This window comes from Bufo bufo, chromosome 1 (genome assembly GCF_905171765.1).
Source record: "Bufo bufo chromosome 1, aBufBuf1.1, whole genome shotgun sequence".
Classification (NCBI taxonomy): Eukaryota; Metazoa; Chordata; class Amphibia; order Anura; family Bufonidae; genus Bufo; species Bufo bufo.
Genome location: NC_053389.1, coordinates 824,188,859 through 824,260,947, shown reverse-complemented (window position 1 = coordinate 824,260,947; position 72,089 = coordinate 824,188,859). Strand labels below are relative to the sequence as shown.

General features: G+C 42.3%; 1 protein-coding gene across 1 annotated transcript; it reads right to left on the bottom strand.

Moving 5' to 3' along the window:
- Positions 1–42,928: 42,928 nt before the first annotated feature.
- Positions 42,929–46,142, bottom strand: LOC120989578 (olfactory receptor 6-like). Its single transcript, XM_040417779.1, has 2 exons — positions 46,038–46,142; positions 42,929–43,858 (listed from the first exon to the last, which is right to left on the bottom strand). Exons 1-2 carry the CDS (start codon positions 46,140–46,142, stop codon positions 42,929–42,931), a joined length of 1,035 nt encoding a protein of 344 aa, XP_040273713.1.
- Positions 46,143–72,089: the final 25,947 nt, after the last annotated feature.

Here is a 72,089-nt window from a genome sequence, read left to right as displayed (position 1 = left end):
ACTCCAGTTTCCCCCAATACTCCAAAGACATGCAGATAAGGGGAATTTAGATTGTGAGCTCCACTATGGACAGTGAGTAAGGATAATGGCTGTAGAACATTATTGAATATATTGGTGTTATATACAGGAAGTGAGTAAAATAAATAAATGAACATCTCATCTACAATAGACCATCATAACACCAGTGGTAGACTCTCCTACTTTTGAAGGTAATTGAAAATGTAGAAATTAATACCTGCACTATAGAGATGAGCGAGTCAGTTCTTAATGAACCAGGTTTGTTATGAAATTACCAGAAATGTGTCCAGCAGACGAAGTCAACAGTTTACACCTTTGATTTGGACAAATTCTGTAAACCAGTAGGCAGTGCCATTTATTTATTTATTTATTTATTTTTGTTACATACAACATCTGGGTACACAGACCCGAACAACAAACATTACATAAACAAACAATGTAATTATAATTTGGAGTGCATGAACGTACTTATCAGTAAAAGGATCTACAGTTGCAAGAAAAAGTATGTGAACCCTTTGGAATGATATGGATTTGTGCACAAATTGGTCATAAAATGTGATCTGATCTTCATCTAAGTCACAACAATAGACAATCCCAGTCTGCTTAAACTAATAACACACAAAGAATTAAATGTTACCATGTTTTTATTGAACACACCATATAAACATTCACAGTGCAGGTGGAAAAAGTATGTGAACCCCTAGACTAATGACATCTCCAAGAGCTAATTGGAGTTAGTCCAATCAATGAGATGAGATTGGAGGTGTTGGTTACAGCTGCCCTGCCCTATAAAAAAACACACACCAGTTCTGGGTGTGCTTTTCACAAGAAGCATTGCCTGATGGGAATGATGCCTCACACAAAAGAGCTCTCAGAAGACCTAAGAATTGTTGACTTGCATAAAGCTGGAAAGGGTTATAAAAGTATCTCCAAAAGCCTTGCTGTTCATCAGTCCACGGTAAGACAAATTGTCTATAAATGGAGAAGGTTCAGCACTGCTGCTACTCTCCCTAGGAGGGGTCGTTGTAGCGGGGTTCCGAAGGTGCACTCGGTCCCCCATTACCCGCAGACCTGTTGCTTAGCTTTAGGAATGAGGATCTGTGTTTGACCTCATTCCCAGGGCGGCTTTACTGCTGGGTGGCTCTCTGCTCCTAAGTCTGCCTTGAGCGCCGAGCTGATCACTCAGTGCTCGACTGGTTGGTCTGTCGGTCATGTGACGCTGGCCACGTCACATGACCCTCACTCCCCACTATAAATACAGGCAGCCTGCTAGCCACAGGTTGCCTGCTAAGTTCTAGGTTCCTGGCTATTTGTTGGACTACTGAATACTCACCTGATTCCGTTCCCTGACGATCCTTTGCCTGCTCCTCCTGTACTGCGCCTCTGTCCTGGTATTGTGACCTCGGCTCCCACCTGACTACTCTCTTTGGACTCCTCTTGTACTTCTCTACTCTCCTGGTATTTGACCCCGGCTTCTCCTGACCATTCTTTGCTTAACCCTTTGTACTGCGTAGCTCTCCAGTTGTCCCCTGTCATCAGGACTCGTGAGGCAAGTAGGCAGGGCCAGGGGTGAGGGTGGAGCGCAGTGGTCACTATCCTTCCCCCTGTGTGTGTGTGGACGTGACCGTTACAGTCATCCTGTAAAGATGACTGCAAGAGCACAGCGCAGACTGCTCAATGAGGTATAGAAGAATCCTAGAGTGTCAGCTAAAGACTTACAAAAGTCTCTGACATATGCTAACATCCCTGTTAGCAAATCTACGATACGTAAAACACTAAACAAGAATGGATTTCATGGGAGGATACCACAGAGGAAGCCACTGCTGTCCAAAAAAACATTGCTGCACGTTTTCTAGTTTGCACAAAAGCACCCGGATGTTCCACAGCAGTACTGGCAAAATATTCTGTGGACAGATGAAACCAAAGTTGAGTTGTTTGGAAGAAACACACAACACTATGTGTGGAGAAAAAGAGGCACAGCACACCAACATCAAAACCTCATCCCAACTGTGAAGTATGGTGGTGGAGGCATCATGGTTTGGGGTACCGCACAGCACATGAGTTGAGCACTATTCAATTATACTAAGTAGTACTTTATATTCAGAACTATCATTAATGCTCCCTGTGCAAGCTAATGATTTTTTCTTTAGGTGATGTTTTGTATAAGTTGTACACTGTTACGTAGCAACAGCCTACCCAATCTCCGTTTCATCTGTTCAATCAAGTACCTTTCCGTGAGTGAAAAAGGCTGCATTATGTTTTGTATTTCAGTGTCAAACATATACAGCGTATGTGACAATAACGTTTTTCCATTTTTGAAAGAGTTTTTGTGTTTGTCTATCCTTTAATTTCATTGTGTCTAAACGTTCCAAATAAAAAAAAAAAAAATTAATTCTTCTATAATGTTTTGTATTGTTGGCATTTCTGTTTGTAGCCACCTTTGTAGTATACTCCTTTTAACTACCATACAAATCGAATGGAATAGGTTGGAGAGAGATTGTCTAGAACTTCCTTCATCCTCAAAATGAAATATATAGAGTTGTGGTGTAACTTCTACTCTCTGTCCCCATATAGCCCTAACCACCTCTCCTACCTTATTCCAGAGCTGCCTAATTTCGTACATTTCCACAGTCTGTGGTATAGGTCATGTATCCCTGGCCACATTTAGGACAACTCGTTATTCGGTCTGATTTGTTTGGGTGTGGAGGTATATTAAAGCCATATATGGCTCTATGTATTATTCTCAGTTGTGTATGACTCCATACTTCATTAATAATATGTCTTCTCACCCTCATTCACCCTTGCCTCATCATTTGAGCAATGTGTTCAATTCCCAATTGCTCTTCCCATTATTTGAAGTCCCCTGCCTTCTCTGTCTGAGAGTCTGCTTCTCTAATTTTAAAATAGACAGACAAGACTGAAACCCTTTCTCCTCCCAACTCCAGAATTTTATCTAGTGTCTTTTTATTAATTTTCTTTATGCAACACTATAAGGTTTGATGTAATAGCTGCTTTAACCTGAGCAAATTGAATAGTCTGAAATGGGCTCAAGGTAAATTTGTCTATTAATTCTTTCTTCGTAAGCCACCTGGGCTCTCTATCATGCAGTAAATGCTTTACCTGAATAATCCTTTTAGATTTCCACTCTGAAAATAAGCTGTTTATTTGACCTTGTTTGAACTCCGGGTTATTCCAAAACGGGAGATGCATAGATATTCTAATGGACAACCAATACCTTTTCCGCAAAATATTTTCCAGATTGCTATAGTTGCTATTGTTTAATCCAATCTGGGATGTTTATTAGCCAAGCATGTAGCGGCGCCACTAACGACCAGAGGGCACAGAACCCTCTTTCCAAGGATAGGGCCAAGTAGTGACTTGTCCCGTTGATCCAATCTGCTATGTGTCTAGCCATACACGCTAAATTGTACCCTCTAATATCTGGAATGGCCATGCCACAATTTTCTTTGGTATTCATTAATATATTCACTGGAGGTGTGCAGGTCCACCCAAGCAATCCAAAAGATGTGAAGCAACTTTGAGGCTTACTGGCTCTCAGTCAGATGAGAGCTGGTTTGGAATGTTGAGAGCTGGTTTGGAATGTCGCATGGTGCACAAGGTAAGGTATGCTGACTGTATCTGTCGCATGGATAGATTGTTAGCTTCCACATACCTGGTTTTTGGCTTATAGCATTTGTGGGGTTGTCCTTTGCATGTCATAGATAATAGGAGTCCAAGATGCATCCAGCCATCCTCTTAATGCTGTTTCCAAAGCATTTTGATGGGTTTTCTATCAATTTCTAACCTTTTTTGTGAACCAGACACTCTCTTCTCTTCCGAGCAGGGGGTGCCTGGGGTTCTCCCGTTGACTTCCATTATGCTCGGGTGCTCGGTAGAGAACTCGAGCATACCGATGTGTTCAGCCAGAGCACACAAGCACTTTGGTGCTCGATCAACACTAGTAATGAAGGAATGGTTTGTAATGGGTATAGCAATTTGGACATGGACATCATTTTAAGTAAATGTTTTTTTCCCATCAATGTTAACGGCAACTCATACCATTGTTTCAATTCCTTTAGAATTTTTGCGACTAGTGGGTCATAGTTCAGTCTATATATTGACTCCATAGTGGTTCCTATTTTGATCCCCAGATAAGTTATAGCAGACTAAACTATTGGAATACCCTCAACTTCTGTGATCTGGCCATCTGGACATTTACCCTGCATAAAAAGTATCTTGCTTTTAGAGTGATTAATCCTTAATAGAAGAATATAGCCACAGTATCTAAAGTGTGTATCTCACACGTACAGATCCAGACTAGGCCGCAATGAAAGTTTTTAGACCAAAATGGCTGTTTTTCAAATAACTGAATAGAACCACAGTATCTAAAGTGTGTATCTGACACGTACTGATCCAGACTAGGCCGCAATTAAAGTTTTTTGCCAAAAATTTTTGTTTTTCAAATAACTGAATAAAAACCACAGTATCTAAAGTGTGTATCTCACAATGACATAAGCAGCAAAGGCTGCAAAATTAAGTTTAGGGCCCAAAATGGGTGTCTGTTTAATAACAGAATATGACAGCAGTATATAACCCTTGAATTTCACACGTGCGGATGCAGCAAGGGCTGTAAAATGGTGTATTTTTTGCAGAAAATACTGTATGGCTGTATTTCTAGCTTAAATTGAACACTGACTAATCCTGCAAAGGCACCAGATGTTGGATATTGCCAAAAATTGGTGTTTTTTCTAAGCCATAAAATTATTAAATTTTTTAAAACTTGTTTTTAACAATCACAGATGCAGCAAGGGCTGCAATATTAAAGGGATTCTGTCATCAGAAATGAGCCCTATAAGCTAAACATATGGCGATGTCCCTTGTAAAACACAGAATCCTAAAGTGAGTTTATCAAATACCCCTGTGGCTCTATATTCATAAAAAAAGCGGTTTTATATCACCTGTCAATCACTTCAAAATGTGTCCAAGGGGACGTCTCATGGTGAAAGGTGCCCGGCTGCAGCCATGTCGTTTAGGTGCCCAGCGCCGCCTTCTGAGCTGAAATCGCCGCCCTCCCTTTCATGCGATCCGCCGACCTCACGTCATCACTGCCAAAAAAGGGTGTTTTTTAAAAACCAGATTATTAGTGCAGTATTTCAAGCTTGGATTTGAATGTCACAAAAGCACATATGCTGTGCTGGTGCACTAAGCTTGCATAAAATGGCCGCCGCCGCCCACCTAACTAACAGACGGATAAAAGTAATTTTTTTCTGTCACTGGGCTCAGGGCAGGGTAACACAACTAAATCTATGTAAATCGCTGAGTTCAATTGGCATTCTGATAACAGATTCTGTCCTATTCTCTCCCTCACAGCAGCAGCATCCTCTCCCTACACTAGTAACAGCAGAGTGACGTGCAGCGCTATGTGACTCCAGCTTATATAGAGGCTGTGTCAGATGCTACACTGGCCAATCACAGCCATGCCATTAGTAGGCATGGCTGTGATGGCTTCTAAGGGAACAGTGTTAAACGCTTGTTGATTAGCTGCTCTGCAGCCTTTCAAAAAGCAGCAAGAAATCACCGAACAACGAACCCAAACTTTTACTGAAATGTTCGGGTTCGGGTCCGGGGTCCAAAAATCCTAATGTTGGGTACAGTTCGGGTTCGCTCAACCCTATTTAAAACGCTTTGACTTATCCGGTGTAGAGGGAAAGGTGTGCCGTGTGGTTTTCTGAAGGCAGATTATGTGCCCCTTCACAGTATTTATGCCCAGATATGTGCCCCCTTTAGAGTGGTTATGCCAGATTATGTGTCCCCTCACAGTAGTAATGCCTTCATATGTGCCCCCTCATAGTTATGCCTTCATATGTGCCCCCCTCACAGTAGTTATGCCAGATTAGGTGCTCCCTCAAATTAGTTATGGCAGATTAGGTGCCCCTCAGTAGAGATGCCAACCTTTGTTCCCCCTCACTCTAGTTGTGCCCATCAAACACCCCCCCCCTGCCCCCAGTCTGCAGCGTTAGAAAAAAAAAACATACTTACCTTCTTCCCTGATGACAGGAGGCAGATTCCCGGGCTTTCAGCTCACCTCCCACAGCCAGCAGCGCGATGTGGGGCCAGCAGGGGGAGCTCCTGAGCTCTGAAGATCAGTGAAGCAGGGAGCAGAGAGGTTTCTCTGGTTCACTATGGAAACGGAACTGCCTGGCCGTGTGAGTGAGTGAGTGCGCGCTCCCCCCCACTCTCCCTTGACCCTCTGCTCTGCACCCCCCCATATTATACATGTAATGGAGCGCTCTGATGGGACCTGAAATTGCCACTGTACTTCATGCCGGGCCCCATCAGAGCGCTCCATTACATGTGAGTACAGTGGGGCCCCTGCCAGCTGCCAGGATTTTTGGACCCCGGACCGGAACCCGAACATTTCAGTAAAAGTTCGGGTTCGGGTTCGGTGTTTGGCACTTTCTTGGCGCTTTTTGAAAGGCTGCAGAGCAGCCAATCAACAAGCGGTTAACTGTCTGACCTTAGAAGCCATCACAGCCATGCCTACTAATGGCATGGCTGTGATTGGCCAGTGTAGCATGTGATCCAGGCTCTATATAAGATGGAATCACGTAGCGCTGCACGTCACTCTGCTGTTACTAGTGTAGGGAGAGGTTGCTGCTGAACTTGTGATTTCAGGGAGCGAATAGGAGAGAATCTAACTCAGCGATCTACAGACAAATAGTTGTGTGGGTGCAGGGCACAATCGTTTTACCCTGCCCTGAGTTCATTGACCAGAAAAAAATAAACTTTTATAATTCTGTTAGTTAGGTGGGCGGCGGCGGCCATTTTATGAAAGCTCAGTGCACCAGCACTGCATCTGAGCTTTTGGGACATTGCAAATTACCATTTTTTGGGCAAACTACAACATCTGGATTAGTCAGTGTGCAAATGAAGGTAGAAATACACCCATCATTTTCTGGGGTTTTAAAAACACACATTTTTTGCCAAAAAACTGTATTTTCCTGATCTGCAAGTGTTAAATCCAAGTTTAATATATACAGCTTTCATATTCTGTTTAAAAAAAAAAACTTTTTTGGCAATCTACAACATCTGGATTAGTCAGTGTGCAATTTAAGCTAGAAATACACCCATCATTTTCTGGGGTTTGAAAAACACACATTTTTTCACAAAACAGTATTCTCCAGATCTGCAAGTGTTAAATTCAAGTTTAATATATACAGCTTTCATATTCTGTTACCAAAAACATCTTGGCAATCTACAACATCTTGATTAGTCAGTGTGCAATTTAACCCCTTACGGACACATGACGTACCAGTACGGCATGTTTCCCGAGTCCTTAAGGACACATGACGTACCAGTACGTCATGGCTTTAAAACGCAATTGCGGCGCCGCAGGGGTTAATCGGAACAGGATGCCTGCTGAAATCATTCAGCGGGCATCCTGTCACAATGCCGGGATGATGCGTTTCCAGTCCATTCGGGTCTCCGGTGACCCGATGAACCGGAAAAAGACTGTGATCGGTGGTGTGATTACACACCATCAATCGCAGTACGAAAATTTGCAGAGGTGGTGCTGGCCGTGGTGCTGAATGCCGCTGTCCAGGGTGCTGATTGGTGCAGGGAGAGAGGTACAAGATTCAAACTTCCAGTGAACCTCTCTCCCCTCCTCTTCCTGTTCAGCACCTGTACCCTGCAGCACCAGGCACCATTCTCACCAGGCTCCTGCTATCCCCCCCCGTCGGCACCCATCGCCCTCCTGCACCCATCACCCTCCAGGTAGGTTAGGGTCAGTGAGGGAGAGGCACCGTTAAGCAGGGATAGAAGGGAAAAGTTAGTTAGGAAAAAAAAAAAATTAAAAATTCTTTATCTAAACTTATTGTTTTTTAGCTTTGAGACCCAGCCTCACAAAGTGACTTCAGACCTGAACTTGTCCATAAAAAGTGGTATTTGGAAAACTTCTGAAAAATTTCAAAATTTGCTTCTAAACTTCTAAGCTATGTAACATCCCCAAAAAATTAAATGTCATTCCCAAAATGATACGAACATGAATTAGACATATGGGGAATGTAACGTCATCACAATTTTTGGGGGTATTACTATGTATTACAGAATTAGAGAAACTGAAACCTTAAAATTTGCAAATTTTTCAAACATTTTGGTAAATTTGGTTTTTTTTATGCAAAAAAATTAACTTTTTTGACCCAATTTTAGCAGTGTCATGAAGTACAATATGTGACGAAAAAACAATCTCAGAACGGACTGGGTAAGTCAAAGCGTTTTAAAGTTATCAGTAGAGTTGAGCGAACACCTGGATGTTCGGGTTCGAGAAGTTCGGCCGAACTTCCCGGAAATGTTCGGGTTCGGGATCCGAACCCGACCCGAACTTCGTCCCGAACCCCATTGAAGTCAATGGGGACCCGAACTTTTCGGCACTAAAAAGGCTGTAAAACAGCCCAGGAAAGAGCTAGAGGGCTGCAAAAGGCAGCAACATGTAGGTAAATCCCCTGCAAACAAATGTGGATAGGGAAATGAATTAAAATAAAAATCAAAAAAATAAAAATTAACCAATATCAATTGGACAGAGGTCCCATAGCAGAGAATCTGGCTTCACGTCAGCAGAGAATCAGTCTCTTCATGCCATAGCAAAGAATCTGGCTTCATGTCAGCAGAGAATCAGTCTCTTCATGCCATAGCAGAGAATCAGGCTTCACGTCACCCACCACTGGAACAGGCCACTGTCACATATTTAGGCCCAGGCACCCAGGCAGAGGAGAGAAGTCCCGTAACAGAGAATCTGGCTTCATGTCAGCAGAGAATCAGTCTTCATGTCATAGCAGAGAATCAGGCTTCACGTCACCCACCACTGGAACAGGCCACTGTCACACATTTAGGCCCAGGCACCCAGACAGAGGAGAGAGGTCCCGTAACAGAGAATCTGGCCTTATGTCAGCACAGAATCTGTCTTCGTGTCATAGCAGAGAATCAGGCTTCACGTCACCCACCACTGGAAAAGGCCACTGTCACATATTTAGGCCCAGGCACCCAGGCAGAGGAGAGAGGTCCCGTAACAGAGAATCAGGCCTTATGTCAGCACAGAATCTGTCTTCATGTCATAGCAGAGAATCAGGCTTCATGTCACCCACCACTGGAACAGGCCACTGTCACACATTTAGGCCCAGGCACCCAGGCAGAAGAGAGAGGTCCCGTAACAGAGAATCTGGCCTTATGTCAGCGCAGAATCAGTCTTCATGTCATAGCAGAGTATCAGGCTTCACGTCACCCACCACTGGAACAGGCCACTGTCAGATATTTAGGCCCAGGCACCCAGACAGAGAAGAGAGGTCCCGTAACAGAGAATCTGGCCTTTTGTCAGCACAGAATCTGTCTTCATGTCATAGCAGAGAATCAGGCATCACGTCACCCACCACTGGAACAGGCCACTGTCACACATTTAGGCCCAGGCACCCAGGCAGAGGAGAGAGGTCCCGTAACAGAGAATCAGGCCTTATGTCAGCACAGAATCTGTCTTCATGTCATAGCAGATAATCAGGCTTCACGTCACCCACCACTGGAACAGGCCACTGTCACAGATTTAGGCCCAGGCACCCAGGCAGAGGAGAGAGGTCCCTTAACAGAGAATCTGGCCTTATGTCAGCACAGAATCAGTCTTCATGTCATAGCAGAGAATCAGGCTTCACGTCACCCACCACTGGAACAGGCCACTGTCACATATTTAGGCCCAGGCACCCAGGCAGAGGAGAGAGGTCCCTTAACAGAGAATCTGGCCTTATGTTAGCACAGAATCAGTCTTCATGTCATAGCAGAGAATCAGGCTTCACGTCACCCACCACTGGAACAGGCCACTGTCACATATTTAGGCCCAGGCACCCAGGCAGAGGAGAGAGGTCCCGTAACAGAGAATCTGGCCTTATGTCAGCGCAGAATCAGTCTTCATGTCATATCAGAGAATCAGGCTTCACGTCACCCACCACTGGAACAGGCCACTGTCACATATTTAGGCCCAGGCACCCAGACAGAGGAGAGAGGTCCCGTAACAGAGAATCTGGCCTTATGTCAGCGCAGAATCTGTCTTCATGTCATATCAGAGAATCAGGCTTCACGTCACCCACCACTGAAACAGGCCACTGTCACATATTTAGGCCCAGGCACCCAGGCAGAGGAGAGAGGTCCCGTAACAGAGAATCTGGCCTTATGTCAGCACAGAATCTGTCTTCATGTCATAGCAGAGAATCAGGCTTCACGTCACCCACCACTGGAACAGGCCACTGTCACATATTTAGGCCCAGGCACCCAGGCAGAGGAGAGAGGTCCCGTAACAGAGAATCTGGCCTTATGTCAGCGCAGAATCAGTCTTCATGTCAAATCAGAGAATCAGGCTTCACGTCACCCACCACTGGAACAGGCCACTGTCACACATTTAGGCCCCGGCACCCAGACAGAGGAGAGGTTCATTCAACTTTGGGTTGCCCCGCAATATAATGGTAAAATGAAAATAAAAATAGTATTGAATGAGGAAGTGCCCTGGAGTAGAATAATATATTGTTAAGGGGAGGTAGTTAATATCTAATCTGCACAAGGGATGGACAGGTCCTGTGGGATCCATGCCTGGTTCATTTTTATGAATGTCAGCTTGTCCACATTGGCTGTAGACAGGCGGCTGCGTTTGTCTGTAATGACGCCCCCTGCCGTGCTGAATACACGTTCAGACAAAACGCTGGCCGCCGGGCAGGCCAGCACCTCCAAGGCATAAAAGGCTAGCTCTGGCCACGTGGACAATTTGGAGACCCAGAAGTTGAATGGGGCCGTACCATCAGTCAGTACGTGGAGGGGTGTGCACAGGTACTGTTCCACCATGTTAGTGAAATGTTGCCTCCTGCTAACACGTTCCGTATCAGGTGGTGGTGCAGTTAGCTGTGGCGTGTTGACAAAACTTTTCCACATCTCTGCCATGCTAACCCTGCCCTCAGAGGAGCTGGGCGTGACACAGCTGCGTTGGCGACCTCTTGCTCCTCCTCTGCCTTCGCCTTGGGCTTCCACTGGTTCCCCTGTGACATTTGGGAATGCTCTCAGTAGCGCGTCTACCAACGTGCGCTTGTACTCGCGCATCTTCCTATCACGCTCCAGTGTAGGAAGTAAGGTGGGCACATTGTCTTTGTACCGGGGATCCAGCAGGGTGGCAACCCAGTAGTCCGCACACGTTAAAATGTGGGCAACTCTGCTGTCGTTGCGCAGGCACTGCAGCATGTAGTCGCTCATGTGTGCCAGGCTGCCCAGAGGTAAGGACAAGCTGTCCTCTGTGGGAGGCGTGTCGTCATCGTCCTGTGTTTCCCCCCAGCCACGCAATAGTGATGGGTCCGAGCTGCTTTGGGTGCCACCCCGCTGTGAACATGCTTCATCCTCATCCTCCTCCACCTCCTCCTCATCCTCGTCCTCCTCGTCCTCCAGTAGTGGGCTTTGTCTGGCCACATTTGTACCTGGCCTCTGGTGTTGCAAAAAACCTCCCTCTGAGTCACTTCGAAGAGACTGGCCTAAAAAAGTGCTAAAAATTACCCCTCTTCCTCCTCTTCCTCCTGGGCCACCTCCTCTTCCATCAAGTGTTTTCTCAGGGAGACATAGAAGTGGTATTGTAACGCTGATAACGGCGTCATCGCCACTGGCCATGTTGGTGGAGTACTCGAAACAGCGCAACAGGGCACACAGGTCTCGCGTGGAGGCCCAGTCATTGGTGGTGAAGTGGGTCTGATCTGCAGTGCGACTGACCCGTGCGTGCTGCAGCTGAAACTCCACTATGGCCTGCTGCTGCTCGCACAGTCTGTCCAGCATATGCAAGGTGGAGTTCCACCTGGTGGGCACGTCGCATATGAGGCGGTGAGCGGGAAGGCCGAAGTTACGCTGTAGCGCAGACAGGCGAGCAGCGGCAGGGTGTAAACGCCGGAAGCGCGAACAGACGGCCCGCACTTTATGCAGCAGCTCTGACATGTCGGGGTAGTTGCGAATGAACTTCTGCACCACCAAATTCAGCACATGCGCCAGGCAAGGGATGTGCGTCAAAATGGCTAGTCCCAGAGCTGCAACGAGATTTCGCCCATTATCGCACACCACCAGGCCGGGCTTGAGGCTCACCGGCAGCAACCACTCGTCGGTCTGTTGTTCTATACCCCCCCACAACTCCTGTGCGGTGTGGGGCCTGTCCCCCAAACATATGAGTTTCAGAACGGCCTGCTGACGTTTACCCCGGGCTGTGCTGAAGTTGGTGGTGAAGGTGTGTGGCTGACTGGATGAGCAGGTGGAAGAAGAGGAGGAGGAAGCTGAGTAGGAGGAGGAGGAGACAGGAGGCAAAGAGTGTTGCCCTGCGATCCTTGGCGGCGGAAGGACGTGCGCCAAACAGCTCTCCGCCTGGGGCCCAGCACTACATTTACCCAGTGTGCAGTTAGGGAGATATAGCGTCCCTGCCCGTGCTTACTGGTCCACGTATCTGTGGTTAGGTGGACCTTGCCACAGATGGCGTTGCGCAGTGCACACTTGATTTTATCGGACACTTGGTTGTGCAGGGAAGGCTCGGCTCTCTTGGAGAAGTAGTGCCGGCTGGGAACAACATACTGTGGGACAGCAAGCGACATGAGCTGTTTGAAGCTGTCTGTGTCCACCAGCCTAAATGACAGCATTTCATAGGCCAGTAGTTTAGAAATTCTGGCATTTAGGGCCAGGGATCGAGGGTGGCTAGGTGGGAATTTACGCTTTCTCTCAAATGTTTGTGAGATGGAGAGCTGAACGCTGCCGTGTGACATGGCTGAGATGCTTGGTGACGCAGGTGGTGGTGTTGGTGGTACATCCCATGTTTGCTGGGCGGCAGGTGCCAACGTTCCTCCAGAGGTGGAGGAAGAGGCCGAGGCGGCGGCAGCAGCAGCAGAAGAGGCCGAGGCGGCGGCAGCAGCAGAAGAGGCCGAGGCGGCGGCAGCAGCAGAAGAGGCCGAGGCGGCAGCAGCAGAAGAGGTAGCAGGGGGAGCCTGAGTGACTTCCTTGTTTTTAAGGTGTTTGCTCCACTGCAGTTCATGCTTTGCATGCAGGTGCCTGGTCATGCAGGTTGTGCTAAGGTTCAGAAGGTTAATGCCTCGCTTCAGGCTCTGATGGCACAGCGTGCAAACCACTCGGGTCTTGTCGTCAGCACATTGTTTAAAGAAGTGCCATGTCAGGGAACTCCTTGAAGCTGCCTTTGGGGTGCTCGGTTCCAGATGGCGGCGGTCAGTAGCAGGCGGAGTCTCTTGGCGGCGGGTGTTCTGATTTTGCCCACTGCTCCCTCTTTTGCTACGCTGTTGGCTCGGTCTCACCACTGCCTCTTCCTCTGAACTGTGAAAGTCAGTGGCACGACCTTCATTCCATGTGGGGTCTAGGACCTCATCGTCCCCTGCATCATCTTCCACCCAGTCTTGATCCCTGACCTCCTGTTCAGTCTGCACACTGCAGAAAGACGCAGCTGTTGGCACCTGTGTTTCGTCATCATCAGAGACGTGCTGAGGTGGTATTCCCATGTCCTCATCATCAGGAAACATAAGTGGTTGTGCGTTAGTGCATTCTATCTCTTCCACCCCTGGGGAAGGGCTAGGTGGATGCCCTTGGGAAACCCTGGCAGCAGAGTCTTCAAACAGCATAAGAGACTGCTGCATAACTTGTGGCTCAGACAGTTTCCCTGATATGCATGGGGGTGATGTGACAGACCGATGGGCTTGGTTTTCATGCGCCATCTGTGCGCTTTCTGCAGAAGACTGGGTGGGAGATAATGTGAACTTGCTGGATCCACTGTCGGCCACCCAATTGACTAATGCCTGTACCTGCTCAGGCCTTACCATCCTTAGAACGGCATTGGGCCCCACCAAATATCCCTGTAAATTCTGCTGGCTACAGGGACCTGAGGTAGTTGGTTCACTAGGACGTGTGGCTGTGGCAGAACGGCCACGTCCTCTCCCAGCACCAGAGGGTCCACTAACACCACCACGACCATGTCCACGTCCGCGTCCCTTATTAGATGTTTTCCTCATTGTTCCCGTTCACCACAATTTTGAGAATGGCAAATTTGGGAATAGTTTTTCAACCCAGAACAAAAAGTGTGCTTTTACGGTCACTACAAATAACTTGACCAGCTAAAACAGTACAGATTTGGTTGAATAGAAATGTGAGGCCTATTTTTTTTTGCGCTGTGTGACAGGTATAGGTTTAATCACAGAATTAGACTTGTATCTGCACGGTAGCGTGTGTGTTAATTTTTTCTGAATGACACTATCAGCACCTTGAATCTAAGATATCCTTTTTGGGATAGATTTCAAGTAGGCCTGATATAGCAGAAACTACTTATTTTGAGAATTGCAAATTTGGGAATAGTTTTTCAACCCAGAACAAAAACTGTGCTTTTACGGTCACTACAAATAACTTGACCAGCTAAAACAGTACAGATTTGGTTGAATAGAAATGTCAGGTCTATTTTTTAGGCGCTGTGTGACAGGCTCAACTTGCCCCTGATGTAGTATATGGCCAAAAAATAACCACACTATTGATGGTTAAATGCACTTGGGTGACACAGGCTCAGCCTGCACCAGATGTAGTATATGGCCAAAAAATAACCAGACTGTTGATGGTTAAATGCACTTCGGTGACACAGGCTCAGCCTGCAGCTGATGTAGGATATAGCACAAAATAACCACACTATTGATGGTTAAATACACTTGGTGGTAGCTTGTGCTGGCGCACCACAAGCCACAAAATGGCCGCCGATCACCCCAGAAAAAAGTAATATAAAAACGCTCTGGGCAGCCTAAAAAAAGTGAGCAATTCGATATTAGCACTTCAATGATCCACAGCTGCAGATCGATCACAGAATGAAGTCTTTTGGAGGAGTTAATCTGCCTAATCTCGCCCTAACGTCGCAGCTGCAACCTCTCCCTATGCTTGAATCAGCAGAGTGACGTGCAGCGCTACGTGACCCAAGCTTATATAGAGGCTGGGTCACATGCTGCACTGGCCAATCACAGCCATGCCAATAGTAGGGAAGGCTGTGATGGCCTCTTGGGGCAAGTAGTATGATGCTTATTGATTGGCTGCTTTGCAGCCTTTCAAAAAGCGCCAAGAAAGCGCCGAACACCGAACCCGGACTTTTACGAAAATATATACTATATACTAATGTATACTAGAGAACAAAGAAGTAGAACTGCACTCCAAGATAGTGATAAAATCAGCAAGTGGTTTATTCACCCATAATATGGCAAGTCTTGCGACGTTTCGGCTCACAAGAGCCTTCCTCAAGCATGGTAACAGTGAAAGTGAGAGCATATAAAGGCATTTACAAAGTGTCCAACCCATAAGGGTGTGGTTACAATCAATTACAATTGCAAACATACGATGCATAGCAATACAAATAAAGTGCATGTGCATAAAGTGAGCAGTGGTATACAATTCATGACTAAGGGATGCCATCCCTACAAAGTGTATTAAAATGTATGTGATACTTCATCTAAGCTAAAATCACAATTATATAGGTGATAATATGATGAAGGTGGATCACAGAAGTCAAACCGTAGGAAGCAATGGGGCCCGCACATACCATGGCGTTCTTTGTGCGTCTCCAGGTCCTCATTGCGCATGACCACACTGACATCATCCGATGCATCACAGTGTAAAGGTCAAGCGCTCGCGCTCTGCCTGGGTCGACATGAGAGCGCCATTTTACATAAGGGAAAGACACCTAAAGGTTACGTACAGGTTATCTATTTAACTGTTGTCCACACGGAACAATCATATCTCCGACCGCTGCAGGGATCTCCTACATATATCAGCAAATGGACAGGGGTCCCGTCCAAATGGGCGGGACACCTGACCAAAACGCCACTACAAGCACAATTGCCAAAAAAATAGCAGTCGTAGAGGGATGATCCCTCAATTGTACCAACAACCTTATCTTGTTAAAATATAATGACATATCTGGAGTAACGCATTAATAAAAGAACGCTGATGTCCACCTCGGGTCGCATAGCTTCCAAAGGGTCTGATTCTAGGATCCACATCCAATTTAGTGAAAATATAAAATCCTAAAAAGCAGAGAAAAAATATTTTAGTTTCAAAATAGATCTTTTTCATAATTGTAGATGAATCTTTCACGGTTATCAAGCACCAATATACAAAAATGAGAAAGACAAAGCGCAAACATGCCACGGGACCGGGGGTCAGCCACAGATCCTAGGTCTCTCACCTGAACTCAATATTGAGACCCCTGGGATGCAGGCTATCCAGATCATATATCCAGCGTAACTCTCTTTTCTTCAAGAGTGTCAGGCGATCACCACCTCTTCTAGGAAGCCTGACCTGATCAATGATCCAGCATCTTAGATCACGCTCGGAGTGTCCGAGGGATCCAAAATGTCTGGACACTGGTAGGTCAGTACGTTTCTTCCTTATTGAATTCCTGTGGTTATTCAACCTTACTTTCAATTCTGTGGAAGTTTCCCCGACATATAATAGGTTACAGGGACAAGCCAACACATAAACTACATATGACGAGGAACAGTTTAGATGGAACTTTATCGGATACTCTTTGTTGGTAAGCGGATGTGTGAAAGATCTAGTTTTACATATATATCGACAATTGACACAACCGAGACACGGATAACATCCAAGTCCCGGCTGTGTCAATGTCCGCTGTATGCTGGTTTTCTTTGGACCTGCATCCGCTCTGACCAAGTGGTCTTTAAGATTTTTGTTTTTACGGTACGATAAAAGGGGCGGAAGCTTAAACTCTGGTACATCTTTAATAGACCTGCTTAGGATACCCCAGTTGTCCTTCAGGATACGTCCTATCTCCATACTACATCCAGAATATGTGGACATAAATGGTATCCTCTGAGTTTTTTTAGAGGTGGTATGTGTTATTTCAGTATTCATATGTAGGATTTTGTTCTTATGTGCATTTAATAATCTGCGAGGATAACCCCGCTCCCTAAACTTATCTGACATCGTATCCAGTGTAGTCTCCAACTCAGTGTGGTCTGAAACAATGCGTTTCGTACGGAGAAACTGCGAATGGGGGAGGTGTTTAACCAGGCTGCGTGGATGATTGCTTTCATAATGTAGGATAGTATTTCTATCTGTCGATTTGACATATAAGCCTGTGCCAACCATACCATCAATTAGCTTGACGTTCGTGTCTAGAAATGACAATTGCGTTTTAGAGTATGATATAGTATACTGAAGATCAGGATCTATATCATTCAAATATGTGTGAAACTCCCTCAATTGTAGTTCAGTGCCCGACCACAGGAGGAAGACATCATCTATGTACCGCCACCATCTAACAACATGTTGAAAGTGGTGGGATACATAGATAAAGTCCTCCTCCATGTGGCGCATATAAATATTTGCGTACGTTGGGGCCACATTGGACCCCATCGCAACGCCGCGTTTCTGATTAAAGAAGATATCTTGAAACAAGAAATAATTGTTTTCAAGAACCAATCTCAATAGGGTATTTATAAAACATTTTGCATTCTGTGTTATGGGTGAACCATCCAAGTATTTATTGACTGCAGAGATGCCCTTCTCATGCCCTATTGACGTGTATAAGGAAACAACGTCAAAGGACACGAGAGTGACACCGTGCAAGTCACCAGCTTCAACTGACCTCAGTTGTTGTAGAAAATCGCCTGTGTCTTTAATGTAAGACTTTCCAGCCATTGAAAATTCCCTCAATATCCTATCAAGAAAGATGGATATTCTACTGAAAACAGAGTCAGAACCAGATACGATGGGGCGACCGGGGGGGTCCACAAGACTTTTGTGGACTTTAGGTAGTACATATATTACAGGAGTGATGGGGGATCCCACCGTCAAATACTCCCTCAATCCCTCATCTATGATACCCCCGGCCACCGCATCGGAAAGACTCTTGTTGATTATGTTCATAATGCGATATTTCGGATCGCTCTGCAATACACTATATACATTTATATCATTCAATTGTCGTTCAATTTCTCTGATGTATTTGTATGTGTCAAGAACAACTACCCCGCCGCCCTTATCAGCTGGCTTAATGGTTAATAGGGGGTTGTTCTTGAGTTCGGAAAGGGCCTCAATCTCTGCAGTGGTCAGATTAGGATTGCATAATCGTGCCTCATCCCCTGATGTGGATTTCAGCATTCTGACGTCTCTCTGAACTGCAGAGATGTAGGCCTCAACCGCAGGTTCATCTACTGATGATAAATTAAAGACTATTGTCTCTTTCTCTGTGATGGCGTCTTTGTTGATTGTTGTCTGGTTCTGTTGTAACGTTGTTTTCCCTTGTCTTCTGTACCGGCGACCTCCTCTCCTGGTTCTGGATCTTTTCTTTTCTTTATGTCCGAGTCCACCCCTAAAAAAGCTTTATCTTCATCTATAGGGAGTTGTGTAAACCTTCTCCTTGACTTATTGTCACGATTAAAACTCGTAGATGGCTGATCAGTTTGCCATGTATAAATGTCACCTCGCTTATAATCATCTGCATCACGTGACCATTTGTTTCTTTTCCCCTCCTCCAGTTCCATCTGAAACTTATTAAGCTGATTTTTGACTTCCTCTTTATATAGTGCGAGGTCATCAGCAGGTATTTGTAAACATAATGTCCGTTCAACCTCCACCAGATCATCAGAGAGTGAAGCGACTTCTGTTTGAAGAAACTCAATGTTTAATAAAATATAATCAAGCGAATATCTGTTTGATAGTGTTTCAAAACGTTTATCATCAGTCGAATTAACAGATGCCCAGCTAAGTGTTTTATCCAAGGGGCTTTCTTTTTGCCCGAGCACTAAGGTAAACTGGTTTGATCTAGAGATGGATTTGAATGATTTTTTTCGTTTGATTAAATTGAAAGTGTTCTTTAAGGGACGTTTTGCAAATACACAAATATGCTCCAGCGAATTCTCACTCAAAGGATTGAATTTAACTAACAAAAGTGCTTTTTTTCCTAATATAGATGAACCTGTGGTTGAGGCCTACATCTCTGCAGTTCAGAGAGACGTCAGAATGCTGAAATCCACATCAGGGGATGAGGCACGATTATGCAATCCTAATCTGACCACTGCAGAGATTGAGGCCCTTTCCGAACTCAAGAACAACCCCCTATTAACCATTAAGCCAGCTGATAAGGGCGGTGGGGTAGTTGTTCTTGACACATACAAATACATCAGAGAAATTGAACGACAATTGAATGATATAAATGTATATAGTGTATTGCAGAGCGATCCGAAATATCGCATTATGAACATAATCAACAAGAGTCTTTCCGATGCGGTGGCCGGGGGTATCATAGATGAGGGATTGAGGGAGTATTTGACGGTGGGATCCCCCATCACTCCTGTAATATATGTACTACCTAAAGTCCACAAAAGTCTTGTGGACCCCCCCGGTCGCCCCATCGTATCTGGTTCTGACTCTGTTTTCAGTAGAATATCCATCTTTCTTGATAGGATATTGAGGGATTTTTCAATGGCCGGAGAGTCTTACATTAAAGACACAGGCGATTTTCTACAACAACTGAGGTCAGTTGAAGCTGGTGACTTGCACGGTGTCACTCTCGTGTCCTTTGACGTTGTTTCCTTATACACGTCAATAGGGCATGAGAAGGGCATCTCTGCAGTCAATAAATACTTGGATGGTTCACCCATAACACAGAATGCAAAATGTTTTATAAATACCCTATTGAGATTGGTTCTTGAAAACAATTATTTCTTGTTTCAAGATATCTTCTTTAATCAGAAACGCGGCGTTGCGATGGGGTCCAATGTGGCCCCAACGTACGCAAATATTTATATGCGCCACATGGAGGAGGACTTTATCTATGTATCCCACCACTTTCAACATGTTGTTAGATGGTGGCGGTACATAGATGATGTCTTCCTCCTGTGGTCGGGCACTGAACTACAATTGAGGGAGTTTCACACATATTTGAATGATATAGATCCTGATCTTCAGTATACTATATCATACTCTAAAACGCAATTGTCATTTCTAGACACGAACGTCAAGCTAATTGATGGTATGGTTGGCACAGGCTTATATGTCAAATCGACAGATAGAAATACTATCCTACGTTATGAAAGCAATCATCCACGCAGCCTGGTTAAACACCTCCCCCATTCGCAGTTCCTCCGTACGAAACGCATTGTTTCAGACCACACTGAGTTGGAGACTACACTGGATACGATGTCAGATAAGTTTAGGGAGCGGGGTTATCCTCGCAGATTATTAAATGCACATAAGAACAAAATCCTACATATGAATACTGAAATAACACATACCACCTCTAAAAAAACTCAGAGGATACCATTTATGTCCACATATTCTGGATGTAGTATGGAGATAGGACGTATCCTGAAGGACAACTGGGGTATCCTAAGCAGGTCTATTAAAGATGTACCAGAGTTTAAGCTTCCGCCCCTTTTATCGTACCGTAAAAACAAAAATCTTAAAGACCACTTGGTCAGAGCGGATGCAGGTCCAAAGAAAACCAGCATACAGCGGACATTGACACAGCCGGGACTTGGATGTTATCCGTGTCTCGGTTGTGTCAATTGTCGATATATATGTAAAACTAGATCTTTCACACATCCGCTTACCAACAAAGAGTATCCGATAAAGTTCCATCTAAACTGTTCCTCGTCATATGTAGTTTATGTGTTGGCTTGTCCCTGTAACCTATTATATGTCGGGGAAACTTCCACAGAATTGAAAGTAAGGTTGAATAACCACAGGAATTCAATAAGGAAGAAACGTACTGACCTACCAGTGTCCAGACATTTTGGATCCCTCGGACACTCCGAGCGTGATCTAAGATGCTGGATCATTGATCAGGTCAGGCTTCCTAGAAGAGGTGGTGATCGCCTGACACTCTTGAAGAAAAGAGAGTTACGCTGGATATATGATCTGGATAGCCTGCATCCCAGGGGTCTCAATATTGAGTTCAGGTGAGAGACCTAGGATCTGTGGCTGACCCCCGGTCCCGTGGCATGTTTGCGCTTTGTCTTTCTCATTTTTGTATATTGGTGCTTGATAACCGTGAAAGATTCATCTACAATTATGAAAAAGATCTATTTTGAAACTAAAATATTTTTTCTCTGCTTTTTAGGATTTTATATTTTCACTAAATTGGATGTGGATCCTAGAATCAGACCCTTTGGAAGCTATGCGACCCGAGGTGGACATCAGCGTTCTTTTATTAATGCGTTACTCCAGATATGTCATTATATTTTAACAAGATAAGGTTGTTGGTACAATTGAGGGATCATCCCTCTACGACTGCTATTTTTTTGGCAATTGTGCTTGTAGTGGCGTTTTGGTCAGGTGTCCCGCCCATTTGGACGGGGCCCCTGTCCATTTGCTGATAGCGGTCGGAGATATGATTGTTCCGTGTGGACAACAGTTAAATAGATAACCTGTACGTAACCTTTAGGTGTCTTTCCCTTATGTAAAATGGCGCTCTCATGTCGACCCAGGCAGAGCGCGAGCGCTTGACCTTTACACTGTGATGCATCGGATGATGTCAGTGTGGTCATGCGCAATGAGGACCTGGAGACGCACAAAGAACGCCATGGTATGTGCGGGCCCCATTGCTTCCTACGGTTTGACTTCTGTGATCCACCTTCATCATATTATCACCTATATAATTGTGATTTTAGCTTAGATGAAGTATCACATACATTTTAATACACTTTGTAGGGATGGCATCCCTTAGTCATGAATTGTATACCACTGCTCACTTTATGCACATGCACTTTATTTGTATTGCTATGCATCGTATGTTTGCAATTGTAATTGATTGTAACCACACCCTTATGGGTTGGACACTTTGTAAATGCCTTTATAATGCTCTCACTTTCACTGTTACCATGCTTGAGGAAGGCTCTTGTGAGCCGAAACGTCGCAAGACTTGCCATATTATGGGTGAATAAACCACTTGCTGATTTTATCACTATCTTGGAGTGCAGTCCTACTTCTTTGTTCTCTATACCATTGGGGATTGCCGTTACCCTACGTTGGACCTTGCACCCACATGCTGGCTGGTGCTCCCACTGCACTTTTTCTTCTCTACTAATGTATACTATATACTATACAGTTCGGGTTCGCTCATCCCTAGTTATCATCACTTAAAGTGACACTGGTCAGATTTGCAAAAAATGGCCTGGTCCTTAAGGTGAAATAGGGCTGTGTCCTTAAGGGGTTAAGCTAGAAATGCACACATCATTTTCTGGGGTTTGAAAAACCTACTATTTTTTTTTCCAAAAAACAGTATGTTCCAGATCTTCATATTCTGTCACCAAAAAAAAACACTTTTTTGGCAATCTACAACATCTTGATTAGTCAGCGTGCAATTTAAGCTAGAAATACACCCATCATTTTCTGGGGTTTGAAAAACACACTTTTTTGGCAAAAAACACTATTTTCAGGCCTTGCAGCATCAGCACATGTAAAATTACAGGCTTATATACTGCTGTCAAACTCAGTTGTTAAACAAACACTCGTTTGGGCACAAAAAAAATTGTTGGCAGCCTTTGATGCAGATGTCATTGTGAGATACACCCTTAATACAGTTGGGTTACATTCAGAGATTTTAAATACCGCCATTTGGTGCAACAATATTGAATTCAGGCCTACACTGGTTCAGGCCGAGTGAGATACTCCCTCTACATATAGGGGTTTGATTCAGGGACTTGAAATACAGCCATTTTGGGCAAAGAAATATTTACTTCAGGCCTACACTGGTTCAGACCGTGTGAGATACCCCCTCTACATACAGGGGTTTGATTCAGGGATTTGAAATACAGTCATCTGAAATACAGCCATTTTGGGCAAAGAAATATTTAATATAGGCCTACACTGGTTCAGGCCCTGTGAGATACACCCTCTACATACAGGGGTTTGATTCAGGGATTTGAAATACAGCCATTTTAAATACAGCCAATTTGTGCAAAGAAATATTTACTTCAGGCCTACACTGGTTCAGGCCCTGTGAGATACTCCCTCTACATACAGGGGTTTGATGCAGGGATTTGAAATACAGCCATTTAAAATACAGCCATTTTGGGCAAAGAAATATTTACTTCCGGCCTACACTGGTTCAGACCGTGTAAAATACCCCCTCTACATACAGGGGTTTGATTAAGGGATTTGAAATACAGCCATTTGAAATACAGCCATTTAGTGCAAAGAAATATTTAATTCAGGCCTACACTGGTTCAGACCGTGTGAGATAGTCCCTCTCCATACAGGGGTTGGATTCAGGCATTTGAAATACAGCTATTTGAAATACAGCCATTTTGTGCAAATAAATATTTAATTTAGGCCAACACTGGTTCAGGCCCTGTGAGATACACCCTCTACATACAGGGGTTTGATTTTGGGATTTGAAATACAGCATTTGAAATACAGCCATTTTGGGCAAAGAAATATTTACTTCAGGCCTACACTGGTTCAGACCGTGTGAGATACCCCCTCTACATACAGGGGTTTGATTCAGGGATTTGAAATACAGTCATTTGAAATACAGCCATTTTGGCCAAATAAATATTTAATATAGGCCTATACTGGTTCAGGCCCTGTGAGATACTCCCTCTACATACAGGGTTTGATGCAGGCATTTGAAATACAGCCATTTGAAATACAGCCATTTTGTGCAAATAAATATTTAATTCAGGCCTACACTGGTTCAGACCGTGTGAGATACACCCTCTACATACAGGGGTTTGATTAAGGGATTTGAAATACAGCCATTTGAAATACAGCCATTTTGGGCAAATAAATATTTACTTCAGTCCTACACTGGTTCAGACCGTGTGAGATACCCCCTCTACATACAAGGGTTTGATTCAGGGATTTGAAATACAGTCATTTGAAATACAGCCATTTTGGGCAAAGAAATATTTAATTTAGGCCTATACTGGTTCAGGCCCTGTGAGATACTCCCTCTACATACAGGGTTTGATGCAGGCATTTGAAATACAGCCATTTTGTGCAAATAAATATTTAATTTAGGCCTACACTGGTTAAGGCACTGTGAGATACCCCCTATACATACAGGGGTTGGATTCAGGCATTTGAAATACAGCCATTTGATATACAGCCATTTTGTGCAAAGAAATATTTAATTTAGGCCTACACTGGTTCAGGTCCTGTGAGATACTCCCTCTACATACAGGGGTTTGGTTTAGGGATTTAAAAATATAGCATTTGAAATACAGCCATTTTGGGCAAAGAAATATTTACTTCAGGCCTACACTGGTTCAGACCGTGTGAGATACTCCCTCTACATACAGGGGTTTGAATCAGGCATTTGAAATACAGCAATTTGAAATACAGACATTTTTGGCAAAGAAATATTTACTTCAGGCCTACACTGGTTCAGGCCCTGTGAGATAATCCCTCTACATACAGGGGTTTGATTCAGGGATTTGAAATACAGCCATTTGAAATTCAGCCATTTTGGGCAAAGAAATATTTACTTCAGGACTACACTGGTTCAGACCGTGTGAGATACTCCCTCTACATACAGGGGTTTGATTCAGGCATTTGAAATACAGCCATTTGAAATACAGCCATTTTGGGCAAATAAATATTTAATTGAGGCCTAGTCTGGTTCAGGCCCTGTGAGATACACCCTTTACATACTGTTGTTCAATTCTACTATTAATTAAACACCCATTTAGGGCAAGATCCTAAATTCGAAAAATATGAGGAGAGCGTCAAATAAAGGACGCGGCCCAGGTTGTGGTGCTGCTGGTGGAGCTCCTGTTGCAGGGAGAGGATGTGGTCGATCTGTGCCAGCTACATGCACAAGTGAAACACCTTCCTCAGATGTGAGAAGGTGACAAAACCTGCAGCGGTATTTGGTCGGGCCTAATGCTGCTCTACGAATGGTGAGGCCTGAACAATTGCAGGCGATAGTTGCTGACAAAGGATCCAGTTCCTTCACATTCTCTCCCACCCAGTCTCCTGCTGAAAGACCACAGATGGCACCTGCAGCCGATGTCCATCAGTCTTTCACCTCACCCCCTTGCAAATCAGCCAAGCAGTCTGAGCCCCAAGTCATGCAGCAGTCTCTTCTGCTTTTTAATGACTCTGTTAGCAGGGTTTCCCAGGGCCATCCACCTAGCCCTGCACCAGAAGTGGAAGAGACTGTGTACACCGATGCCCAACCACTTATCTTTCAAGATGAGTACATGGGAGGACCATCACAGCATGTCTCGGATGATGACGAAACACAGGTGCCAACTGCTGGGGCTTTCGAAAATGTGCAGACCGACAAGAAAGGCAGGGGTGAAGACTGGGTAGAAGATGATGTGGAAGACGATGAGGTCCTCGACCCCACATGGAATCAAGGTCATTCAAGTGACCTATGTAGTTCGGAGGAAGAGGCGGTGGTCGCACAGAGTCATCAGCACAGCAGAAGAGGGAGCAGGGTGCAAAAGTGGAGCGGCCGTCCTCTAGACAGTACGCCTCCTACTACGCAGCAAGGGACTGAGCACACCAAAGCCAGCTCCAAGGAGTTCCCTGGCGTTGCAGTTCTTCAGACAATGTGCTGACGACAAGACATGAGTGGTTTGCACCATGTGCAATCAGAGCCTGAAGCGAGGCATAAACGTTCTCAACCTGAGCACAACCTGCATGACCAGGCATTTAAGTGCAAAGCACGAGCTGCAGTGGAGTAGACACCTAAAAAATCAAGAAAGGTCTCTGGTTCCTCCTGCTTCCTCTTATGCTGCAGTTGCGGCCTCTTCATTCACCTCTGGAGTGACAGTGCCACCTGCCACCCCGCAAACAGAGGATCTGCCAGCAACACCAATAGTGATGTCGCGAACTTAAAATTTTCAGTTCGCGAACGCCGAACGCGAGTTTCTGCAAATGTTCGCGAACTGGGCAAACCGCCATAGACTTCAATAGGCAGGCAAATTTTAAAACCCACAGGGACTCTTTCTAGCCACAGTAGTGATGGAAAAGTTGTTTCAAGGGGACTAACACCTGGACTGTGGCATGCCGGAGGGGGATCCATGGCAAAACTCCCATGGAAAATTATGTAGTTGACGCAGAGTTGGATTTTAATCCATAAAGGGCATAAATCACCTAACAATCCCAAATTTTTCTTAACAACGTGGTTTAAAACATCCAGTGTGTGTATACGATCAGGTATGATATTGTATCGATCAGGTAGTGTAAGAGTTACGCCCGCTTCACAGACATTGACAGATCAAACTCCCCTTTTAATGCACCGCAAACAACCGCAAACAGTCCATTTGCCCAAACGCAAACTCCCCATTTGTTCAAGGTTGGATACTAGCCATGTCCCGTTGATGCCATTGAAGGTTTCTTCCTCCACCCAGCCACGTACAACACCAAGGGTCCCGGAAAGGTGAATTGATTCTTCGAACGGGGAGATGGTTAAAAAAAACGCTGGCTCCCTCCCCTTTGTTTTAATCCACGGTCACTGCGTCTGTGCCGTGCAATTTACTGCCCCACCCGATATGAGTGGTATTTTCTGTAGTTCTCTCTTCTCATCAATTTAATCCCTGTTACGTCCCCAATCTGGGGTCCATTTATTAAATTGATTTTTCGAACGGGGAGATGGTTAAAAAAATGCTGGCTTCCTCCCCTTTGTTTGAATTCACGCCACGGTCACTGCGTCTGCGCCGTGCAATTTACTGCCCCACCCGATATGAGTGGTATTTTCTGTAGTTCTCTCTTCTCATCAGTTTAATCCCTGTTACGTCCCCAATCTGGGGTCCATTTATTAAACTGATTTTTCGTACGGGGAGATGGTTAAAAAAATGCTGGCTCCCTCCCCTTTGTTTTAATCCACGGTCACTGCGTCTGCACCGTGCAATTAACTGCCCCACCCGATATGAGTGGTATTTTCTGTAGTTCTCTCTTCTCATCAGTTTAATCCCTGTTACGTCCTCAATCTGGGGTCCATTTATTAAACTGATTTTTCGAACGGGGAGATGGTTAAAAAAATGCTGGCTTCCTCCCCTTTGTTTGAATCCACGCCACGGTCACTGCGTCTGCGCCTTGCAATTTACTGCCCCACCCGATATGAGTGGTATTTTCTGTAGTTCTCTCTTCTCATCAGTTTAATCCCTGTTACGTCCCCAATCTGGGGTCCATTTATTAAATAGATTTTTCGAACGGGGAGATGGTTAAAAAAATGCTGGCTCCCTCCCCTTTGTTTGAATCCACGCCACGGTCACTGCTTTTGCGCCGTGCAATTTACTGCCCCACCCGTTATGAGTGGTATTTTCTGTAGTTCTCTCTTCTCATTAGTTTAATCCCTGTTATGTCCCCAATCTGGGGTCCATTTATGAAATTGATTTTTCGAACGGGGAGATGGTTAAAAAAATGCTGGCTCCCTCCCCTTTGTTTGAATCCATGCCACGGTCACAGCGTCTGCGCCGTGCAATTTACTGTCACACCCGATATGAGTGCTATTTTCTGTAGTACTATTCTCATCAGTTTAATCCCTGTTACGTCCCATATCAGAGTGGAATTGCCTTTTGTGAAAAATAATTTAGGCCTGGTACCTTCGACTGCCTTCACAGTGACAGACCAAACTCTGATACACCAAACTGAATTGATTTTAGGATCCGGGAGATGGAAAAAGCAGCTTGGTCGGTCCTCTTACTCCCAAGTTGGGGCACTGCGCGTGCACGGAGCAATGTGCTGTGACACCCTATATTAGTGGTGTCTTAACTAGTACTATTCCTATCAGTTTAATCCCTGTTACGTCCCCTATCTGGGTACGTGTGTCGAATTGATTAACCATTGTCGAATTAACGAACCATTACGACATCCTGGAATAATTTAGTTCTGAGCTTTGTACTTGCTTTGTATTGGAATTGATGGAGATTTTTTAAATTGTCTGCCTTATTTCTAATAAACTATTAAGAGACTTTATTATGATTTTTTTTATTTTATGTATTAAAAACCCACCCATACAACTTTAAAAAAAAATATTAAAAAATTTAAGGTTTTTCTATGAAAAATTATCCAGCCGATCGCTTTTGGTCTGATCATAATGAAGTAACGGCCTTATCATCTGGGGTGTGGCAACATTGCCAACACACTCATAGAGGTGATGATCGCTTCATTGTGATACGCAAGCCCCTTCACCACAACAAGGTAACGATCACGAAGGGAAATTGACACATGTATGTGTTTTTTTTTGTTTTGTTTTGTTTTTGCAGCCACAGTGCAGCACCAGAGGCCAGAAAAATTAGGCATGTACACATGCCTGAAAAATAATGTTATTGTTGCAGCCGCTGTTGTAGCAGCGGCCGGAAAAATTGATGTTTTCAAGGCAGAAAGGTGACTAAAACATTGCGGCTTGAACCCTAGTTGGTGGCGGAGAATTCACGAAAGTCATCCGGCATGCAGAGATTAAATACAGCAGCGTGGGGACCATTTTGAGGCCAAGGCATGTCATCAGGCCCTTTGTTAGTCAATCGTATCCCCCACTGTCAGTCCCTTCGGGATCCATGCCTCATTCATCTTAATAAAGGTGAGGAAATCAACACTTTTTTGACCGAGGCGACTTCTTTTGTCAGTGACAATGCCTCCTGCTGCACTGAAGGTCCTTTCTGACAGGACACATGAAGCAGGGCAGGCCAGAAGTTCTATCGCAAACTGGGATAGCTCAGGCCACAGGTCAAGCCTGCACACCCAGTAGTCAAGGGGTTCATCGCTCCTCAGAGTGTCGATATCTGCAGTTAAGGCGAGGTAGTCTGCTACCTGTCGGTCGAGTCGTTCTCTAAGGCTGGATCCCGAAGGGCTGTGGCGATGTGTAGGACTGAAAAAGCTCTGCATGTCCTCCATCAACAACACATCTGTAAAGCGTTCTGTCCTTGCCGCCGTGGTCGTGGTAGGAGGAGGATTACTTTCACCTCTTCCCCTGTTAGATTCCCGTTGTGCTGTGACATCCCCCTTATAAGCTGTGTAAAGCATATTTTTTAGTTTTGTTTTGAACTGCTGCATCCTTTCTGACTTTCGGTAAGTTGGTAACATTTCCGCCACTTTCTGCTTATACCGGGGGTCTAGTAGCATGGCCACCCAGTACAGGTCGTTCTCCTTCATCCTTTTTATACGAGGGTCCCTCAACAGACATGACAGCATGAAAGACCCCATTTGCACAAGGTTGGATGCCGAGCTACTCATTTCCCGTTCCTCGTCCTCACTGATGTCATTGACGGTCTGTTCTTTACCCCAGCCACGTACAACACCAAGGGTCACAGATAGGTGACAACAACGAGCACCCTGGGATGACTGCTGTGGTTGGTCTTCCTCCTCCTCAAAGCCACATTCCTCCTCTGACTCCTCTTCCCCAGACTCCTCTTCCAGCGTTGCCGCAGGTCCAGCAAGCGATGATGACAAGGCTATTTCTGGTGGTGATGGTGACCGCAACTCTTCCTCTTCGCGCTCATCTACAGCCTGATCCAGCACTCTTCGCAGTTGATGGCTTTTTCTTGTTGGAGCAGGCGGTCGAACATTAGGAGTGTTGAATTCCAACGTGTCGTGCTGTCGCAAATCAAGCGCCTCACTGGCATGTTGTTTCAGCGCTGAATGTCTGAAAAGTGCGCCATGGCCGTGTAGGAACGCCTGAAATGGCCACACACCTTCCTGGCCTGCTTGAGGACGTCCTGTAAGCCTGGGGACTTAGACACAAAGCGTTGTACGATGAGATTCAACACATGTGCCATGCACGGCACATGTGACAACTTGCCCAAATTCAATGCCGCCAACAAATTGCTTCCATTGTCACACACCACTTTGCCGATCTCCAGTTGGTGCGGGGTCAGCCACTGATCCACCTGTGCGTTCAGGGTGGACAGGAGTGCTGGTCCGGTGTGGCTCTCTGCTTTCAGGCAAGTCAACCCCAAGACAGCGTGACACTGTCGTATCCGGGCTGTGGAATAGCCCTTGGGGAGCTGGGGGGATTCAGTTGATGTGCAGCCAGACACCGCAGCAGAAGAGGACTCAGCCGAGGAGGTTATCGAAGAGGATGGAGGCTTGGGCAGATAAGTGGCAGATGAGGTTTAACACTGACAAATGTAAAGTTATGCACATGGGAAGGAATAATGCAAGTCACCCATACATACACCCTGTACAGAATTATTAGGCAAATGAGTATTTTGACCACATCATCCTCTTTATGCATGTTGTCTTACTCCAAGCTGTATAGGCTCGAAAGCCTACTACCAATTAAGCATATTAGGAGATGTGCATCTCTGTAATGAGAAGGGGTGTGGTCTAATGACATCAACACCCTATATCAGGTGTGCATAATTATTAGGCAACTTCCTTTCCTTTGGCAAAATGGGTCAAAAGAAGGACTTGACAGGCTCAGAAAAGTCAAAAATAGTGAGATATCTTGCAGAGGGATGCAGCACTCTTAAAATTGCAAAGCTTCTGAAGCGTGATCATCGAACAATCAAGCGTTTCATTCAAAATAGTCAACAGGGTCGCAAGAAGCGTGTGGAAAAACCAAGGCGCAAAATAACTGCCCATGAACTGAGAAAAGTCAAGCGTGCAGCTGCCAAGATGCCACTTGCCACTAGTTTGGCCATATTTCAGAGCTGCAACATCACTGGAGTGCCCAAAAGCACAAGGTGTGCAATACTCAGAGACATGGCCAAGGTAAGAAAGGCTGAAAGACGACCACCACTGAACAAGACACACAAGCTGAAACGTCAAGACTGGGCCAAGAAATATCTCAAGACTGATTTTTCTAAGGTTTTATGGACTGATGAAATGAGAGTGAGTCTTGATGGGCCAGATGGATGGGCCCGTGGCTGGATTGGTAAAGGGCAGAGAGCTCCAGTCCGACTCAGACACCAGCAAGGTAGAGGTGGAGTACTGGTTTGGGCTGGTATCATCAAAGATGAGCTTGTGGGGCCTTTTCGGGTTGAGGATGGAGTCAAGCTCAACTCCCAGTCCTACTGCCAGTTTCTGGAAGACACCTTCTTCAAGCAGTGGTACAGGAAGAAGTCTGCATCCTTCAAGAAAAACATGATTTTCATGCAGGACAATGCTCCATCACACGCGTCCAAGTACTCCACAGCGTGGCTGGCAAGAAAGGGTATAAAAGAAGAAAATCTAATGACATGGCATCCTTGTTCACCTGATCTGAACCCCATTGAGAACCTGTGGTCCATCATCAAATGTGAGATTTACAAGGAGGGAAAACAGTACACCTCTCTGAACAGTGTCTGGGAGGCTGTGGTTGCTGCTGCACGCAATGTTGATGGTGAACAGATCAAAACACTGACAGAATCCATGGATGGCAGGCTTTTGAGTGTCCTTGCAAAGAAAGGTGGCTATATTGGTCACTGATTTGTTTTTGTTTTGTTTTTGAATGTCAGAAATGTATATTGTGAATGTTGAGATGTTATATTGGTTTCACTGGTAAAAATAAATAATTGAAATGGGTATATATTTGTTTTTTGTTAAGTTGCCTAATAATTATGCACTTGAATAGTCACCTGCGCACACAGATATCCCCCTAAAATAGCTAAAACTAAAAACAAACTAAAAACTACTTCCAAAAATATTCAGCTTTGATATCAATGAGTTTTTTGGGTTCATTGAGAACATGGTTGTTGTTCAATAATAAAATTAATCCTCAAAAATACAACTTGCCTAATAATTCTGCACTCCCTGTACTAAATGGTAAAACACTCGGTAACACTGACATGGAAAAGGATCTAGGAATTTTAATAAACAGCAAACTAAGCTGCAAAAAACAGTGTCAGGCAGCTGCTGCCAAAGCCAATAAGATAATGGGTTGCATCAAAAGGGACATAGATGCTCGTGATGAGAACATATTCCTACTACTTTACAAATCACTGGTCAGACCACACATGGAGTACTGTGTACAATTCTGGGCTCCTGTGAACAAGGCAGACATAGCAGAGCTGGAGAGGGTCCAGAGGAGGGCAACTAAAGTAATAACTGGAATTGGGCAACTACAGTACCCTGAAAGATTATCAAAATTAGGGTTATTCACGTTAGAAAAAAGACGACTGAGGGGAGATCTAATTACTATGTATAAATATATCAGGGGGCAGTACAGAGATCTATCCCATCATCAATTTATCCCCAGGACTGTGACTGTGACGAGGGGACATCCTCTGCGTTTGGAGGAAAGAAGGTTTGTACACAAACACAGAAAAGGGTTCTTTACGGTAAGAGCAGTGAGACTATGGAACTCTCTGCCTGAGGAGGTGGTGATGGTGAGTACAATAAAGGAATTCAAGAGGGGCCTGGATGTATTTCTGGAGTGTAATAATATTACAGGCTATAGCTACTAGAGAGGGGTCGTTGATCCAGGGAGTTATTCTGATTGCCTGATTGGAGTCGGGAAGGAATTTTTTATTCCCCTAAAGTGAGGAAAATTGGCTTCTACCTCACAGGGTTTTTTTTTGCCTTCCTCTGGATCAACTTGTAGGATGACAGGCCGAACTGGATGGACAAATGTCTTTTTTCGGTCTTATGTACTATGTTACTATGTTACTATGTTACTATGATGGAGTAGGAGGAGTAGAGGAGGTGGCAGCAGGCCTGCCTGCAAGTCGTGGCGGTGTCACCAACTCTGCTGCAGAGCCACGCATTCCATGCTTGGCAGCCGTCAGCAGGTTGACCCAATGCGCAGTGTAGGTGATATACCTGCCCTGACCGTGCTTTGCAGACCAGGTATCAGTGGTCAGATGGACCCTTGCCCCAACACTGTATGCCAGAGATGCCATGACTTCCTTTTCAATCACTGAGTAGAGGTTTGGGATTGCCTTTTTTGAAAAAAAAATTTGTCCGGGTACCTTCCACTGTGGTGTCCCAATAGCGACAAATTTTTTGAAGGCCTCAGAATCCACCAGCTGGTATGGTAAAAGCTGGCGGGCTAAGAGTTCCGTCAAGCCAGCTGTCAGACGCCGAGAAAGGGGGTGACTCTGTGACATTGGCTTCCTACGCTCAAACATTTCCTTTACAGACACCTGACTGTGGGCATATGAGATGGAACTGCTGAAGGTGAGAGGCGGAGTGGCGGGTGGTTGAGAGGGGGCAAGGAGGACAGCAGTGGTTGACGTGGCTGAAGATGCTGGACCAGGAGGAGGATGGTGGCTTTGAGCTTGTGTGCTACTTCTACTCATCATCATGTGTTGATCCCATAGGCGTTTGTGATGTGCGATCATGTGCATTCGCAAAGCAGTTGTACCTAGGTGGGTGTTGGATTTCCCACGACTCAGTTTCTTTTGGCACAGGTTGCAAATGGCATCGCTGTTGTCAGAGGCAGACACACAAAAAGAATGCCACACTGCTGAGCTTTGCAATGACGGCATTCTGGTGGTGGCAGCAGCATGTGTTGATTGGCGTGCTGTCTGGCTGACCCCGGCTGCCGATACATGCTGTCTGACTGTGCCACTAGCTCTTGCGACGACCTCCCCCTGCTTCCAACTCGTCTCCTCCTTCTCTATGTCTCCCCTTCTGAACTTTCCCCCTCTTCTTCTTCTCTTCGAGCAGGCACCCACGGGGCATCCACGGACACATCGTCATCATCAACCACTTCACTTGTATCTGACACCTCAGCAAAGGAAGCAGCAGCGGGTACTTCATCATCATCACACTGTACGTCCATGTGTGTAATGCTGCCTGACTGAGACATATCCCTGTTATCTCCATCCTCTGGCAATAATGGTTGCGCATCACTAATTTCATCCAACTGATGTGTAAATAACTCCTCTGAGGGATCAAGTGAAGCGGCTGTGGTGGCTGTGGTGGTAGTGGTGGTGGTGGAGGAGGGCGGGAGAGTGGTAACTTGAGAGCAGGTGACCAAAGCTGAGCTGGAGGAGGATGGTGCGTCAAGGTTTTTAGCGGAAGTTGTTGAAGATTGGGTGTCCTGTGTAAGCCAGTCAACTATTTTCTCTGAATTTTTTGGGTTCAGGGTACGTGGCCTCTGAACACTGGGCATTATTCCAGGGCCAGTGGAAATCACCAGTAAGCACAGTCAGGGCCGTTATATCTCCATAACAGCAGACTGGGTATATGCAGTGGCGGCTGGGCCTGAGGCGGATAGCAGGTTGGCACATGTCCTTCCACCACCACGGATTGCAGGGCGCTTCAGTTTGCCTCCTGTTGCTTCCTCCTCCTACTCTGTTTCCTCATCCTCTACCAGCTCCTCATCCGGTCAGCATAACACCTTCACCACCAACTTCAGCACAGCCAGGGGTAAACAACAGCAGGAAGTTTTTAAACTTATCTGTTTGGGGGACAAACCCCACACTGCGCAGGAGCTGTGGACGGGCCTTGAACAACAGACCGATAAGTGGTTTGTGCCAGTCAGCCTCAAGCCCGGCCTGGTGGTGTGCGATAATGGGTGAAATCTCGTAGCAACTCTGGGACTAGCCGGTTTGATGCACATCCCTTGCCTGGCTCATGTGCTGAATTTGGTGGTGCAGAGATTCCTTAAAAATTTCCCCGATATGTCAGAGCTGCTGCATAAAATGCGGGCCGTCTGTGCGCGCTTTCGGCGTTCTCACCCTGCTGCTGCTCGCCTGTCAGCGCTGCAGCGTAACTTCGGCCTTCCGGCTCACCGCCTCATATGCGACGTGCCCACAAGGTGGAACTCCACCTTGCACATGCTGGCCAGACTGTGCGAGCAGCATCAGGCGATAGTGGAGTTTCAGCTGCAGCACGCACGGGTGAGTCGCTCGGCGGAACAGCACCACTTCACCACCAATGACTGGGCCTCCATGCGAGACCTGTGTTCCTTGTTGCGCTGTTTCGAGTACTCCACCAACATGGCCAGTGCCGTTAACGCCGTTCTCAGCGTTACTATCCCACTTCTATGCCTCTTTGAAAAAACGCTCCTGGCGTTGATGGAAGAGGATGTGGCACAGAAGGAGGAGGAGTAAGAGGGATCATTTCGTAGGGTTTCCGACCAGTCATTCCCAAGTTGCTCCGAGGGTGGGTTCCTGCACCCACAAACCCAAGGTACACAATTGTCCAGCCAGGGCACAGTTCTGGAGGATGACGAGGTGGAGGATGAGGAGCAGGAGATGGAGGAGGAGGGACCATGTTCACAGCAGGGTGGCACCCAGACCAGCTCATGGCCATCACTGGTGCGTGGATGGGGGGATACAGAGGACACAGACGATACACCTCCCACAGAGGACAGCTTTTCGTTGCCTCTGGGCAGCCTGGCACACATGAGCGATTACATGCTGCAGTGTCTCCGCAACGACCGCGGAGTTGCCCACATTCTAACTTGTGATGATTACTGGGTGGCCACGCTGCTGGATCCCCATTACAAGTACAACGTACCGTCCTTAATTCCCTCACTGGAGCGTGATCGTCAGATGCGCGAGTACAAGCGCACGCTGGTAGATGCGCTGCTGGTGGCATTCCCACCTGACAGCAGGGTCACAGTTGAAGCACAAGGGGAAGGCAGAATACGAGAAAGAGGTCGCCAATGCAGCTGGGGCACCACCAGCACCTCAGAAGGCAGGGTTAGCATGGCCGAAATGTGGAAAAGCTTTGTCAGCACGCCACAACAACCAGCACCACCAGCTGATATAGAACGTCTTAGCAGGAGGCAGCATTTAACCAACATGTTGGAGCAGTATGTGTGCACACACCTACACGTACTGAATGACGGGTCTGCCCCCTTCAACTTCTGGGTCTCCAAATTGGGCACATGGCCGGAGCTTGCCCTTTACGCCTTGGAGGTGCTGGCCTGCCCTGCAGCCAGTATATTATCTGAACATGTGTTTAGCACGGCAGGGGGCGTCATTACAGACAAGCGCAGCCGCCTGTCCACAGCCAATGTGGACAAGCTCACGTTCATTAAAATGAACCAGGCATGGATCCCTTAAGACTTGTCCGTGCAGAATAGACATGTATACCCGCACTAAGCAGCCATTGTTATACTGCAGCGCAATTGCTCATGTTTGTATTTTGGATATTTCACACTCTTTTGGAGTGTACCTTAACCACTTCCCATCTGGGCCCTTTGCCCCCTTCCTGACCAGGCCAAATTTTGCAAAACTGACATATCTCACTTTATGTGGTAATAACTTTGGAACGCCTTTATTTATCCAAGTCACTCAGAGATTGTTTTCTCGTGACACATTGTACTTCATGATAGTCATAAATTTGAGTCAAAATATTTCACCTTTATTTATGAAAAAATCCCAAATTTAACCAAAAATTTGAAAAATTCGCAATTTTCTAAATTTCAATTTCTCTGCTTTCAAAACAGAAAGTGATACCTCATAAAATAGTTATTATTTAACATTTCCCATATTTCTACTTTATGTTGGCATCATTTTGGAAATGTCATTTTATTTTTTTAGGACGTTAGAAGGCTTAGAAGTTTAGAAGCAATTCTTCAAATTTTTAAGAAAATTGCCAAAACCCACTTTATAAGGACCAGTTCAGGTCTGAAGTCACTTTGTGGGGCCTACATAGTGGATACCCCCATAAATGACCCCATTGTAGAAACTACACCCCTCAAGGTATTCAAAACCGATTTTACAAACTTTGTTAACCCTTTAGGCGTTCCACAAGAATTAAAGGAAAATGGAGATCAAATTTTTAAATTTCACTTTTTTGGCAGATTTTCCATTTTAATCAATTTTTTTCTTTAACACATCGATGGTTAACAGCCAAACAAAACTCAATATTTATTACCCAGATTCTGCGGTTTACAGAAACACCCCACATGTGGTCGTAAACTGCTGTATGGGCACACGGCAGGGCGCAGAAGAAAAGGAACTCCACATGGTTTTTAGATGCCATGTCCCATTTGAAGCCCCCTGATGCACCCTTACAGTAGAAACTCCCAAGAAGTGACCCCATTTTGGAAACTAGGGGATAAGGTGCCAGTTTATTAGTACTATTTTTGGGTACATAGGATTTTTTGATCATTCATTATAACACTTTATGGGGCAAGGTGACCAAAAAATTGGTTGTTTTAGCACAGTTTCTATTTATTTATTTTTACAGCGTTCACCTGAGGGGTTCAGTCAAGTGACATTTTTATAGAGCAGATTGTTACGGACGTGGCAATACCTAATATGTATACTTTTTCTCATTTATTAAAGTTTTACACAATAATAGCATTTTTGAAACCAAAAAATTATGTTTTAATGTGTCCATGTTCTGAGAGCTATAGTTTTTTTATTTTTTGAGAGATTTTCTTATGTAGGGGCTCATTTTTTGCGGGATGAGGTGACGGTTTTATTGGTACTATTTTGTGGACATACGCGTTTTTGATCACTTGGTGTTGCACCTTTTGTGATGCAAGGTGACAAAAATTGCTTGTTTTGACACAGTTTTTTTTTTTTTTTTTTACGGTGTTCACCCGAGGGGTTAGGTCATGTGATATTTTTATAGAGCTGGTTTTTACGGACGCGGCAATACCTAATATGTATACTTTTTTTATTTGTTTCACTTTAACACAATAATAGCATTTTTTAAACCAAAAAAATGAAGTTTTAGTGTCTCCATGTTCTAAGAGCTATAGTTTTTTTATTTTTTGAGAGATTTTCTTATGTAGGGGCTCATTTTTTGCGGGATGAGGTGACGGTTTTATTGGTACCATTTTGTGGGACATACGCGTTTTTGATCACTTGGTGTTGCACCTTTTGTGATGCAAGGTGACAAAAAATTGCTTGTTTTGACACAGTTTTTTTTTATTTATTTTTTACGGTGTTCACCCGAGGGGTTAGTTCATGGGATATTTTTATAGAGCTGGTTTTTACGGACGCGGCAATACTAAATATGTCTATTTTATTTTATTTTTTCTATTTTTAATTTTTTTTTTTATTCCTTACTTGGGATTTTTTTTTTTTTACATGTGAACCTTTTTTTTATTTTATTTTTTCAACCCTTTATTTTATTTTTATTTTATTTTACACTTTTCGTCCCCTATAAGGTCATACAAGACCTCTGGGGGACATTTACTTCACTTTTTTTATTTTTTTGTCACTGTTGATTTCTCCTGTAACTGGGGCTGACATGCACCCCTATAGAGGCTGTACAGCAGCAATCCTGCGCTGTACAGCCTCAGAGCAGGGCTGATCGAGGTCTCTGAGAGACCTCACACAGCTCCTGCACTCTCCGGTCCCGGCGGTCACATGACCGCCGGGCCGGAACAGGAAGCGCACAGCGCTTCCTGCTCTGCAGACACAGCGCTCGGTGAGCGCTGTGTCTGCAGCGATCGTGAAGGCAGGGACACCTGGGCACTGTCCCTGCCTTATCTCTGGGTTGCCCTGCTGTCACTGACAGCGGGCAACCCGATCAGCAGCTGCACGATTAGCGTGCAGCTGCTATTTCTGACAGGACGTTTTAAAACGTGCTGTCAGAAATAGACGTCCACCCATAGGACGTTTATATCCTATGGGCGGACGTGAGGCGGTTAATTTTACAAAATTAAATTAAAACCAAAAACCTTTGTTGGCTATCTCGTCCTTCTCCACCGCCGCTTCCACCCACTCCACTACGTTCACCGCCTTCTCAAACTCCTACTCCATATGGAACTCCACCTCATAAATCAATATTTTTTTTTTTTAACGTGTTTTATTTTATATCATTTCACTACTTTGTCATTTACATTTTCTGGAGAAATTCACCAATTTTTGGGTGTATAGTACCACTGTTATACCTAGTAGGCCGGTTAAAAAAAACTAATAAAAAATTGTCATTAACATTTTCTGGTGAAATTCACCATTTTTTGGGTGTATAGTAGCACTGCTCCACCTAGTAGGCCGGTTAAAAAAAATAATAATTGTCAGTTACATTTTATGGTGAAATTCACCAATTTTTGGTTGTATAGTACCACTGCTATACCTAGTAGGCCGGTTAAAAAAAAATAAAAAATTGTCATTAACATTTTCTGGTGAAATTAACAAATTTTTGGTGTATAGTACCACTGCTATACCTAGTAGGCCGGTTAAAAAATAAAAATAAATTATCATTAACATTTTCTGGTGAATTTAACCCATTTTTGGGTGTATAGTACCACTGCTATACCTAGTAGGTCGGTTAAAAAAAAAATTGTCATTAACATTTTCTGGTGAAATTAACCAATTTTTGGGTGTATAGTACCACTGCTCCACCTAGTAGGGTGGTTAAACAAAAATTGTCAATTACATTTAATGGAGAAATTCACCAATTTTTGGGTGTATAGTACCACTGCTATACCTAGTAGACTGGTAAAAAAAAAAAAAAAAATTGTCAGTTACATTTTCTTGTGAAATTCATAAATTTTTTGGTGTGATGTACCACTGCTATAACTATTAGACCGGTAAAAAAAAAAAAACATTTGTCAGTTACATTTTATGGTCAAATTCACCAATTTTTGGGTGTATAAGTACCTCTGCTATACCTAGTAGGCCGGTTAACAAAAAATATAAAAAATTGTCAGTTACATTTTATGGTCAAATTCACCAATTTCTGGGTGTATAGTACCACTGTTATACCTATTATACCGGTAAAAAAAAAATAAAAAAATTAGCAGTTACATTTTCTGGTGAAATTCACAATTTTTTGTTGTGAAGTATTACTGCTATACCTATTAGACCGGTAAAAAAAAAAGCATTTGTCAGTTACATTTTATGGTCAAATTCACCAATTTTTGAGTGTAATATATCCCTCCTCTACCTAGTTGACAGCTTAATAAATTTCAGTAATTTTTATTTTACATTTTCGGGTGACAATAAACAATTGTTTTCTGTCATAGACCCCTGCTCTACCAAGTAGACAGGTTAATTAATTTCTGTAATGTTTCTGTTACATTCTTGGGTTGACATTATACAATTTTAGACGTGAATAAACCCCTGCTCTGCATAGGTGACAGGGAATACAATTTCTGAAATGCTTCTTTAATTGATGCGCGCCACCTCCTTTGATTCAATGTTTAAACTTAAACAAGTTGTACCACATTTAAGCTTCAATACTTTGTCCCACATTTCCGCTATACTCTTTTGGCCAACATTTGTGCCTCAATAGCTTTTCCCACAATTACACTTGACTCTTTTGGCCCACATTTGGGCTTCTGTAATTTGTCCCACATTTGCACCTCAATAGCTTTTCCCACATTTCTTCTTAATCCCAAAAGTTTTTTATAAATTTATCTCCCTTAAATTTGGTCTCTTTTTCTCATGCTCCCTCTCCGGCCTGGAACCCTGATTCCCCGCCACCCGTAATCACCATGGTAGGCGCATAAAAGAATATCGAAAGTTGATAGAGCAGATGTCAAATTGGATCGTGAACATCAGGAGGACGTGCGACATGGTGGGGCAGTAAGTATGCACACGCCTACACAAACTAACTGACAGGGGTCAGCCCCTGCAACTTCTGTGTCTCCAAATTGGGCACATGGCCTGAGCTTGCCCTTTAACCCTCGGAGGTGCTGGCCTGCCCTGCAGCCGGTGTATTGTCTGAACGTGTGTTTAGCACGACTGGAGGGTTATATTTCCCAATGTTCTGGGGTGTACCCTAATTTAAAAAAATAAAAATAAATTTTAAAACAAAAAGCAGTGTAGGCTACCTCCTCCTCCTCCACCGCCCCTTCCACCTACACCACCACATCCACCGACTCCTTAACCTCCTACTCCATATGGACCTTGTCCTCCTAGATCAAGATTATTATTTTTTATTTTTACTTATTTTATGTTATTTAAAGTCATTTCCCTATCCACATTTGTTTGCAGAGCACTTGCCATGCTCTTAACCACATTTTGATGCCATTGCAGCCCTCTAGCCCTTTCCATGACATTTTTACAGACATTTTAGTGCTCAAAAGTTTGGGTCCCCATTGACTTCAATGGGGTTCGGGGTCAAGTTCGGGTCAAGTTCGTCCGAACCCGTCGAACCCATACATCCAGGTGTCCGCTCAACTCTAGTCGCTGGACTTTAGGACTGTTATGGTACCTTTGGAGTGAGGTGCCTTTGGCTGTTGACCCTCTCACAACACTCTGTCGGTTAATCTGTAAGGAGTCAGGGTGATTCTCATCTCCTTCCAACTCTAGACTAGACTAAGACTCACTGAAAACTTCTTGTAGCCCCTTGGTAGGAAACTGGACTGGCCCACTTCTGCCCAAAAGGGGGAGAATAGAATGGTAAGTTCCATTCTATCTAAAGATCTCTCTGCCATATACGCAGCCACCTGCTGGTGAACCAGGCATAGTACATGTACAACAAATATCAGTTACATAGCAGAACAATTAATGCACAATGTAAGAGGACCTGTAAGAAATACACATACAAGAAATACATTATTTTTAGCCCATTAGAGACAGTAGCAGGGTATAGGAAAGATAGTACCACTCTTGGGTATTACATAAGATTACTTTTTTTTTTCTAAGATGAGAAAAATTGTTTTATACCTTATGGGGATTTTCATCCTTCCCTGGATGAGGTTTGCAGGGCAACAGGCTGAACTGGAAGGACTTTTTTCAGCCTTACAAAATATGTTGCTATGTAACTATTCAACTATTTATCTGATTCCCCAAGACTCCTCATTCTGGTTATTAGACAAGAAACTAGAAAAGCTACAATTTCTGGGGGAATTGTGTGAAGTGTTCCTGCCTCCACCAGTAGTCTACAACTGGAGTGGGCGGAGTAACTGGGTGGAGTGGCTTGAGTAACTGTTGTGTGGTTGGAGTGGCTGGAGAAACTGTGGAAAGGTTGGACTGGGCAGGGTAACTCTATGGAGTGGGCAGAGTAAGTGTGGAGTGTTTGGAGTGAGTAAAGATTGTAAACATTACACTAACAATTGATTGATCAAATTCTAACAGTGCACATGGCAAGCTTGATAGAGTGAGAAATGCATTTCAACTTTTATTTATTTATATAGCACATTTAATTGCAATGTTGTTGCCCAAAGTGCTTCACAGTTACATTTAAACATACATTTGCAAAAACATTAGCAGCCGATTTGTGTAGGTGGGCTTGAAAATGAGGGAGTGGTGGCAGTTTAGAAATCATGTCCTGATTTTTCTGCTCACACTCTAGCTTTTGTCACTCTGCTGGCTGCTCACACTCCTGGGTTCCTATGGCAACTCACTCTACAGCTAGGGCAGAGAATAGCGGTTAAAAACAAACTGCTCCAACTTGCTCACTTCACTGGCGGTTGCCATCTTCAAACGGTTGGAGTTTAAAAATTATAAATCCTACAGTGAAGAGCTTTATATTGTGAGAATCACAAGACCCAGACCTACATTCATTTATGCATAGTGTGTCTCTGAAATATTAAAAATGAAGGCACAGTCGCAGTTTAGAAATTGCCCTTGAAATTTGAAGTGGCTAGAGGGAAGTTTCAATGAATGTCAATGGGCGGCGTGAGTTGCAAACAAATGGTCATATTGTGAAAACTATCAGGACTATGGCTTATCCGTGGACATTTTGTAGTGGCAGCAGGGATAGCTGAACGTTTTGATATAAGATTTGTGAAGGTGGGCTTGAGGGAGTGGTGGCAGTTTAGACATCATGTCCTGATTTTTCAGCTCACACTCTAGCTTTTGTCAGCTCGCAACTCTAGTATTGAACATTCATTCCTATGGGACCAATTTCGCCACAGAAAAAGCCGATATTTCGTGAACCATTTGGCGAAAAATTCCACAAAGTAATAGCACGCCAAATGGGAACAATCCGCAAGTTTCGATATATTACTGTCTATGTAGTGTAAAAACTTTGGGAGGAGTAAGGGTGGTAAATTTGGCTATAATAAGAAGAATATATATGTGAGATAACAGTAAGTGGTCTTGCCATGCAGGAACACTTAATTATAAAATTGCCATAAACTCTTGGTTGCGCCATATATATTTCCATAAACATTATTTATTCACCAGATCACACTCCTACGAAGTGTTTCCTGTATGGCTTTCTTGATGTCTTTATTCCTCAGACTGTATATTATAGGGTTAACCAAAGGAGTGAATACAGTATATAGCATGGACAGGATTTTACCCATGGAGAATGTTAGGACTTTTGTTGGGACAACATAAACAATGAACATAGTCCAGTAGAAAATGGAGACCACAATGAGGTGGGAGCTACAGGTGGAGAAGGCTTTCTGTCTACCGGTACTGGATGAGATGCTTAAGACTGCTAATACTATATAAGTGTAAGACACTACAATGATTGTGGTTGGGATTAATATAATAGGGATACCAATAGCATAAATCTCCAACTGGATAATAAAGGTGTCTGAACAGGCAAGATTTAGAAAAAGGATAATGTCACAGAAAAAATGATCAATAACATTTGGCCCACAGAACTCTAACATTGATATTGTTATGCTGTTAGTCAAAGTAATAGTAAAACTGGCCAACCAACACATGGCGGACAATTTTATACAATGGATATTTGTCATTATAGAAGCATAACGTAGAGGATTACAGATGGCCACATATCTGTCATAGGACATCACAGCGAGAAGAAAGCACTCAAATGCTTCAGAGGAACAAAAGAAATACAACTGAGTGATGCAGTCAATAAAAGTGATGGTTTTCCCGTGATTCAGTAGAATCTGGAGCATGTTGGGGACAATATTTGTGATCACCATGACATCACTGATGGACAGTTGTGAGATGAAGAAGTACATTGGAGTTTGGAGGTTCTTGCTGGTAGACACCAGTGTGGTGATCAGAAGATTCCCACATATTGTCCCACAGTAAACCACCAGAAGAAGACAGAACAGGAAAATTCGAGAAAATTGGCTGGTTTGAAATCCTAAAAGGAAAAATTCCGTTGCTGCGGTCACATTGTTCTCCTGCACAGAGAACAAATAGTCATGTTATAATAACCTAAAAGCAACAACAGGTATGTATGTATGTATATATGTATGTACGTATGTGAGAATGTATGTGTGTATGTATGTGTGTATGTACGTATGTGAGAATGTATGTGTGTATGTATGTGTGTATGTATGTATATGTGTATGTACAGTACAGACCAAAAGTTTGGACACACCTTCTCATTCAAAGAGTTTTCTTTATTTTCATATGACTATGAAGACATCAAAACTATGAATTAACACATGTGGAATTATATACATAACAAACAAGTGTGAAACAACTGAAAATATGTCATATTCTAGGTTCTTCAAAGTAGCCACCTTTTGCTTTGATTACTTCTTTGCACACTTTTGGCATTCTCTTAATGAGCTTCAAGAGGTAGTCCTCTGAAATGGTCTTCCAACAGTCTTGAAGGAGTTCCCAGAGATGCTTAGCACTTGTTGGCCCTTTTGCCTTCACTCTGCAGTCCAGCTCACCCCAAACCATCTCGTTTGGGTTCAGGTCCGGTGACTGTGGAGGCCAGGTCATCTGGTGCAGCACCCCATCACTCTCCTTCATGGTCAAATAGCCCTTACTTTCAAAGTTTTCCCAATTTTTCGGCTGACTGACTGACCTTCATTTCTTAAAGTAATGATGGCCACTCGTTTTTCTTTACTTAGCTGCTTTTTCTTGCCATAATACAAATTCTAACAGTCTATTCAGTAGGACTATCAGCTGTGTATCCACCTGACTTCTCCTCAACGCCACTGATGGTCCCAACCCCATTTATAAGGCAAGAAATCCCACTTATTAAACCTGACAGGGCACACCTGTGAAGTGAAAACCATTTCAGGGGACTACCTCTTGAAGCTCATCAAGAGAATGCCAAGAGTGTGCAAAGCAGTAATCAAAGCAAAAGGTGGCTACTTTGAAGAACCTAGAATATGACATATTTTCAGTTGTTTCACACTTGTTTGTTATGTATATAATTCCACATGTGTTAATTTAGTTTTGATGCCTTCAGTGTGAATCTACAATTTTCATAGTCATGAAAATAAAGAAAACTCTTTGAATGAGAAGGTGTGTCCAAACTTTTGGTCTGTACTGTACGTATGTGAGAATGTATGTGTGTATGTATGTATGTGTGTATGTATGTATGTGAGAATGTATGTGTGTGTGCATGAACCTATGTATGTATGTACGTGTGTATGTATGTGTATGCATGTATGTATGTATGTGTGTATGTGTGTGTATGTATGTGTGTATGTATGTGTGTGTGTATGCATGTATGTATGTGTGTATGTGTGTATGTATGTGTGTATGTATGTGTGTAGGCAGACAAGGGTGGGGCTGTGGTGGTCCTAGATAGTTACATTTACAAAAAGCAAAACCTCGCTATGTTAGAGGATAATAGTATCTACCTTGAGCTCGACCACAACCCCCACTTATCAACAGGAGATGCTGTGACTATTGACTCATGGCTTGGAACATGGTTTCATTAACCAAAAACAACTGGACTATATATTTATCCCACATGCAGTGGTTCCAATTTTCCATTCCCTACCAAAAATTCATAAGGGAAGTTTCCCTCCAGCCATGAGGCCCATAGTCGCTGGCATAGGCTCCTTCACAGAGAGATTGTCCGCCTGGGTAGACAGTATCCTCCAGCCGCTGGTTCAATCCATACCTGCCTATCTACAGAATACTAGAGCAGTGCTGCAGATTTTAGATGGGAACAGCACTTCTCTTGGATCACAGCGGATGTTACATCCTTATACACCGGTGATCCCCCACACTTTGGCTATGGTTTGGGTTTGATAGAATGTCTATTCTGACTTTTCTCCTACTTTCCAGATTTTGTTTGTCGGGGTTGTGCTTTTTCTGTTGAAAACATAATGTCTTCATGTTCTCTCGCAACTTACTTCTTGCAATTGACAGGAGTTTCACATGTGGCGAAATTTTCGCCCTCCATGGCAAACTTTATATGGCATGTTGGGAATGTCACTTTTATTTCAGCAGATAACCCTTGGAGCGGCTCCTGAGATGGTACGGTCGCTATATCCGATGACCTGCTGTTCGGTAGTGGTCAGGCGATTCTGCGGCCGTGCAATCTTTTGGGACCTTTCTCCATAATAACCATTGCTGTCTAAAATTCACTATTTTACACGACATTACCACCATTGGCCTTCCTTGATCTCTCTTTGGAGGGCGACTCTGCGACTCATCAAGGTCCACTCCAGCACCTATTGCAAGGGACATGTCAGGCAACACAACTCTCATGGCCACATCTTGCCATCCTCCACATGTGGTCCGTAATATCCCTAAGGGGAATTTATCGGGCCAAAAGAAATTGTTCTAAAGATGACAAATTAAAAATGGAGATGGAGACAGTGGCCATGAGACTTGCGGAGCGCAGATACCCTCCTTGGACCTTAGATCGAGCTAGGGCCAACATATTTAATAGACCCAGAGACAGGCTCGTTTTTCCGGAAAAAGCGCAACCCGACGCACTCTCATGTATAAATAGACAAACCAATGCAGCCGCAAAAAATGTTCCCTGTTTTGTCACCAACTATAGTTTGGAATTTTCACAAATTTGCGCCATAGTCACTAAACACCTATCTGTTCTAAATTGTGACGAACAGTGGTCTGACATCAGCTCAGCAGGTGTCAGATGAAGTGCACGTCGCGCACCGACTATTGGGCAAAAAATCAGCCCAAGTCTTTTCACTGATAGTGACATCAATAAAAAAGAAAAAAGTGCTTGGCTGAGACACAAAGGCACATTTAAATGCGGCCACCGCATCTGTACGGCCACCGCATCTGTACGGCCACCGCATCTGTACGGCCACCGCATCTGTATGGCCACCGCATCTGTTCGTGCTGCAATTACATTAAAACAGGTTCAGCAGTTGTTTCAACAGCCACTCACAACTCCTTTACTAACAAATAATATGTAAATTGCAACACGGACCATGTGGTGTACGGCATTACCGGCTCTATATGCAATCTGCAATATATTGGATGCACAACCAATGGTTTAAAGTCAGAATCTGTAAACACCTTTCAGACATCCCACATACCAGAGAGAGAAATGTTTCAGCGGCCAGTCTACATTTCGCGGTCTCCCATCAGGGAGATACCGCAGGTTTTCGGGTTCAGGCCCTAGAAAGGGTTAATCCTCCTGCCAGAGGAGGTGACTATAAGCGTAAGCTCCTTAAACAGGGAGTCCTACTGGATTTTTTGTATGGGTTCCCGAGTCCCAGCAGGGTTAAATCGCAAACATGATCTAATCCTGCATTACTGATCTTTGCTCAGATATACTTTTAAAACAGTTTATGTGTTTTTTGACATATCCAACTTTTTATTTCTATATGTGTCTTTGCCCTACATGGCATTTGGATAGTAGGTGGAACCCAATTTGTGTCCACTCCTGCTAATCCAAACCACCTGCGAGTGCCAGGAAGTTCAGCTATTTAAGTTTGTAGCCATTCAGCAACCAATGTGTCATGAATAAGGATCAGTATTAGAGCATCCGAAACATGTAGACCTGCTTGCCGTGTTGGATTGTTTTTTATCCTGTGTTATTTTGGAATAAAGAAGAATGTCTTTTTTGGAAAGCTGGACATCCCGTCTTATTTTCATACATGTATGTATTTGTGTATGTATGTATGTATGTGTGTATGTACAGTACAGACCAAAAGTTTGGACACACCTTCTCATTCAAAGAGTTTTCTTTATTTTCATGACTATGAAAATTGTAGATTCACACTGAAGGCATCAAAACTTTGAATTAACACATGTGGAATTATATACATAACAAACAAGTGTGAAACAACTGAAAATATGTCATATTCTAGGTTCTTCAAAGTAGACACCTTTTGCTTTGATTACTGCTTTGCACACTCTTGGCATTCTCTTGATGAGCTTCAAGAGGTAGTCCTCTGAAATGGTTTTCACTTCACAGGTGTGCCCTGTCAGTTTTAATAAGTGGGATTTCTTGCCGTATAAATGGGGTTGGGACCATCAGTGGCGTTGAGGAGAAGTCAGGTGGATACACAGCTGATAGTCCTACTGAATAGACTGTTAAAATTTGTATTATGGCAAGAAAAAAGCAGCTAAGTAAAGAAAAACGAGTGGCCATCATTACTTTAAGAAATGAAGGTCAGTCAGTCAGCCGAAAAATTGGGAAAACTTTGAAAGTAAGGGCTATTTGACCATGAAGGAGAGTGATGGGGTGCTGCACCAGATGACCTGGCCTCCACAGTCACCGGACCTGAACCCAATCGAGATGGTTTGGGGTGAGCTGGACCGCAGAGTGAAGGCAAAAGGGCCAACAAGTTCTAAGCATCTCTGGGAACTCCTTCAAGACTGTTGGAAGACCATTTCAGGGGACTACCTCTTAAAGCTCATCAAGAGAATGCCAAGAGTGTGCAAAGCAGTAATCAAAGCAAAAGGTGGCTACTTTGAAGAACCTAGAATATGACATATTTTCAGTTGATTCACACTTGTTTGTTATGTATATAATTCCACATGTGTTAATTCATAGTTTTGATGCCTTCATAGTCATGAAAATAAAGAAAACTCTTTGAATGAGAAGGTGCGTCCAAACTTTTGGTCTGTACTGTATGTGCCACGAAAACTAAAAAACGCAACCATCCATTTCAACTAAACGTGGTATACACATCTCTTGCTACCTGGAAAGAAATCTTGCTGGGTCTCAGCTCTCTAGGACGTACCGTTCTCGAGATATTCCCAAAAAACTACCTGCATTAGCCAATACAAGCCTGCCAGCCTTTCACTTAAATCCTAACTGCCATACACACGGTCACATGTCCCTTATCAGCCAATAGAAGCTCGCAGGTCCTACTCCAGGTTACCATAACAACTGATCACAGGTTTTAGCAGTTCACAGGTCCTGAAATATTCAGTCATATAACGTATGATGGCACAGCTACATGCATGGGGGGCAGGGGCCACTATTAAACGGACGGGCGCTGTGGAGTTCACTGTTAAAGGGGCGGTCACTGTTAAAGGGGCGGTCACTGTGAAAGTCACTGTTAAAGGGGCGGTCACTGTGAAAGTCACTGTTAAAGGGGAGGTCACAGTTAAAGGGGGGGGTCACTGTTAAAGGGGCAGTCTCTGTAAAAGTCACTGTTAAAGGGGCGTTCACCGTGGAGGTCACTGTGAAAGGGGTGGTCACTGTTAAAGGGGCGGTCCCTCTGAAAGAGGTGGCCTTTGTGAAAGTCACTGTTAAAGTGGCAGTCACTGTAAAAGTTAGTGTTAAAGGGGCAGTCACCGTGAAAGTCGCTGTTAAAGGGGCGGTTACTGTTAAAGCAGTGGTCACTGTGAAAAACACTGTTAAAGGGGTGTTTACTGTGGAGGTCACTGTGAAAGGGGCGGTCACTGTTAAAAGGGCGGTCCCTGTAAAAAAGTGACTGTTAAAGGGGCGGTCACCTTTAAAGTGGCGACCATTGTGAAAGTGACTGCTAAACGGGCAGTGACTGTTAAAATGGCAGTTACCGTGGAGATCACTGTTAAAGGGGCGGTCACTGTAAAAGGCACTGTTAAAGGGGTGGTCACTGTGAAAGTCACTGTTAAAGGGGCGGTCACTGTGAAAGTCACTGTTAAAGGGGCAGTCACTGTGAAAGTCACTGTTATAGGGGCGGTCATTGTGAAAGTCACTGTTAAAGAAACAACACTGTGAAAATCACTGTTAAAGGTGTGGTCACTGTAAAAGTCACTGTTAAAGGGGCATTCACCGTGGAGGTCACTATGAAATGGGTGGTCACTGTTAAAGGGGCGGTCCCTGTGAAAGTCACTGTTAAAGGGGCGGTCACCGTTAAAGAGGCGGCCTTTGTGAAAGTGACTGTTAAACGGGCAGTCACTGTAAAAGTCACTGTTAAAGGGGCGGTAACTGTAAAAGTCACTGTTAAATGGGCGGTCACTGTGAAAGTCACTGTTAAAGGGCTGTCACTGTTAAAGGGGCGGTAACTGTAAAAGTCACTGTTAAATGGGCGGTCACTGTGAAAGTCACTGTTAAAGGGGAGGTCACTGTGAAAGAAATGGTCCCTGTCAAAGGGGTGGTCACTGTGAAAGTCACTGTTAAAGTGGTTTTCACCGTGGAGGTCACTGTAAAAAGTGGCGGTCACTGTTAAAGGGGCGGCCATTGTAAAAGTGACTGTTAAACGGGCAGTCACTGTTAAATGGGCGGTTCACCGTGGAGGTCACTGTTAAAAGGGCGGTCACTGTGAAAGTCACTGTTAAAGGGGCGGTCATTGTGAAAGTCACTATTAAAGGGGCAGTCATTGTGAAAGTCACTATTAAAGGGGCAGTCATTGTGAAAGTCACTGTTAAGGGGCGGTCACTGTGAAAGTCACTATTATAGGGGCGGTCACTGTGAAATGGGCGGTCACTGTGAATGTTACTGTTAAAGGGGCGGTCACTGTGAAAGTGACTGTTAAAGGGGAGGTCACTGTAAAAGTGACTGTTAAAGGGGCGGTCACTGTGAAATTCACTTTTAATGGGGCAATCACTGTTAAAGTCACTGTTAAAGGGGCAGTCACAGTGAAAGTCACTGTTAAAGGTGCAGTCACTATTACAGGGGCGGTCACTGTTAATGGGGCAGTCACTATTACAGGAGCGGTCACTGTGAAAGTCATTGTTAAAGGGGTGGTCTCTGAAAAGTCACTGTTAAAGAGGCGGTCACTGTAAAAGTCACTGTTAAATGGGCAGTCACTGTGAAAGTCACTGTTAACCCCTTAAGGACTCGGCCCTATTTCATCTTACGGACTTGGCAATTTTTTGCAAATCTGACCAGTGTCACTTTAAGTGTTGATAACTTTAAAACGCTTTGACTTATCCAGGCCATTCTCAGATTATTTTTTCGTCAAATATTGTACTTCGTGACACTGGTCAGGGCGCAGAAGTCAAAAAAAATAATTTTTATTTATAAAAAAAATAACAAATTTACCAAAAATTTGTAAAAAATTGCCATTTTCCAAGTTTTAATTTCTCTACTTCTATAATACATAGTAATACCTCCAAAAATAGTTATTACTTTACATTCCCCATATGTCTACTTCATGTTTGGATCATTTTGGGAATGATACTTTATTTTTTGGGGATGTTACAAGGCTTAGAAGTTTAGAAGCAAATCGTGAAATTTTTCAGAAATTTTCAAAAACCCAATTTTTAGGGACCAGTTCAGGTCTGAAGTCACTTTGCGAGGCTTACATAATAGAAACCACCCAAAAATAACCCCATTCTATAAACTACCCCCCTCAAGGTATTCAAAACTGATTTTACAAACTTTGTTAACCCTTTAGATGTTTCACAAGAATTAATGGAAAATAGAGATACAATTTCATAATTTCACTTTTTTGGCAGATTTTCCATTTTAATCAATTTTTGCCAGTTACAAACCAAGGGTTAACAGCCAAACCAAACTCAATATTTATGGCCCTGATTCTGTAGTTTACAGAAACACCCCATATGTGGTCGTAAACTACTGTATGGGCACATGGCAGGTCGCAAAAGGAAAGGAATGCCATACGGTTTTTGGTAGGCAGATTTTGCTGGACTGTTTTTTTTTACACCATGTCCCATTTGAAGCCCCCCTGATGCACCCCTAGAGTAGAAACTCCATAAAAGTGACCCCATCTAAGAAACTACACCCCTCAAGGGATTCAAAACTGATTTTACAAACTTCGTTAACCCTTTAGGTGTTCCATAAGAATTAATGGAAAATAGAGATACAATTTCAAAATTTCACTTTTTTGGCAGATTTTCCATTTTAATAATTTTTTTCCAGTTACAAAGCAAGGGTTAACAGCCAAACAAAACTCAATATTTATGGCCCTGATTCTGTAGTTTACAGAAACACGACATATGTGGTCGTAAACTACTGTACGGGCACACGGCAGGGAGCAGAAGGAAAGGAATGCCATGTGGTTTTTGGAAGGCAGATTTTGCTGGACTGTTTTTTTGACACCATGTCCCATTTGAAGCCCCCCTGATACACCCCTAGAGTAGAAACTCCAAAAAAGTGGCCCTATTTTAGAAACTACGGGATAGGGTGGCAGTATTTTTGGTACTAGTTTAGGGTACATATGATTTTTGGTTGCTCTATATTACACTTTTTGTAAGGCAAGGTAACAAGAAATAGCTGTTTTGGCACCGTTTTTATTTTTTGTTATTTACAACATTCATCTGACAGGTTAGATCATGTGATATTTTTATAGCCCAGGTTGTCACGGATGCGGCGATATCTAATATGTATACAATTTTTTATTTATGTAGGTTTTACACTATGATTTCAATTTTGAAGCAAAAAAAATCATGTTTTAGTGTATCCATAGTCTGAGAGCCATAATTTTTTCAGTTTTTGGGCGATTACCTTGGGTAGAATATTATTTTTGCAGGATGAGATGACGGGTTTTATTGGCACTATTTTGGGGTGCGTGTGACTTTTTGATCGCTTGCTATTACACTTTTTATAATGTAAGGTGACAAAAAATGGTATATTTTGCACAGTTTTTATTTAGAAATTTTTACGGTGTTCATCTGAAAGGTTAGATCATGTGATATTTTTATAGAGCCGGTCGATACGGACGCAGCGATACCTAATATGTATATATATTTTTTATTTATGTAAGTTTTACACAATAATATCATTTTTGAAACAAAAAAAAAAAATCATGTTTTAGTGTCTCCAAATTCTGAGAGCCATAGTTTTTTCAGTTTTTGGGCGATTATCTTAGGTAGGGTCTCATTTGTTGAGGGATGAGATGACGGTTTTAGTGGCACTATTTTGGGGTGCATATGACTTTTTGATCGCTTGCTATTAAACTTTGTGTGATGTAAGGTGAAAAAAAATGGTTTATTTGGCACAGTTTTTATTTTTTACGGTATTCATCTGAGGGGTTAGGTCATGTGATATTTTTATAGAGCCGGTCGATACGAACGTGGCGATACCAAATATGTATACTTTTTTTTAATTTTTGTAAATTTTTCAAAATAACAGCTTTTTTAAAACAAAATAAATGATGTTTTAGTGTCTCCATATTCTGAGCCATAGTTTTTTTTATTTTTGGGCGATTGTCTCAGGTAGGGGCTCATTTTTTGCGGGATGAGGTGACGGTTAGATTGGTACTATTTTGGTGGGCAAACTCCTTTTTGATTGCTTGCTGTTGTATTTTTTTGTGATGTAAGGTGACAAAAAATGGTTTATTTAGCACAGTTTTTATTTTTTATTTTTTACGGTGTTCATCTGTGCAGTTAGGTCATGTGATATGTTTATAGATCCGGTCGATACGGACGCAGCGATACCTAATATGTATACTTTTTTTTCCCCCTATTTTTTACCAATTTTTTTTAACTTTGGGGAAAATGACGTTTTCGTTTATTTTTACATGAAACTTTTTTTTTTGGGGGAAAACTTTATTTTTCAACTTTTTTTTCACTTTATTTTTTGTCCTACTTTGGGACTTGAACTTTTGGGGGTCTAATCCCCTTTACAATGCATTCCAATACTTCTGTATTGGAATGCATTGGCTGTATGAGTAATACAGTGTGTATTAATCATACAGCTTCCGGCCTGTGAGATCCAGGGGCTGGATCTCACAGGCTCGTCACAGGAAGGCAGCGGCGATGCGTAAGGAAGGCATCGCGCTGCCTTCCATGCCATCGGGTCCCCCCCACAGCCGCATGGGGACCCGATGGCACCGCCGACCACCGCTGCCGCACCAGGTGAAAGCCGCAAACCGCAGGTCTGAATTGACCTGTGGTTTGTGGCGATCACTGATACTGTGGGTTACATGACCCCCCCCCCCGGCGTTGTGACAGGATGCCCGCTGAATGATTTCAGCGGGCATCCTGTCACAATTAACCCCCGCCGCGCCGCAATCTACATTTAAACTTAGGACGTACCGGTACGTCCTGAGTCCTTAAGGACTCGGCAAACGTGGCGTACCGGTACGTCCTAAGTCCCTAAGGGGTTAAAGGGGCGGTTACCGTTTAAAGGTCGGTCACTGTGAAAGTAACTGTTTAAGGGGTGGTCATTGTGAAAGTCACTGTTAAAGAAACGTCACTGTGAAAGTCACTGTTAAAGGGGCGGTCACTGTGAAATTCACTGTTAAATGGGCAGTCACGGTGAAAGTCACTGTTAAAGGGGCGGTCACTGTGAAAGTCACTGTTAAAGGGGCGGTCATTGTTAAAGGGGCAGTAACTGTGAAAGTCACTGTAAAAGGGGCGGTCACTGTGAAAGTCACTGTTAAAAGGGCGGTCAGTGTTAAAAGGGACAGCCACTGTGAAAGTCACTGTTAAAAGGGCGTTCATTGTAAAAGTTACTGTTAAAGGGGCAGCCACTGTGAAAGTCACTGTTAAAAGGGCGTTCATTGTAAAAGTTACTGTTAAAGGGGCAGCCACTGTTTAAGTCGCTTTTAAAGGGGTGGTTACCATGGAGGTCACTGTTAAAGGGGCGGTCACTGTTAAAGAGGTGGACCCTGTGAAAGTCACTGTTAAAGGTCCCGTTACCATTAAAGGGGTGGCCATTGTGAAAGTGACTGTTAAACGGGCATTCCCTGTTAAAGGGGCGGCCACTGTGAAAGTCACTGTTAAAGGGGTGGTCACTGTGAAAGTCACTGTTAAAGGGGCGGTCCCTGTAAAAGTCACTGTAAAAGAGGCGGTCATTGTAAAAGTCATTGTTAAAGGAAAATCACTGTGAAAGTCACTGTTAGGCTACATTCACACGTCAGTATTTTTCTATATCCCGATTTTCGGTCCGTTTTTTGCGGATCCGTTGTTCCTGAAAATGTTTCCGTATGTCATCCGTATGTCATCCGTTTTTTGCGGATCCGCAAAAAACGGAAACATGTATAAATTTCAATAAGCAAATAAAGTTGCTTGGATTTCTTTGAAAAAAAAAATAAAAAAAATTAAATGTAATTTCCAGGAACGAAATCCGCATAAAACGGATGACATACGCAATGACATCCGAATGTCTTCCGTTTTTTGCGGATCCATTGACTTTGTATTGTACCAGGATACGAATTTTGCAGAAAAGAATAGGACATGTTTTATATTTAAACGGACATGCGGAACGGAACAACGGAAACGGACAGCACACATTGTGCTGTCCGATTTTTTCCAGGACCCATTGAAAATGAATGGGTCCAGATCTGGTCCAGATCTGTTCCGCAAAAAACGGAACAGATCAGGAAAGAAAAAACGGACGTGTGAATGGACCCTTAAAGGGTCAGTCATTGTTAAAGAGGCGGTCACTTTAAAAGTCACTGTAAGGCCTCCTGCACACGAACTTATTTTTTTGCGGTCCGCAAAAACGGGTCCCGTTTTTCCATGATCCGTGACCGTTTTTTCGTCCGTGGGTCTTCCTTGATTTTTGGAGGATCCACGGACATGAAAAAAAAGTCGTTTTGGTGTCCGCCTGGCCGTGCGGAGCCAAACGGATCCGTCCTGAATTACAATGCAAGTCAATGGGGACGGATCCGTTTGACGCTGACACAATATGGTGCCATTTCAAACGGATCCGTCCCCATTGACTTTCAATGTAAAGTCTGGAGTCCCTTATATACCATCGGATCGGAGTTTTCTCCAATCCGATGGTATATTTTAACTTGAAGCGTCCCCATCACCATGGGAACGCCTCTTTGTTAGAATATACTGTCAGATATGAGTTAGATCGTGAAACCTAATTTCCGACAGTATATTCTAACACAGAGGCGTTCCCATGGTGATGGGGACGCTTCTAGTTAGAATATACTACAAACTGAGTACATGACTGCCCCCTGCTGCCTAGCAGCATCCGATCTCTTACAGGGGGCAGCACAATTAACCCCTCAGGTGCCGCACCTGAAGGGGTTAATTGTACTATCATATCCCCCTGTAAGAGATCAGGGCTGCCAGGCAGCAGGGGGCAGACCCCCCCCTCCCCAGTTTGAATATCATTGGTGGCCAGTGCGGCCCCCCCCCCTTCCTCCCTCTATTGTAATAATTCGTTGGGGCCCAGTGTGCGCCCCCCCCCCTCCTCCCTCTATTGTAATAATTCGTTGGTGGCACAGTCGCGCCCCCCCCCCCCCTTCCTCCCTCTATTGTAATAAATCGTTGGTGGCACAGTGTGCGCCCCCCATCGGCCCCCCTCCCTCTATAGCATTAACAACATTGGTGGCCAGTGTGCGGCCTCCCATCTAACCCCCCCCCCCCAATCATTGGTGGCAGCGGGTTACTAGCAATGGTACAATAGTAAAAGATTCATACTTACCTGGGAGCTGCGATGTCTGTGTCCGGCCGGGAGCTCCTCCTACTGGTAAGTGACAGTTCATTTAGCAATGCGCCACACAGACCTGTCACTTACCAGTAGCAGCAGCCACCAGCAGGTAAGTATGAATCTTCTACTATTGTACTATTGCTAAGTAACCATGGCAACCAGGACTGTAGTAGCGTCCTGGTTGCCATGGTTACCGATCGGAGCCCCAGCGATTAAACTGGGACTCCGATCGGAACTCCGCTGCCACCAATGATGGGGGGGGGGGGGAGATGGGAGGCCGCACACTGGCCACCAATGTTGTTAATGCTATAGAGGGAGGGGGGGGCTGATGGGGGGCACACACTGTGCCACCAGCGAATTATTACAATAGAGGGAGGGAGGGGGGGGCGCACACTGTGCCACCAACGAATTATTACAATAGAGGGAGGGAGGGGGGGGCGCACACTGTGCCACCAACGAATAATTACAATAGAGGGAGGGGGGGGCCGCACTGGCCACCAACCTATTATTACAATAGAGGGGGGGGGGCGCACTGGCCACCAATGATATTCAAACTGGGGAGGGGGGGTCTGCCCCCTGCTGCCTGGCAGCCCTGATCTCTTACAGGGGGATATGATAGTACAATTAACCCCTTCAGGTGCCGCACCTGAAGGGGTTATTTGTGCTGATCACGGCCCCCTGTAAGAGATCGGGTGCTGCCAGGCAGCAGGGGGCAGTCTTGTACACAGTTTGTAGTGTATTCTAACTAGAAGCGTCCCCATCACCATGGGGACGCCTCTGTGTTAGAATATACTGTCGGTTCTGAGTTTTCACAAAGTGAAAACTCAGCTATGAAAAAGCTTTTATGCAGACGGATCTTCGGATCCCTCTGTATAAAAAGTAACCTACGGCCACGGATCACGGACACGGATGCCAATCTTGTGTGCATCCATGTTCTTTCACGGACCCATTGACTTGAATGGGTCCGTGAACCGTTGGCCGTGAAAAAAATAGGACAGGTCATATTTTTTTCACGGCCAGGAAACACGGATCTCGGATGCGGCTGCAAAACGGAGCATTTTCCGTTTTTTCCACGGACCCATTGAAAGTCAATGGGTCCGTGAAAAAAAACGGAAAACGGCACAACGGCCACGGGTGCACACAACGGTCGTGTGCAGGAGGCCTTAATGGAGTGGTCACTGTAAAAGTCACTGTTAAAGGGGCAATCATTGTTAAAGGGGAGGTCACTGTGAAAGTCACTGTTAAAGGGGCAGTCACAGTGAAAGTCACTGTTAAAGGTGCAGTCACTATTACAGGGGCGGTCACTGTGAAAGTCACTGTTTATGGGGGTTTCACTGTGAAAGTCACTGTTAAAGGGGCAGTGACTATTACAGGGGCCGTCACTGTGAAAGTCACTGTTAAAGGGGCGGTCATTATTACAGGGGCGGTCACTGTGAAAATCATTGTTAAAGGGGTGGTCTCTGTGAAAGTCACTGTTAAAGGGGGGGTCACTGTGAAAGTCACTGTTAAAGGGGCGGTTGCCGTTTAAAGGTGGGTCACTGTGAAAGTAACTGTTTAAGGGGTGGTCATTGTGAAAGTCACTGTTAAAGAAACGTCACTGTGAAAATAACTGTTAAAGGGGCGGTCACTGTGAAAGTCACTGTTAAAGGGATGGTCACTGTGAAAGTCACTGTTAAAAAGGCAGTCACTGTGAAAGTCACTGTTAAACGGGCGGTCACTGATAAAGGGGCAGTCACTGTGCAGGTCACTGTTAAAGGGGCAGTCACTGTGAAAGTCACTGTTAAAGGGGCAGTCACTGTTAAAAGGACGGCCACTGTGAAAGTCACTGTAAAATGGGGCGGTCCCTGTAAAAGTCACTGTTAAAGGAGAAGTCATTGTGAAAGTCACTGTTAAAGAAGGCGGTCACTGTGAAAGTCACTGTTAAAGGGGCGATCACTGCGAAAGTCACTGTTAAAGGGTCAGTCATTGTTAAAGGGGCGGTCACTATAAAAGTCACTGTTAAAGGACTGGTCACTGTAAAAGTGACTGTTAAAGGGATGGTCTCTGTGAAAGTCACTCTTTAAGGGGCAGTCACTGTTAAAGGAGTGGTCACTGTGAAAGTCACTGTTAAAGGGGCGGTCCCTGTGAAAGTCACTGTTAATGGGGCCGTCACTATCAAAGTCACTGTTAAATGGGTGGTAACTCTTAAAGCAGAGGTCACTGTGAAAGTCACTGTTAAAAGGGCGGTCACTTTGAAATTCACTGTTAAAGGGGCGGTCACTGTTAACCTCTTCAGGACACACCTGGTACTTAAGGACACAGAGCATACCTGTACGCCCTGTGTATTTCCGATCACCGCCTCGCGGTGGGCGGTGATTGGAAGCTGGTGCCTGCTCAAATCACTGAGCAGGCACCTCAGCTAAATGCGCGGGGGGTCCCGTGACCCCCCATGTTGGAGATCGCCGTAAACCGCAGGTCAATTCAGACCTGCGGTTTGCGGCTATTTTTGTGCGGGCGGCAGCGTCAGTGGTGCCATCGGGTCCCCGTGGGGCTGTAAGAGGGACCCGATGGAATGGAAGGTAGCGCGATGCCTTCCTGAGGCATTGCCGCTGCCTTTCTGTGACGAGCCTGTGAGATCCAGCCCCCTGGATCTCACAGGCCGGAAGCTGTATGAGTAATACACACAGTATTACTCATACAGTCAATGCATTCCAATACAGAAGTATTGGAATGCATTGTAAAGGATCAGACCCCCAAAAGTTCAAGTCCCAAAGCGGGACAAAAAATATTGTGAAAAAAAAAGTTGAAATTTAAAATTTCAAGTAAAAATAAACAAAAACGTAATTTTCCCCAAATAAAGTAAAAAAAAAAAAGAGTAAAAAATAGGGTAAAAAAATAAATAGACATATTAGGTATCGCCGTGTGCGTATCGACCGGCTCTATAAATATATCACATGACCTAACCCCTCAGATGAACACCGTAAAAAATAAAAAATAAAAACTGTGCTAAATAAACAATTTTTCAGCAAGCGATCAAAAAGGCGTATGCCCACCAAAATAGTACCAATCTAACCGTCACCTCATTCTGCAAAAAATGAGCCCCAATCTGAGACAATCGCCTAAAAAATAAAAATACTATAGCTCAGAATATGGAGACACTAAAACATCATTTTTTTTGTTTTAAAGAAGCTGTTATTGTGTAAAACTTACATAAATAAAAAAAAGTATACATATTAGGTATCGCCGCGTCTGTATCGACCGTCTCTATAAAAATATCACATGACCTAACCCCTCAGATGAACACCGTAAAAAATAAAGAATAAAAATTTGCTAAATAAAAAAAAAATTGTCACCTTAAGGCCCCTTTCACACGGGCGAGTATTCCGCGCGGATGCGATGCGTGAGGTGAACGTATTGCACCCGCACTGAATACCGACCCATTCATTTCTATGGGGCTGTTCACATGAGCAGTGATTTTCACGCAACGCAGGCCCCATAGAAGTGAATGGGGTTGCGTGAAAATTGCAAGCATCCGCAAGCAAGTGCGGATGCGGTGCAATTTTCACGCACGGTTGCTAGGTGACAGTCTATAAACTGTATTATTTTCCCTTATAACATGGTTATAAGGGAAAATAATAGCATTCTGAATACAGAATGCATAGTAGGTGATCAATTGAGGGTTAAAAAAAAATAAAAAAGTTAACTTACCTTCTCCTCTTGATCGCGTAGCTCCCGGTCTCTTCTTTACTTCTCAAAAGATGAACTATCGGCTAGGACCTGTGGTGACGTCAGATCACATGCTCCAATCACATGGTCCATCACCACGGTGATGTACCATGTGATTGGAGCATGTGATCTGACGTCACCAAAGGTCCTTTAGCCTATAGTTCATCTTTTGAGAAGTAAAGATAGGCTAAAGGACCTTTGGTGACGTCAGATCACATGCTCGAATCACATGGTACATCACCATGGTGATGGACCAAGTGATTGGAGCATGTGATCTGACGTCACCACAGGTCCTAGCCAATAGTTCATCTTTTGAGAAGTAAAGAAGAGACCGGGAGCTACGCGATCAAGAGGAGAAGGTGAGTTAACTTTTTTATTTTTTTTTAACCCTCAATTGATCACCTACTATGCATTCTGTATTCGGAATGCTATTATTTTCCCTTATAACCATGTTATAAGGGAAAATAATAAAATCTACAGAACACCTAACCCAAGCCTGAACTTCTGTGAAGAAGTTCGGGTTTGGGTACCAAACATGCGTGATTTTTCTCACGCGAGTGCAAAACGCATTACAATGTTTTGCACTCGCGCGGAAAAATCGCGGGTGTTCCCGCAACGCACCCGCACATTTTTCCGCAACGCCCGTGTGAAAGAGGCCTAACTCACAAAAAGTGTAATAGCAAGCGATCAAAAAGTAATATGCACCCCAAAATAGTGCCAATCAAACCGCCATCTCATCCCGTAAAAATCATACCCCACCCAAGATAATCGCCCAAAAACTGAAAAAACTATGGCTCTCGGAATATGGAGACACTAAAACATGATTTTTTTTTGTTTCAAAAATGATATTATTGTGTAAAACTTACATAAATAAAAAAGTATACATATTAGGTATCGCCGCATCCGTATCGACTGGCTCTATAAAAATATCACATTATTTAACCCCTCAGACGAACACTGTAAAAAATAGAAAATAAAAACTGTGCTAAATAAACAATTTTTTGTCACCTTACATCACAAAAAGTGTAATAGCAAGTGATCAAAAAAGTCATATGCACCCCAAAATATTGCCAATCAAACCATCATCTCATCCCGCAAAAAATGAGACACTACCTAATATAATCGCCCAAAAACTGAAAAAACTATGGCTCTCAGAATATAGAGACACTAAAACATGTTTTTTTTGTTTCAAAAATGAAATCATTGTGTAAAACTTACATAAATAAAAAAAATAGTATACATATTAGGTATCGCTGCGTCCGTGACAACCTGCTCTATAAAAATACCACATGATCTAACCTGTCAGATGAATGTTGTAAATAAAAAAAATAAACAGTGCCAAAACAGCTATTTCTTGTTACCTTGCCTCACAAAAAGTGTAATATAGAGCAACCAAAAATCATATGTACCCTAAACTAGTACAAACAAAACTTCCACCCTATCCCGTAGTTTCTAAAATGGGGTCACTTTTTTGGAGTTTCTACTCTAGGGGTGCATCAGGGGGGCTTCAAATGGGACATGGTGTCAAAAAAAACTGTCCAGCAAAATCTGCCTTCCAAAAACCGTATGGCATTCCTTTCCTTCTGCGCCCTGCCGTGTGTCCGTACAGCAGTTTACGACCACATATGTGGTGTTTCTGTAAACTACAGAATCAGGGCCATAAATATTGTGTGTTCTTTGGCTGTTAACCCTTGCTTTGTAACTGGAAAAAAAATATTAAAATGAAAAATCTGCCAAAAAAGTGAAATTTTGAAATTGTATCTCTATTTGCCATTAATTCTTGTGGAACACCTAAAGGGTTAACAACGTTTGCAAAATCAGTTTTAAATACCTTGAGGGGTGTAGTTTCTTAGATGGGGTCACTTTTATGGAGTTTCTACTCTAGGGGTGCATCAGGGGGGCTTCAAATGGGATATGGTGTAAAAAAAACAGTCCAGCAAAACCTGCCTTCCAAAAACCGTATGGCATTCCTTTCCTTCTGCGCCCTGCCGTGAGCCCGTACAGCAGTTTACGACCACATATGGGGTGTTTCTGTAAACTACAGAATCAGGGCCATAAATATTGAGTTTGGTTTGGCTGTTAACCCTTGCTTTGTAACTGGAAAAAAAATATTAAAATGTAAAATCTGCCAAAAAAGTGAAATTTTTAAATTGTATTTCTTTTTTCCATTAATTCTTGTGGAACACCTAAAGGGTTAACAACGTTTGTAAAATCAGTTTTGAATACCTTAAGGGGTGTAGTTTCTAGAATTGGGTCACACTCTGAGTGATTGGGTGCTTTCTATTATGTAAGCCTCACAAAGTGACTTCAGACCTGAACTGGTCCTTAAAAAGTTGGTTTTTGAAAATTTCTGAGAAATTTCAAGATTTACTTCTATACTTCTAAGCCTTGTAACGTCCCCCAAAAATAAAATGTCATTCCCAAAATGATCCTAACATGAAGTAGACATATGGGGAATGTAAAGTAATAACTATTTTTGTAGGTATTACTATGTATTTTAGAAGTAGAAAAATTGAAACTTGGAAATTTGAAAATATTTCCAAATTTTTGGCAAATTTGGTATTTTTTAAAAATAAAAATTATTTTTTTTTACTCCATTTTACCAGTGTCATGAAGTACAATATATGACGAAAAAAACTATCTCAGAATGGCCTGGATAAGTCAAAGCGTTTTAAAGTTATCACCACTTAAAGTGACACTAGTCAGATTTGCAAAAAATGGCCTGGTCCTAAAGGTGAAATAAGGCTGTGTCCTTAAGGAGTTAAAGGGGCAGTCACTGTGAAAGTCAATGTTAAAGAGGAGGTCACCGTGGAGGTCACAGTTAAAGGGGAGGCCTTTGTGAAAGTCACTGCTAAAGGGGGAGTCACTGTTAAAGGGGCGACCACTGTGAAAATCACTGTTAAAGGGGCGGTCACCGTGGAGGTCACTGTTAAAGGGGCGGTCAATGTTAAAAGGGCGTTCACTGTGAAAGTCAGTGTTAAAGGGGTGGTCACCATTAAAAAGGCGGCCATTGTGAAAGTCACTGTTAAACGGGCGGTCACTTTTAAAATGGTGGCAAATCATAATGAGGTGGTTATTATGGGGGACTTCAACTACCCAGATATAGACTGGGAAACTGAGACCTGTACATCTCATAAGGGAAACAGGTTCTTGGCAATAACCAAAGACAATTATCTCTCCCAACTGGTTCAGGACCCGACTAGAGGGACGGCCATACTGGACTTAATATTAACCAATAGGCCTGACAGAGTCAGGGGTCAGTATTGGGCCCTATTCTCTTCAATATATTTATTAATGATCTTGTAGAAGGCTTGCATAGTAAAGTATCAATTTTCGCAGATGACACTAAACTGTGTAAAGTAATTAACACTGAAGAGGACAGTATACTGTATATATACTACAGAGGACAGTATACTGTATATATACTACAGAGGACAGTATACTGTATATATACTACAGAGGACAGTATACTGTATATATACTACAGAGGACAGTATACTGTATATATACACTACAGAGGACAGTATACTGTATATATACTACAGAGGACAGTATACTGTATATATATACTACAGAGGACAGTATACTGTATATATACTACAGAGGACAGTATACTGTATATATACACTACAGAGGACAGTATACTGTATATATACTATAGAGGACAGTATACTGTATATATATACTACAGAGGACAGTATACTGTATATATACTACAGAGGACAGTATACTGTATATATACTATAGAGGACAGTATACTGTATATATATACTACAGAGGACAGTATACTGTATATATACTACAGAGGACAGTATACTGTATATATACACTACAGAGGACAGTATACTGTATATATACACTACAGAGGACAGTATACTGTATATATACTACAGAGAACAGTATACTGTATATATATACTACAGAAAACAGTGTACTGTATATATACTACAGAGGACAGTATACTGTATATATACACTACAGAGGGAAGTATACTGTATATATACTACAGAGGACAGTATACTGTATATATATACTACAGAGGACAGTATACTGTATATATACACTACAGAGGACAGTATACTGTATATATACTACAGAGGACAGTATACTGTATATATACTACAGAGGACAGTATACTGTATATATACTACAGAGGACAGTATACTGTATATATACTACAGAGGACAGTATACTGTATATATACTACAGAGGACAGTATACTGTATATATACACTACAGAGGACAGTATACTGTATATATACACTACAGAGGACAGTATACTGTATATATACTACAGAGGACAGTATACTGTATATATACTATAGAGGACAGTATACTGTATATATACTACAGAGGACAGTATACTGTATATATACTACAGAGGACAGTATACTGTATATATACTATAGAGGACAGTATACTATATATACTACAGAGGACAGTATACTGTATATATACTACAGAGGACAGTATACTGTATATATACACTACAGAGGACAGTATACTGTATATATACTACAGAGGACAGTATACTGTATATATACACTACAGAGGACAGTATACTGTATATATACTATAGAGGACAGTATACTGTATATATATACTACAGAGGACAGTATACTGTATATATACTACAGAGGACAGTATACTGTATATATACTATAGAGGACAGTATACTGTATATATATACTACAGAGGACAGTATACTGTATATATACTACAGAGGACAGTATACTGTATATATACACTACAGAGGACAGTATACTGTATATATACACTACAGAGGACAGTATACTGTATATATACTACAGAGAACAGTATACTGTATATATATACTACAGAAAACAGTGTACTGTATATATACTACAGAGGACAGTATACTGTATATATACACTACAGAGGGAAGTATACTGTATATATACTACAGAGGACAGTATACTGTATATATATACTACAGAGGACAGTATACTGTATATATACACTACAGAGGACAGTATACTGTATATATACTACAGAGGACAGTATACTGTATATATACTACAGAGGACAGTATACTGTATATATACTACAGAGGACAGTATACTGTATATATACTACAGAGGACAGTATACTGTATATATACTACAGAGGACAGTATACTGTATATATACACTACAGAGGACAGTATACTGTATATATACACTACAGAGGACAGTATACTGTATATATACTACAGAGGACAGTATACTGTATATATACTATAGAGGACAGTATACTGTATATATACTACAGAGGACAGTATACTGTATATATACTACAGAGGACAGTATACTGTATATATACTATAGAGGACAGTATACTATATATACTACAGAGGACAGTATACTGTATATATACTACAGAGGACAGTATACTGTATATATACACTACAGAGGACAGTATACTGTATATATACTACAGAGGACAGTATACTGTATATATACACTACAGAGGACAGTATACTGTATATATACACTACAGAGGACAGTATACTGTATATATACTACAGAGGACAGTATACTGTATATATACACTACAGAGGACAGTATACTGTATATATACTACAGAGGACAGTATACTGTATATATACTACAGAGGACAGTATACTGTATATATACTACAGAGGACAGTATACTGTATATATACTACAGAGGACAGTATACTGTATATATACTACAGAAAACAGTGTACTGTATATATACTACAGAGGACAGTATACTGTATATATACACTACAGAGGGAAGTATACTGTATATATACTACAGAGGACAGTATACTGTATATATATATACTACAGAGGACAGTATACTGTATATATACTACAGAGGACAGTATATTGTATATATACTACAGAGGACAGTATACTGTATATATACACTACAGAGGACAGTATACTGTATATATACTACAGAGGACAGTATACTGTATATATACTACAGAGGACAGTATACTGTATATATACTATAGAGGACAGTATACTGTATATATACTACAGAGGACAGTATACTGTATATATACACTACAGAGGACAGTATACTGTATATATACTACAGAGGACTGTATACAGTATATACACTACAGAGGACAGTATACTGTATATATACTACAGAGGACAGTATACTGTATATATACTACAGAGGACAGTATACTGTATATATACACTACAGAGGACAGTATACTGTATATATACTACAGAGGACAGTATACTGTATATATACACTACAGAGGACAGTATACTGTATATATACACTACAGAGGACAGTATACTGTATATATACTACAGAGGACAGTATACTGTATATATACACTACAGAGGACAGTATACTGTATATATACTACAGAGGACAGTATACTGTATATATACTACAGAGGACAGTATACTGTATATATACTACAGAAAACAGTGTACTGTATATATACTACAGAGAACAGTATACTGTATATATACACTACAGAGGGAAGTATACTGTATATATACTACAGAGGACAGTATACTGTATATATATACTACAGAGGACAGTATACTGTATATATACTACAGAGGACAGTATATTGTATATATACTACAGAGGACAGTATACTGTATATATACACTACAGAGGACAGTATACTGTATATATACTACAGAGGACAGTATACTGTATATATACTACAGAGGACAGTATACTGTATATATACTACAGAGGACAGTATACTGTATATATATACTACAGAGGACAGTATACTGTATATATATACTACAGAGGACAGTATACTGTATATATACTACAGAGGACAGTATATTGTATATATACTACAGAGGACAGTATACTGTATATATACTACAGAGGACAGTATACTGTATATATACTACAGAGGACAGTATACTGTATATATATACTACAGAGGACAGTATACTGTATATATACTACAGAGGACAGTATACTGTATATATATACTACAGAGGACAGTATACTGTATATATACTATAGAGGACAGTATACTGTATATATATACTACAGAGGACAGTATACTGTATATATACTACAGAGGACAGTATACTGTATATATATACTACAGAGGACAGTATACTGTATATATACACTACAGAGGACAGTATACTGTATATATACTACAGAGGACAGTATACTGTATATATACTACAGAGGACAGTATATTGTATATATACTACAGAGGACAGTATACTGTATATATACACTACAGAGGACAGTATACTGTATATATACTATAGAGGACAGTATAATGTGTATATACTACAGAGGACAGTATACTGTATATATACTACAGAGGACAGTATACTGTATATATACACTACAGAGGGAAGTATACTGTATATATACTACAGAGGACAGTATACTGTATATATATACTACAGAGGACAGTATACTGTATATATACTACAGAGGACAGTATACTGTATATATACTACAGAGGACAGTATACTGTATATACACTACAGAGGACAGTATACTGTATATATACTACAGAGGACAGTATACTGTATATATACTACAGAGGACAGTATACTGCATATATACTACAGAGGACAGTATACTGTATATACACTACAGAGGACAGTATACTGTATATACACTACAGAGGACAGTATACTGTATATATACTACAGAGGACAGTATACTGTATATATACTATAGAGGACAGTATACTGTATATATACTACAGAGGACAGTATACTGTATATATATACTACAGAGGACAGTATACTGTATATATACTACAGAGGACAGTATACTGTATATATACTACAGAGGACAGTATACTGCATATATACTACAGAGGACAGTATACTGTATATATACTACAGAGGACAGTAAACTGTATATATACTACAGAGGACAGTATACTGTATATATACTACAGAGGACAGTATACTGTATATATATACTACAGAGGACAGTATACTGTATATATATACTACAGAGGACAGTATACTGTATATATACTACAGAGGACAGTATACTGTATATATACACTACAGAGGACAGTATACTGTATATATACTATAGAGGACAGTATACTGTATATATATACTACAGAGGACAGTATACTGTATATATACTACAGAGGACAGTATACTGTATATATACTATAGAGGACAGTATACTGTATATATATACTACAGAGGACAGTATACTGTATATATACCACAGAGGACAGTATACTGTATATATACACTACAGAGGACAGTATACTGTATATATACACTACAGAGGACAGTATACTGTATATATACTACAGAGAACAGTATACTGTATATATATACTACAGAAAACAGTGTACTGTATATATACTACAGAGGACAGTATACTGTATATATACACTACAGAGGGAAGTATACTGTATATATACTACAGAGGACAGTATACTGTATATATATACTACAGAGGACAGTATACTGTATATATACACTACAGAGGACAGTATACTGTATATATACTACAGAGGACAGTATACTGTATATATACTACAGAGGACAGTATACTGTATATATACTACAGAGGACAGTATACTGTATATATACTACAGAGGACAGTATACTGTATATATACAGTACAGAGGACAGTATACTGTATATATACACTACAGAGGACAGTATACTGTATATATACTACAGAGGACAGTATACTGTATATATACACTACAGAGGACAGTATACTGTATATATACTACAGAGGACAGTATACTGTATATATACACTACAGAGGACAGTATACTGTATATATACTACAGAGGACAGTATACTGTATATATACTACAGAGGACAGTATACTGTATATATACTACAGAGGACAGTATACTGTATATATACTACAGAAAACAGTGTACTGTATATATACTACAGAGGACAGTATACTGTATATATACACTACAGAGGGAAGTATACTGTATATATACTACAGAGGACAGTATACTGTATATATATACTACAGAGGACAGTATACTGTATATATACTACAGAGGACAGTATATTGTATATATACTACAGAGGACAGTATACTGTATATATACACTACAGAGGACAGTATACTGTATATATACTACAGAGGACAGTATACTGTATATATACTACAGAGGACAGTATACTGTATATATACTATAGAGGACAGTATACTGTATATATACTACAGAGGACAGTATACTGTATATATATACTACAGAGGACAGTATACTGTATATATATACTACAGAGGACAGTATACTGTATATATACTACAGAGGACAGTATATTGTATATATACTACAGAGGACAGTATACTGTATATATACTACAGAGGACAGTATACTGTATATATACTACAGAGGACAGTATACTGTATATATATACTACAGAGGACAGTATACTGTATATATACTACAGAGGACAGTATACTGTATATATATACTACAGAGGACAGTATACTGTATATATACTATAGAGGACAGTATACTGTATATATATACTACAGAGGACAGTATACTGTATATATACACTACAGAGGACAGTATACTGTATATATACTACAGAGGACAGTATACTGTATATATACTACAGAGGACAGTATATTGTATATATACTACAGAGGACAGTATACTGTATATATACACTACAGAGGACAGTATACTGTATATATACTATAGAGGACAGTATAATGTGTATATACTACAGAGGACAGTATACTGTATATATACTACAGAGGACAGTATACTGTATATATACACTACAGAGGGAAGTATACTGTATATATACTACAGAGGACAGTATACTGTATATATATACTACAGAGGACAGTATACTGTATATATACTATAGAGGACAGTATACTGTATATATACTACAGAGGACAGTATACTGTATATATATACTACAGAGGACAGTATACTGTATATATACTACAGAGGACAGTATACTGTATATATACTACAGAGGACAGTATACTGCATATATACTACAGAGGACAGTATACTGTATATATACTACAGAGGACAGTATACTGTATATATACTACAGAGGACAGTATACTGTATATATACTACAGAGGACAGTATACTGTATATATATATACTACAGAGGACAGTATACTGTATATATACTACAGAGGACAGTATATTGTATATATACTACAGAGGACAGTATACTGTATATATACTACAGAGGACAGTATACTGTATATATACTACAGAGGACAGCATACTACTACAGAGGACAGTATACTGTATATATATACTACAGAGGACAGTATACTGTATATATACTACAGAGGACAGTATACTGTATATGTATACTACAGAGGACAGTATACTGTATATATACTACAGAGGACAGTATACTGTATATATACTACAGAGGACAGTATACTGTATATACACTACAGAGGACAGTATACTGTATATATACTACAGAGGACAGTATACTGTATATATACTACAGAGGACAGTATACTGTATATATACTACAGAGGACAGTATACTGCATATATACTACAGAGGACAGTATACTGCATATATACTACAGAGGACAGTATACTGTATATATACTACAGAGGACAATATACTGTATATATATACTACAGAGGACAGTATACTGTATATATATACTACAGAGGACAGTATACTGTATATATACACTACAGAGGACAGTATACTGTATATATACTACAGAGAACAGTATACTGTATATATATACTACAGAAAACTGTGTACTGTATATATACTACAGAGGACAGTATACTGTATATATACACTACAGAGGGAAGTATACTGTATATATACTACAGAGGACAGTATACTGTATATATATACTACAGAGGACAGTATACTGTATATATACACTACAGAGGACAGTATACTGTATATATACTACAGAGGACAGTATACTGTATATATACTACAGAGGACAGTATACTGTATATATACTACAGAGGACAGTATACTGTATATATACTACAGAGGACAGTATACTGTATATATACACTACAGAGGACAGTATACTGTATATATACTACAGAGGACAGTATACTGTATATATACACTACAGAGGACAGTATACTGTATATATACTACAGAGGACAGTATACTGTATATATACTACAGAGGACAGTATACTGTATATATACACTACAGAGGACAGTATACTGTATATATACTACAGATGACAGTATACTGTATATATACTACAGAGGACAGTATACTGTATATATACTACAGAGGACAGTATACTGTATATATACTACAGAGGACAGTATACTGTATATATACTACAGAAAACAGTGTACTGTATATATACTACAGAGGACAGTATACTGTATATATACACTACAGAGGGAAGTATACTGTATATATACTACAGAGGACAGTATACTGTATATATACTATAGAGGACAGTATACTGTATATATACTACAGAGGACAGTATACTGTATATATATACTACAGAGGACAGTATACTGTATATATATACTACAGAGGACAGTATACTGTATATATACTACAGAGGACAGTATATTGTATATATACTACAGAGGACAGTATACTGTATATATACTACAGAGGACAGTATACTGTATATATACTACAGAGGACAGTATACTGTATATATATATATACTACAGAGGACAGTATACTGTATATATACTACAGAGGACAGTATACTGTATATATATATACTACAGAGGACAGTATACTGTATATATATACTACAGAGGACAGTATACTGTATATATACTACAGAGGACAGTATACTGTATATATATACTACAGAGGACAGTATACTGTATATATACACTACAGAGGACAGTATACTGTATATATACTACAGAGGACAGTATACTGTATATATACTACAGAGGACAGTATATTGTATATATACTACAGAGGACAGTATACTGTATATATACACTACAGAGGACAGTATACTGTATATATACACTACAGAGGGAAGTATACTGTATATATACTACAGAGGACAGTATACTGTATATATATACTACAGAGGACAGTATACTGTATATATACTATAGAGGACAGTATACTGTATATATACTACAGAGGACAGTATACTGTATATATATATACTACAGAGGACAGTATACTGTATATATACTACAGAGGACAGTATACTGCATATATACTACAGAGGACAGTATACTGTATATATACTACAGAGGACAGTATACTGTATATATACTACAGAGGACAGTATACTGTATATATACTACAGA

Coding starts and splice junctions, on each gene's coding strand:
- LOC120989578 (XM_040417779.1), bottom strand. CDS start 46,142: ATGAGAGTTGTGTTGCCTGACATGTCCCTTGCAATAGGTGCTGGAGTG. Junction 43,859..46,037: donor ATCAAGGAAGGCCAATGGTG/GTAATGTCGTGT, acceptor TTCTCTGTGCAG/GAGAACAATGTGACCGCAGC.